This window comes from Lampetra fluviatilis, chromosome 2, assembly GCF_964198595.1.
Source record: "Lampetra fluviatilis chromosome 2, kcLamFluv1.1, whole genome shotgun sequence".
Classification (NCBI taxonomy): domain Eukaryota; kingdom Metazoa; phylum Chordata; class Hyperoartia; order Petromyzontiformes; family Petromyzontidae; genus Lampetra; species Lampetra fluviatilis.
The window spans coordinates 30,636,207-30,696,771 of NC_136276.1; the positions used below are offsets into that span (position 1 = coordinate 30,636,207).

General features: G+C 48.8%; 1 protein-coding gene across 1 annotated transcript; it reads left to right on the forward strand.

Moving 5' to 3' along the window:
- Positions 1–1,539: 1,539 nt before the first annotated feature.
- LOC144938418 (putative DBH-like monooxygenase protein 2) lies at positions 1,540–50,650 on the forward strand. The gene is made up of 13 exons (XM_078866203.1): positions 1,540–1,824; positions 2,602–2,748; positions 7,103–7,288; positions 24,260–24,343; positions 26,676–26,861; positions 27,938–28,040; positions 28,719–28,909; positions 31,495–31,580; positions 34,926–35,022; positions 44,061–44,120; positions 46,109–46,239; positions 47,788–47,938; positions 50,432–50,650. The coding sequence occupies exons 1-13, from the start codon at positions 1,540–1,542 to the stop codon at positions 50,648–50,650; spliced, it is 1,926 nt and encodes a 641-aa protein (XP_078722329.1).
- Positions 50,651–60,565: the final 9,915 nt, after the last annotated feature.

Below are 60,565 nucleotides of genomic sequence, written 5' to 3' on the forward strand. Positions count from 1 at the left end.
GGCAGTGACATTCCTGTGTGGGTGCGTTATTTGAGATCGTGACAACAATGACACTGCCCTCTATTCCTAATTGTCCGTCAGTGCAGGAGACAGCCTCATCTCGCGTGCAATCTTCTTATGCAGTTCGAAACATACAATTTGTTGTTGTTGTTGAAGGAGGGAATTTGAGACTGGGAGGTTTTTCCTGTAGGATCGGCGATCAAGTTATTTTTCGGGAATGTTAGACAGTGTCTCAGGCTCTTCTCCGCCGAGGCGCAGGGATTGCACGCGGACACTTGCGCAGTCGACATTTCTTGCTGTGCGGAATTCTCCAGGGGCACGAGCTCCTCCGTGAACACCAATGGGAACCACGCGAGAATGAAATTTGAGAGATGGACACGAAGTGACTCAACCTCGTCCACGCGACTTTTTGTACATCACACCGGCGAGCCCGAGACACGCACTGCCGGGCATATATCCAGAATTGCGAATTTACGATGCGTTTGAGTGATTTTTGGAAAAGTTTAAAATCAAGAAAAGAAACATATCAATGTGCCTGAGGGAGCACGTGCTTTGTGTATCCAATCTTCTATTAGCTGCTTCATAAACTATTTACTATTTTAGTTTACCAGGTAAGGCCCACTGGACTACATAACTCTCTTTCAGAAGCGACCTGGCCACAAATTATAGCTCAACAAAGTGGCGTATCTTATGGAAATGTACAGCAGCCAAATACTCTAAACGCATGTTAATTATAAATGTAGAGGGTAAACGGATGTCACGGAGAAGAGGAGAGAGAACATGCAAACTCCGAATATACAGGGCGTCAGGATCGGAAATCGAACCCCCGACCTCCTGTATACCAGGCGTGTGTGTAGGTAGCGGTAGTATAGCAGGTTCGTTGCCACCGTGGCACCCACGGCCATGACATTTTTTTTTCTGTTTGCGCGGATTGTTCTGTTTGCGCGTGGTCACTTTAAGATGTTTCTTGTTCATGTTTTTGTTTGTTGCGGTTGCACCCGATTCAAGAGCCGAATGGCTCACAGGGCTATACCAAATAAATGAACCTGAAAAAAAATTACATAGAAAGGTGACCATGACATATTCGTGCGGTCCACCAACCTTCCACTCCACCGTGCTGGATTACAAGGCACGCGTGCCATCGCGGCGTTTAAATGGACACAGGGTGAACCGTTTCACCTTCTACAATAACGTGTGCTTTCTCTCACGTGAAAAAAAAACCCACGTAAAATTTAGTGTTGCAATCGGTTGAATGAAACGAACGTGTAAACTGTACTTTTGAAGTCACGCACCCAGGTCACATATGCTATACATATGTTATCTATGCATTTAAATGCATTTGGATTTCAGCAATTGTTCCGCAATACTATACCCAACTAAATGTGCATGACCTTCTGGCGTGCGTTTGAACACCAAATATGTAACCGCCCCTAGTCCTCCGTGACCCCAACTTCCTCGTCTGTCTCCGCTACCACCGCCCCCGATCTTATAAATGCCTCACGTCCTTCTTCACTGGCAGTGCATCACCACGTGTTGACGATGTCAGTGAAGATGATGGCACCGGTGGTGGTGGTGATGATGTTGGTGGTGGGGGTGATGAAGGTGTCCTGTGCTTTGAACGCCACGACCAATCTCACGTTGAGCGCGGTTCTGGCTCCTGGCGACTTCGACATCTCGTGGGAGTTCGACAGCGACCAGATCGTACTGGAAGCTCGGGTTCGCACCCGGGGCTGGGTCGGGCTGGGTCTGAGCTCCACGGGGATGATGGCCGGCTCTGACGTGGTGATCGGATGGGTGGACAGCGCAGCCGCTACCCACCTCGTGGTGAGTGACAGGCAACGATGTGGCTTCGATTTTTGGTCACGGTGTCAGGACGCAATCACTAAAATCATTGAGCACCATGCATGATTTATGCTCAGTGATTGTCGCGATGTTGATTTTTAAAATATATATAACAAAAATCATCATGATCGTTATCAAGATCACACATCCATCATCATTATAATCAGCATTATCATCGTCACAATCACCTTCGTAATTATTATAGTCACCAACATATGTATCACATCATGATTGCGATACTGCTGGTATAGATGTGTATGTACACGTGTGTGTGTGTAGGGAGCGGTAGTATAGGAGTTTGCGCACTGCGCTATGAACCCGGGGACCCGAGTTCGATTCCTGCGCATGGACAACACCAATGACGATCACGTGAACCGTTCATGGGCCTCCTCTAGGTCGAATAAGCCTCAAATGAGTACCTGGTGTGGAGTGTAAACATCACCACTGGGGAGACAAAGGCGGCCGGGCGTGGTGTTGGCCACCCACCCTCTCGTGTGCCGTGCCGGCCTTCTTAGGTGCTCGCTAACAGCACTTGCCCCAACAGTCTGTTAAGGGTATAAGGGGGGTATTTGTGTGTGTGTGTGTAGACATGTGTACACGTGTGTGAGTCTGTATTTCTCAACCCTACTCCCACGAACCTGGCAAACATGCTTTAAAGTATTATTAGGGGTGTTAAGCATTAAATATCATCTCGTCCTAATTTCGAATCCTTGTCCCTGCCATCTTCACCTCCTTCTCCCCCCCTTCTCGGGCGATCAGGACGCACACATCGAGGGGGAGCGGAAGCTGGTGCGGGACGCAAGTCAGGACTACAAACTCGTGGGGCTCAGCGAGAACGGCACCCACACGGTCATGCGCGTGGTGCGCGCGCTGCTCACGTGCGACGCCAACGACAGGGACATCACCGTGCGTGTTGCACACACACACGTGTACACACAAACACGAGTATACACACACGTGCATACACACACGTGTACACACACACAAGTGTACACACAAATACACACCTGTACACACAAACACACGTGTACAACAACCGCCATTCGCCACTAATTGGCGGTGACGTCACCACGACGCTTGTGCCAGGCTAAGTGCACCTTGAGGCCATGTGAGGTGTCGAACGCCCGCTGGCACGAGGTCACGGGGCAGACGCAGATGCCACGGGTCAACTGACTGAGACGACTGGCTAATGCACCACCTGTGCCCCCTACTGTACCAACTTGCTGTGCTTAAGCCACCCGGCGCTCCGCTCGTTGTTGTGAGCGTCGCTCCTCCGCCCTCCGTTGTTGTTGGAGGGCGACTGCCTCCAAATGTCCAGTAGCGTCCTTCACGAGCCTCCTCCACAGAGGCCGATCTTGACACCGCTGGTGCCAGTCATCGGCAAGTCCACTCAGCTCCACGTCCTCCTGTATCACATTACTCCATCTCTTCTCTAGCCAGTGCCGCGTCCGTTTAGCCCCCTCGATCCGGCCGAACAAAAGCTGTTTAGGCATGCGGTGGCTGGGCATGCGGGCTACATGACCCAGCCAACACAGCCTTGCCTGCCGGAGGAGCTCACCGATGGGACTTTGCCCAGATCTTTTAAGGATTTGTGAGCTCCTCACACAATCCAGCCTGGTTAAATCCAGGAGGAATCGTAGGTAGGCCAGCCTAAATGTTTACAACCGGCAAAGATGCTCCATTAGGGGTATCCACGTTTCGCAAGCGTAGACAAGGGAGGGAATGACTGTGGCCGAGAAGACCTGAAGCTTCGTGCGGAGCAACAGACCAGGTAGCTTCCACACAGCGTTACGCAACTGATGAAAAGATATTGCCGCTCGACTGATTCGGAGTGAGACCTCTGCTGTTAAACAGGAGCCGGGCATAAGCACACTGCCCAGGAATGGGAAACTCTCCACTCTCTCCGCTACTGCCCCATCACCGATTGGGAGTTGTGGGGGTGGAGTGTCCGATGGTACAAAATACCCAGGCAGGTGCTTAGTTTTGGTGGGGCTGATGGTAGGGCCCCACCTCTTAGTGGCACGCTCCAGTCTCAGCAGCAGCGTCTCCAACTCCTCTTCTGAATGAGCAGCTATTACCAAATCATCGGCATACATAACGTGGTTGACCAATAGGGAGCCATCCCTTGATCGAAACCCGGGCGTCGATCAGCCTCCCAATATATCTGTACCAAATGGAAATTCCCCCAGTACAGCTATTTAAGGCTTCACGAACTACGCGGTCAAAATAGATGTTAAATAATGTGGGAGCCAGAGGACATCCCTGTCGCACCCCAAGGTGTGCAGGGAAAGGCTCTGACTCCCGGCCACGTAGTTTTACCCGGGCCCGCTCACCATCATGAAGGTGCTTAATGATCGTGAGCAGAGGGTCAGGGACTCCGAAAGCACGAAGAACAACCCAGAGCCCAGGCCTACTGATGGTATTGTAGGCCTCACCAGGTCAATTAAGCAGAGCTGTAGGTCTTCCCTATTCCCTATACCTCTGCTGTAGCAGACGGACAGAAAATATGGCATCTGTGCAGGCCCGCCCTTTCCTGAAACCACATTCGGGCTCCGCAAGCCTCTCTTTAGTGTGCCAAGCAAGGCGATGTTGAATAATCCTTGCCAAGACCTTTACCGGCACACTGATGAGTGAGATGCCCCTGAGGTTGTTACAGTCTGTGCGGTCCCCCTTCTTAAAGAGGGGGACCACCAGGGCATCTTTCCAATCCTGCAGAACACGTCCAGTGGTCCAGACTGTTGTTATGATGTCATGTAGGACAGTCTGTGCACAAATGCCACCCTCCCTCAGCATTTCGCTTGGCAGATCATCTCTGCCGGTGCCTTTCCTGGTCTCAGACTCTGGATCGTCCTCAGTACTTCCTCCACAGATGGCACCTCAGCCAGCCACTCACAGCGGGTGACTTCTTCCAATATTTGAGGCACCGCAGCAACGGCAGGGTAATCCCCACTTTGTCCCACGTTGTTTTCCTGGGTGAGGGATTTCCCCTCCCCCAGGACCTCACAGAAATGCTCAGCTAATCTGCAAACATGTTCCTGGGGGTCGGAGATTGGATCACCGTTCTTTCCCCGACAGATGGTAATAGGTGTGGTGCTACAGGTTACTTTTTTGATGGAGTTAAAGAACGATTTGTGATTGCGGGCCACTGAGGCAGACTCCATCTCCTCAGCAACCCGCAACCACCACCCATCCTTGCAGCGCCTCACGGCTCTCCAAACCTCCGAGTGAAGGCTGCGGTAAGCCTTCTCATTCTCTGACGTGGGATGCTGTAGCCTATGAGAGTGGGCCTATCGCTTTTTCTCAGCCAGCTTGAACGCCTCCTCTGTCAGCCAGGGTCTCTGGGGAGGTCTGGACCATGTACCCAAAGCAGCAATTGCAGCTGCATGAGCCACAGTCCTAAACCTCACCCATGTCCCCTCGACATCAGGAGGAGTCGGGGACGATGCCAACCCCAGCCACAAGCGATGATGAAATTCTCGCTTGCAACTTTCATCAGCTAGCTGAGACCATACCACTAAGGGTTTGAATGGGGTCCTGGGTGTACACCCACCACCGGAGTGGAAGAATGGCAGGCGCATCTTACAAATGACAAGTCGATGGTCAGTGGGAAGATCAGCTCCACGGTCGGTCCTGGTGTCAAGGACATGGGTCCGCATCCGCTGTTCTGTCACTACGTAGTCCAGCAGATGTTCTTGCTTGGACCCGGCATGCATCCATGATGTGGTGTGGATGCGCCGATGCCCATGGCTTGCACAAAAATCTAGCAGCCTCCTATCGTTGTTATTGAGCTGATCCGGCCCATGCCTTCCAATTACTCCAAACCAGGTGCCAGCATCATGACCAACTCATGCATTGAAGTCACCCAACAAGATGACTCTATCCCGAGGGGCCACTTTAGCCAGCACCTGCTACAGGACGTCGTAGAAGGCATCTAACTCATCGGCCTTGCCTGCATCCCTCCACGGATGTTCGTGTTCAGTGGGGGCAAAAGTAACCACCACTCCTCGCCTCTGGTTGATGGGAAGGCGAGCCCAAATTAGCCTGGGGTTAACAGCTTCCCACACCTCACCACCACTCACCCACGCCCCCTTCATTATTTTATTCAAAAGAAGAGCCACACCCTGTTGTTTGTCAGTCTTCTGCACCGAGTAGAGGACTGTCCACCCCTCATGGTGGCAGGAGCCAGAGTCGGTCCACCGGACCTCCTGAATACCACAGAAATCAAGGCGGTACCAGTCCAGCTCCCGACAGAGGAGTGGCAGACTCTCCTCCGCAGTGAGCGTTCGAACATTCCACGTGGCCATACACAGTGGTTTTTTGATGCTTCTGGAGGAGCCCCGAGGGTAAGGATTCAGTCTCCTGGCTCTGCCAAATGGGGTTTGGCCAGGAGACGTCATAGATGCCTGTCCCCCCGGGACTGATGGCTTTAATCTAAGTTGTCTTGTGCTTGTTGTTGTTTGACTTGCATCCCACTGGGATTTTTGCACACAGCTTTGGTGTACGGTGCTTTTTCTGGAATATTTTGCTGTTTTTTCCTGGATTTTTCTGTTTGCGCATAGTCATTTAAGATGTTTTATTGTTCATGTTTATGTTTTTTGTTTGTTGCGATTGCACCCGATTCAAGAGCCGAATGGCTCACAGGGCTACACCTAATAAATGAAACTGAAACAAACTTAATAAATATTTACCTCGTAGTTTAGTGGTAGTTAATTCAAGGTGGAGGGGTTACCAGCCCCTCGCACCTATCCAGAGCCCCATTTGGCCGCTGTGGCGGCTACAAACGCCATGAGGGGAAAGGACAATCTGAATTGGCCCTACCCCCAAGGCATTGCCCACGACAGCGTTGCCCGTCCGGCACCACGAGGTGGTAGGGGGTTGTTTTGCTGGGCACGTGTACACACACACACATATGTGTGCATGCACACAAAGACAAAGATCCTCCAGCATAATCTTAATAGACTGTTGGGGCAAGTGCTGTGAGCGAGCACCTCTGAAGGCTGGAACGGCACACGAGGGGGTGGGTGGCCAACATAACGCCCGGACGGCTTTTTCTCCCCCAGTGGCAAAGTTTACGCACCGCACCAGGTGCTCATTTAAGGCTGAGTCAACCCAGAGGAGGGCCCCATGACCGGTTTAGATAATCGTAACTGGTGGGTGACAAGTTTAACTCGTGCCGCCGGCGTTTCGTAGCGCTTAACCGCGACACCACGGCTCCCCATGCTACTCCGACACAATGCGCGTGCGCATGGCCGACCCACAGGAGGACACGGTGCGCCTGATCTGGGCCTACAGCACAGACGACCCGAAGAGCGAGAACATGCCCGACGTCCCATACCACAGCGCGGTCACGCGGGGCTCCAAGAGCATCCAGCTCCTGAGGCAGGGATTTCCTACCGAGCAGCCCCTGCCACAGAACTACTCCACGTTCGACGCGGTGCAGAGCCAGGTGAGGCGACGGGCAGCCTTCGCTTGTGTGGATTGATGATGAATTACAGATGATGATGATAATTGTGATAAAATATATATCGGCGTCGGATACATCTTGTGTAACTCCGAAGGGCCTCCGTAAATCCGGTTGCATTGGATTGTTGTAATCAACTGGTCGGGAATCAGATCCTTCAGGGGTGCGGGATTGACACTCCAATGTTTGTTCAGTAGATTGCATTGACAACCTCCTTGCTGTACTGCCATTACACCGACTGTGTTTGGGGCTGTCACGTACGATGTTCCCTGCTTGACCTACTAAACCCTGGCACATTTAAAAGTACACACAACCGCATCGCAGGTGTGCGCGCCATTCTGTGATATATTTTGGGTTTGCATCTTCTGCCCGTGGTCGTGTGGACTTTTCTCCGGGTCCTATAGTTTTTCCCTCGACAGAGTCATGCGTTTATAGTATTTGGCTGCTTTACATGTCCACGTGAAAATCCACTTCGTTGAGCTATCGTCTGTGGCCAGGTCGCTTCTGAAAAATAACTATATAGCTCAGTGGGCCTTACCTGGTAAAATAATTGTTTAGTTTTAGTTTAGTTTTATCAGAATGAGAAGGGTATTTCCCGAGTAAAGCCGATTGAGAAAAGAAGCTCCCCTTTTTCAGAGGGCGACCACACCAAGGCATTCCACCAATACAGATACCAAAAAAAGTTATTATGTAATCAATTATATTCACACTTCAAATTTAGTAGTATCTACTGACTCGATATATGCCAACACATCCTACATACAATTATACAAGTCAGTGTAGGGTGCCTATACACCCTACATACAATAGTCAGTGGAACCTGCACACATTGGGGGGGGGGGGGTGATAGAGGACATCAGTGATGTGAATCGTCAGTTTAAATGAGCACAGAGAAGACAGCAGGTTGGAAATACCAAGAGACAAAACTAGAGGTGGTTCCAAAACTTTGGGGCAGCTACATTCAAGCACTTTTCATTCAAATTCGGTGCGAAATTTTTTGAACTTTTCACAATCAGATAATAAGCGTAAATGCTTATTTGTTTCTTTCGGTTAAGTCACGTCTAAAGATAAAATAATAAATTAAATTAAATAATAGAATACGACGTTTCGATCGCAACACAAGCAATCATCATCAGGTATAATGAAATAGCGACATAAAATCTAACCAGAAAACTATAGACAGACATATTAGCAGACAGATATCACCAAGATAGATAGCGAGAGCAACACAGGTGAAGTATTGGAAAATGACGGCAGGAAACTCCTTGACGGGAACACACTTCTTTTATTAAATCTTGACTTGTAACAATACAACGCGTGGCCTCTCTTCTTCACAATGCGCTTCTCTTGACTCTGGATTCTGTGCTGCCGGCTCTCTGTGCCTCGTGTAGACTCCGCGCCTCGGCTACACTCCTCTCTGGCTACACCGTATGCATACTCGGCTCGTGTAGACCGTTCTCTCTCGCTGGCTACACCGTATGCATACTCGGCTCGTGTAGACCGTTCTCTCTCGCTGGCTACACACTATACATTACTCAGCTCGTGTAGACCGTTCTCTCTCGCTGGCTACACACTTATACCTTACTCAGCTCGTGTAGACCGTTCTCTCTCGCTGGCTACACACTTATACCTTACTCTCCTCTACTCTCCATTACTCTCCTCTCCGGGCTCTATCTCTGCACCTTCGTCTTCATTCTTAGATGGTTCCACTTCCGCCCCTGCTCCTCTGTGCATCACCTTATATACCCCTTCTTCCCGGGAGACGGAGCGGATGCGGACCTCAACGTCGGCACCGCTCCTCAGTTACCCAATCCCCACGCGCTATCCCTACGATCCGGTTCCGCTCAGCGCGTGTTTCCACTCCCCGACCAATCACACCGCGCTGCTACCCGATCACTCCCTCTGGGCGCGTCACCGGCACACAGCCAATCAGCAGCACTACCCCCACCCGCGCACTGACGCCTGCTCCTCCCCGTCAGCGCGCGTCACCACACACACACCCGTACATACGCGCTGGCACACGACATATACACCCAGCGCGTATCACCACTACATCACCCCCTCCCACATAGCTCGCAGCCGGCCCGGCTGCTAACAACAACCAACCGCGACGATAAAACGACAACTAACAAAAAAAAACCCCGTAACCCCCCGAGTGTGCCCCGTAACATAACACAACACCAACAACAACAAGAATAACTATGTACAGATTGACAATGAACCCGAAAAGTCAACAATAACACGATACGAGCAAATTCGAAACGAACGCGCCCCACGTCCCTGCGACTACACGCAGTGACGAGGCGCTCCAACTGCCCCGACTCCTCACGAGGCAGGTCATGCAAAGTAGCACGACCTGGCGCGAGTCCGTCTGGCTGGTCCATCGTATGGGGCGGGACACTGACGACCGTCCGGCGGTTCCGGCTGCTCCAGACGGCGCGGAACGGGCCTGAAAGGGCCGGCCCCGCCGCGGAGATCCGGCCGCCGGTGATCGGCAGCTGTCAGTTCCGAGACACCTGGGAGCAGATCAGGCGAAAATACGTGTGGATCAGGCAGAGACATTTCCCCCTCTGGGTCGCCGGTCACGTCACACGCCCGGCCATCACGACACAAGGGGAGGCCATATGGAGGCGAGAACGGTTTCAGTCGGGAGGGGTGAACGTACCACCGGCGCTTTCCCCACTTTATCTGAACGCACTGGGGCCGTGCAACGCGCACGACCTCCACGGGTCCCCTCCACGGTCTCAACAATTTAGGCGACGTAGCCAAGGGTGCCTGAGGGCAATGCAGCCAGGCCCTGTCACCTGGTTTCCATTCGTGCATGGACACCTTCCGTGCCCGCAACCATTCATTAGCAATTTGGCGAGCCCGCGAATTAAGCCGCGCGGCCTCCCTCGCCTCTGTCAGCTTGTGAATATTAAACTTAATATGTTCTGCCAAATTAGAATTAGTTCGTGGAGCGGACAGGCCAAGTTGCGTTTCTATTGGCGGGTCAGCTTCCCGACCGTACATCAAATAGAATGGGGAAAACCCCGTAGCTGCATGGGGGGCCATTCTATACGCGGCAAGGACTCCCGGGACCTGCAGGTCCCAATCTACATGTGCCTCGCACACCTGCTGGCACAGCATGGAAGTCAAGGTTTTGTGGAGTCTCTCCACCATCCCGTCAGTCTGCGGGTGGTACGGGGAGGTACGCACCTTCTTGGTACCCAACAGATCGCACACCTCTTGCAACAATTTACTCGAAAATTTTTTACCTTGGTCGGTCAGCAGGCGTTCGGGAGCCCCCTTGTCCAGGACATAGCCCTGGACGAAGGCATCCGTCACAGCCGCTGCCGACTGGTTAGCGAGAGGCCACGCCATAGGCCATCGGGTAAAGTATTCGACCCCCACTAACAAATATTTATTCCCTCTCGGCGTGACTGGGAAGGGCCCCAAAATATCGAGTGCAACGAGCTCGTTGGTACGCGAGACCTGAATAGATTGCAGCGGTGGATTAGCTGCCACGGCCGGTGGTTTACGCCTGGCGCACTCAACGCACCCCTTCAGAATATGCACCACATCACTTCCCATTCCCGGCCAGTAATAGTCACGCTGAAGCAGGGCAAGCGTCTTGTTAACTCCCAAGTGCAAGAGGCGTTCGTGTGCCGCCAAGACAACCCTCCCCCTCACAGCGGAAGGCACCACGAGTGCGTTCCGCCGGGACAAACTGTCCCATTTCAATAACACGCCCCGCTCAAGTACATAGGAGCCGGTACGCTCCTGGTCCCCCTCGGGACCCCCAACCTTGCGGCGCAATGCTAGCAGCGAGCTGTCCGCCATCTGGAGGCGGGCCCATTCGCTGAGCGACAGCGAGAGCAGCGAGTCCCGACCCTGAGAGGCAGTGGAATCATCCCCGATCGGTGCGCCCGCTGTCGCAGCCAGTGCCCCCATCTCCCCCGCAAGCGTCGGTTTACAGCGCGCCGATCCCGACAAACACGCGCATTCATCACAAGGCAACAACCGCGACAAGCAATCGGCATTCGTGTGTCGCAACCCCTTACGGTACGTAGTCGTAAACTGATAGTCCTGGAGGACTTCCAACCAACGCGACAACTGGCCCGAGGGCTGGGCGACCCTCAATGAATACTGTAGCGCCGCGTGGTCCGTTCGGACTGTAAAGTGACGACCATAAAGATATGGCCCAAACTGCTGCACAAAAAAAACAATGGCAAGCAGCTCGCGACGGGTGACACAGTAGCGCTGCTCCGCCGGAGACAACACCCTACTACCGTAGGCGACAACTCTTTCGACACCCCCAACGACTTGGGATAGCACCCCCCCAATGCCCGTGTTGCTAGCATCCGTGTCCAGCAAAAAGGGACTGGCAAAATCGGGATAACACAAGGGTGGGGCACCCACCAAGGCGTCCCGGAGGGAGCGAAACGCGGCCTCCTCCTCCGGTCCCCATTTGAACTTCACTCCCTTCGCCGTTAGAGCGTGCAAGGGTTTTGCAATAGTGGCGAAGTGCTCAACGAACCGCCGATAATAAGAAGCAAACCCGATGAAACTACGCACGTCGGAAACGGACGTAGGTGTCGGCCACGAACCGACACAATCCGTCTTCGCGGGATCGGTGGAGATCCCCGAAGAATCGACAATGTGACCCAAGTATCTAACGGACCTACGAAGGAGGTGACATTTGGCCGGTTTAAATTTCAACTTAGCCGATCGCATTCGCAAGAACACCCCTCTCAATCGCCGGAGGTGTTCCTCAAACGTTTTACTGAAAACAATGACATCGTCCATATAAATCAAGCATGTATCCCACTGCAAGCCCGACAAAACCAGCTCCATAAGTCGCTGAAACGTCGCTGGAGAGGAGTGAAGTCCCATGGGTAACCGGTTAAACTGGAACAGCCCCCCTGGAGTCCGAAATGCTGTCTTAGGTTTCGACTCTTCGTCGAGCGGCAACTGCCAAAACCCCGATAACAAATCAAGAGTCGAAAAATATCGCGCACCAGACAATGCATCGAGGGACTCATCCATCCTGGGGAGCGGATACGCGTCAGCCACAGAGATCTTATTCAGGCGACGGAAATCAACGCAGAATCACAGGGACCCGTCCTGCTTCTTAACCAGCACAATAGGCGCTCCCCACGGGCTAGAGGAGGGCGAAATAATATCGGCTTCTAGCATATCGTTAACAGCCGACTGAACATGTTCCTTCTCCACGGGACTCAGTCGGAAGGGATTTAGCCTGACCGGCGCCGCATCGCCCGTTTCAATGTGATGGTGCAACAAATCCGTGCACCCAATGTCATACTTATGTTTACTGAATACATCAGAGAATTCAATGAGCAACTCGCGCAGCGCACCCAACTGCGCCGCCGACAAATCGTCCGAGGCGGCACATAACGAATGGACCCACTCAAGGTCTTCCCTTGGCTCAACGTTCCGCGCGGGGCTCGAGCCCACCTGCGCAACCAACCCATCATCCCCAGGGACCTGCGCCGCGTGAGCCAGCACGGTGCCCTGCGGAATGACAGCTGGTCGCGACCCCGCGTTCAAAACCATCACAAACGGATCCCTGTCAGCCCGCACCAAAGTGTGAGCCACCGATAAATCAAGACCCCCGACAGCCTTGTTAGAAGGACCCAAAAGCATACTCTGTCCCGAAGCCTCCCTCACCCATGGTTTCCGCAACCGGAGGGGAATCAACATCTGTGAACCCGGGGGCACTTGCACTGTCTGCGTCGCCACCGCTTGTATCGTAGCGCACGCCGTCCGAATGTCAGTAGGGCCCGTCAAAAATGAAATCCGGCGACCCGATGGCAGTTCAATGCATCGTTGATCGATAAGAATTTTAATGGGCATTTTAGCCAAAAAGTCAGTGCCCAAAAGACACGGAACTGCCAAAGAAGACGAAACGAAAACGGGTCCCGACAATTTGATATCTCCAATGCAAATGGACGCCCTAACCTGACCGATAATGCCCAACGATCCCCCATTAGCGGCGTAAAATGGCACATCCACTGGAAGCAGCGGACGACATTGGACCGGAAGAATATTATAAATGAGGTCCGATATAATAGTTGCCGATGCCCCCGTGTCCACTAACACCCTAATCTCAACCCCATCAATAGATCCCGTAACAACGGACGAACCCGCCGAAGCAGCCACAATTCTATGCCCTAATTCCGCCCATTCAATGTCTCCCTGGTCCCGGCCGAACCCCCCTCGCCGAACCGAATCCCCGAACCTTAACCGGCCCTCCTCCGCCGCAACGCGGCGTCCCATGTGTGCCGAATAAACAGGCCGAGCGTGTGAGGTGCCGCGACTTGCCGGGGATTGTAGAGATGACTTGGGCTCTCGGTCGTCGTCCAGCCGAGCTCCCATGGCGCGCTGCCGCGGAGCGCGGCACCCGGACGCCACGTGGCCCCGGAGGCCGCAGTTATAGCACGTGACGAGGGTCGGAGTAGATCTTGGTTGCTCCGACTTTCGGCCCGATCGCAGAGGCGACCGGGCCCCCGGCCTCCAGTCCCCTGGTCGTCCCGTGGCGAACGCCTCCTCTCGTGGGCTGACGACTTGGGGTTCGGCGACCACCAAACCCGGGGCTGCGACGACAGCAGCGTTGCAACCAACGCCTTGCTTCCGTTGTAGGGCCTCGTGCGCTTGAATACTCGTGGCGACTCTCAAAGAAGAAATATCAATCTCGTCAGCTGTGTTGATAGGGACCCCCAGGTCCTGCGCCAACTTGAGCAGCTGCTCCAAAACCATCGCGTCTTGGCCCTCCTCGTCCATCCGAGGGAACGCAGCATCAGCAAGAGCCAGCAACGCCGTGCGATAGGCCAGCGCGGTCTCCGTGGCCGCTTTCCGTCTTGCGTAGAACTGATGGCGGCACGTAGAGGGAGGCCCGTAGACCCTGGCCAACAACCCCAGCGCATCCTTCAGCGTGGAGCGGTCTGACTTCCGTGCAGCCCTGAAGGCCGCGAGCGCATCGTCGTCCAGCATGGCGGGCAATGCCCGCAGCGCCGTAGCATCGGACCACGCTGACATCTCTTGATGGGCCAAAAACCTTCGCTGAAATTGGCCCCAGTCTCCGCCTTCCGCCTTGAAGGCTGACAACGTGGGCAGGCGCTGCTGAAAAATGAAGTCATCCGCCTCGTGGTTCCTCTCCGCCTGTCCGTCGGTGTCTAAGATGGCGGCTCCAGCAGCAGACGTAAGATGGCGGACCCCCTCGCGCGCTGATGACGTCGATGCGCGCGCTTGGGAACCCACCACCACGTGGCGCTCGCCGTTCCCGCCAAAAGTAGGCCCAGGCGCAATGGCGGGAATCCCCCATTCGTTTTGGCGGGAATCTGCGGGGCGACCTTGTAAAATGTCCCCCACCGTCCCCGCTCCTCCCGACGAGCTGATCTCCGCCAAGATGGACGCGGCGGCGAGCAGCAGCTCCGCCAGTCGGGAGTGCGCCTCACGAAGCCCGGCGTCTGTCCCCGGTCGCTCGGCCGGCGCCGTCGACGGACCCTGCAGCGTGGGCAAGTCCTCTTCCTCACCCCCCGCCACCAGCGGCCCCGAGTCGTCCAGGTCTTCCTCGCGGTCAATCCCGTGGGTCCTACGGGTCTTCCTCGTCTCCATACTTGGAAGCCCGTTTCACTTCTGACGCCAGATGAAGTATTGGAAAATGACGGCAGGAAACTCCTTGACGGGAACACACTTCTTTTATTAAATCTTGACTTGTAACAATACAACGCGTGGCCTCTCTTCTTCACAATGCGCTTCTCTTGACTCTGGATTCTGTGCTGCCGGCTCTCTGTGCCTCGTGTAGACTCCGCGCCTCGGCTACACTCCTCTCTGGCTACACCGTATGCATACTCGGCTCGTGTAGACCTTTCTCTCTCGCTGGCTACACCGTATGCATACTCGGCTCGTGTAGACCGTTCTCTCTCGCTGGCTACACACTATACATTACTCAGCTCGTGTAGACCGTTCTCTCTCGCTGGCTACACACTATACATTACTCAGCTCGTGTAGACCGTTCTCTCTCGCTGGCTACACACTTATACCTTACTCAGCTCGTGTAGACCGTTCTCTCTCGCTGGCTACACACTTATACCTTACTCTCCTCTACTCTCCATTACTCTCCTCTCCGGGCTCTATCTCTGCACCTTCGTCTTCATTCTTAGATGGTTCCACTTCCGCCCCTGCTCCTCTGTGCATCACCTTATATACCCCTTCTTCCCGGGAGACGGAGCGGATGCGGACCTCAACGTCGGCACCGCTCCTCAGTTACCCAATCCCCACGCGCTATCCCTACGATCCGGTTCCGCTCAGCGCGTGTTTCCACTCCCCGACCAATCACACCGCGCTGCTACCCGATCACTCCCTCTGGGCGCGTCACCGGCACACAGCCAATCAGCAGCACTACCCCCACCCGCGCACTGACGCCTGCTCCTCCCCGTCAGCGCGCGTCACCACACACACACCCGTACATACGCGCTGGCACACGACATATACACCCAGCGCGTATCACCACTACACAGGTAACAGAGAGGGGTGATCGTCTCTGTGTGGTGGCCTTAAATAGACAGAGGGGGGGGGGGGGGCGGAGGCAGAGAGAGGGAGGAGGGTTAGAGAAAAAATTAGCATATCAATGAGTGGTCAACAGACGTGGTGCTGCGAATGCGATGGCACGGCAAGCAAGCCTGAAAATCAGGAGAAGGACACACTAAAATTAAATAACCTAGTAAAATATCGAAATGTAATGTAATACAACACAGAGGGTCGGTCAACACACAATTAACGCATAGCCTGGTTGATTACGTATTTCAAAGATTGCTAAGTTAGAATTTAAGTGTGAACAATCTAAAGAGAGGACACAGGCAGAGAAAACAAGTCGCCAGAGAGAGAGAAAAAAGATAAGCTTAAAACTTCCCCGTAGAAGTGGTTCAATCTTAATTTTAGAACTTTCGTGACTGCAGGAATTATTATTTGTTTCTTTCGGTTAAGTCACGTCTAAAGATAAAATAATAAATTAAATTAAATAATAGAATACGACGTTTCGATTGCAACACAAGCAATCATCATCAGGTATAATGAAATAGCGACATAAAATCTAACCAGAAAACTATAGACAGACATATTAGCAGACAGATATCACCAAGATAGATAGCGAGAGCAACACAGGTAACAGAGAGGGGTGATCGTCTCTGTGTGGTGGCCTTAAATAGACAGAGGGGGGGGGGGGCGGAGGCAGAGAGAGGGAGGAGGGTTAGAGAAAAAATTAGCATATCAATGAGTGGTCAACAGACGTGGTGCTGCGAATGCGATGGCACGGCAAGCAAGCCTGAAAATCAGGAGAAGGACACACTAAAATTAAATAACCTAGTAAAATATCGAAATGTAATGTAATACAACACAGAGGGTCGGTCAACACACAATTAACGCATAGCCTGGTTGATTACGTATTTCAAAGATTGCTAAGTTAGAATTTAAGTGTGAACAATCTAAAGAGAGGACACAGGCAGAGAAAACAAGTCGCCAGAGAGAGAGAAAAAAGATAAGCTTAAAACTTCCCCGTAGAAGTGGTTCAATCTTAATTTTAGAACTTTCGTGACTGCAGGAATTATTATTTGTTTCTTTCGGTTAAGTCACGTCTAAAGATAAAATAATAAATTAAATTAAATAATAGAATACGACGTTTCGATTGCAACACAAGCAATCATCATCAGGTATAATGAAATAGCGACATAAAATCTAACCAGAAAACTATAGACAGACATATTAGCAGACAGATATCACCAAGATAGATAGCGAGAGCAACACAGGTAACAGAGAGGGGTGATCGTCTCTGTGTGGTGGCCTTAAATAGACAGAGGGGGGGCGGAGGCAGAGAGAGGGAGGAGGGTTAGAGAAAAAATTAGCATATCAATGAGTGGTCAACAGACGTGGTGCTGCGAATGCGATGGCACGGCAAGCAAGCCTGAAAATCAGGAGAAGGACACACTAAAATTAAATAACCTAGTAAAATATCGAAATGTAATGTAATACAACACAGAGGGTCGGTCAACACACAATTAACGCATAGCCTGGTTGATTACGTATTTCAAAGATTGCTAAGTTAGAATTTAATTTATTATTTTATCTTTAGACGTGACTTAACCGAAAGAAACAAATAATAATTCCTGCAGTCACGAAAGTTCTAAAATTAAGATTGAACCACTTCTACGGGGAAGTTTTAAGCTTATCTTTTTTCTCTCTCTCTGGCGACTTGTTTTCTCTGCCTGTGTCCTCTCTTTAGATTGTTCACACTTAAATTCTAACTTAGCAATCTTTGAAATACGTAATCAACCAGGCTATGCGTTAATTGTGTGTTGACCGACCCTCTGTGTTGTATTACATTACATTTCGATATTTTACTAGGTTATTTAATTTTAGTGTGTCCTTCTCCTGATTTTCAGGCTTGCTTGCCGTGCCATCGCATTCGCAGCACCACGTCTGTTGACCACTCATTGATATGCTAATTTTTTCTCTAACCCTCCTCCCTCTCTCTGCCTCCGCCCCCCCCCCCTCTGTCTATTTAAGGCCACCACACAGAGACGATCACCCCTCTCTGTTACCTGTGTTGCTCTCGCTATCTATCTTGGTGATATCTGTCTGCTAATATGTCTGTCTATAGTTTTCTGGTTAGATTTTATGTCGCTATTTCATTATACCTGATGATGATTGCTTGTGTTGCAATCGAAACGTCGTATTCTATTATTTAATTTAATTTATTATTTTATCTTTAGACGTGACTTAACCGAAAGAAACAAATAATAATTCCTGCAGTCACGAAAGTTCTAAAATTAAGATTGAACCACTTCTACGGGGAAGTTTTAAGCTTATCTTTTTTCTCTCTCTCTGGCGACTTGTTTTCTCTGCCTGTGTCCTCTCTTTAGATTGTTCACACTTAAATTCTAACTTAGCAATCTTTGAAATACGTAATCAACCAGGCTATGCGTTAATTGTGTGTTGACCGACCCTCTGTGTTGTATTACATTACATTTCGATATTTTACTAGGTTATTTAATTTTAGTGTGTCCTTCTCCTGATTTTCAGGCTTGCTTGCCGTGCCATCGCATTCGCAGCACCACGTCTGTTGACCACTCATTGATATGCTAATTTTTTCTCTAACCCTCCTCCCTCTCTCTGCCTCCGCCCCCCCCCCCCTCTGTCTATTTAAGGCCACCACACAGAGACGATCACCCCTCTCTGTTACCTGTGTTGCTCTCGCTATCTATCTTGGTGATATCTGTCTGCTAATATGTCTGTCTATAGTTTTCTGGTTAGATTTTATGTCGCTATTTCATTATACCTGATGATGATTGCTTGTGTTGCAATCGAAACGTCGTATTCTATTATTTAATTTAATTTATTATTTTATCTTTAGACGTGACTTAACCGAAAGAAACAAATAATAATTCCTGCAGTCACGAAAGTTCTAAAATTAAGATTTAAGCGTAAATGCCTTTAACAGTGTCTCATAACACGTGCGCACAATAACTGCAAGGTTGAGACGCTGTCACGCGGCGTCGCATGTGAACAAAAAATGCGTTGTGCAATGGTTTTCACATTCCAAATGAAGATTTTCGCAATGACTTGACACATTCGTGCGTCTGTGCGAGTTAAACTGAGCCAGTTGTGCAACAAGTTCACCGTCATACGCATTGATCATTGGTTGGCTGCTAGCAAAGTTGTACTTATTTATTCACTAGTTCATGAAGCGTGTCTTCGTCAGGAAAATGTTTTCAATGAATATAATAATGAACCTATGATTTTTAGCAATTGTTATCGACAATCAGACACTAACAACTACTCAAAAAATGTGTATTTCTCCCCCAAAAAACACGCAAAATTGTTGACTAATTGATTCAAATTATTCTAAAGTATTATAAAAGCCCGGCGTTCCGTTTGTCCGTCAACTAAATTATGAGAGCCTTTCAGAAGGCCTGAATCAAAAAGTTGAAGAAAGTGGGCCCCACCCCCCAGATGTGAGGGTAAAAAGTTTATCCAACAGGTTTCCAAAAAATGTCGCCCCCCAAACAAAAATTTCACCCCCCCAAAAAGAAATGTAGTCTGTAGGCATATACCTACACACCCTATATACATTAGTCAGTAGTATTGACTGACTATATATACCTACACAACCTACATACACGTCACTAGTATATTGACTATATATGCCTATACACCCTACATACAATAGAGTCAGTGGAACCTGCACACATGGGGGGGGGGGGGGTAGAGGACATCAGTGGTGTGAATCGTCAGTTTAAATGAGCACAGAGAAGAGACAGCAGGCTGGAAATACCAAGAGACAAAACTAGAGGTGGTTCCAAAACTTTGGGGAAGCTACATCCAAATACTTTTCATGCAAATTAGGTGCGACATTTTTTGAACTTTTCACAATCAGATAATAAGCGTAAATGCCTTTAACAGTGTCTCATAACACGTGCGCACAATAACTGCAAGGTTGAGACGCTGTCACGCGGCGTCGCATGTGAACAAAAAATGCGTTGTGCAATGGTGTTTACATTCCAAATGAAAATTTCCGCAATGACTTGACACATTAGTCATTAGTGCGTCTGTGCGAGTTAAACTGAGCCAGTTGTGCAACAAGCTCACCGTCATACTCATTGATCATTGGTTGGCTGCTAGCAAAGTTCTACTTATTTTATTTATTCACTAGTTCATGAAGCGTGTCTTCGTCAGGAAAATGTTTTCAATGAACATAATAATTAACCCATGATTTTTAGCAATTGTTATCGACAATCAGACACTAACAACTACTCAAAAAATGTGTATTTCTCCCCCAAAAAACACGCAAAATTGTTGAATTGATTCAAATTATTCTACAGTATTATGAAAGCCCGGCGTTCCGTTTGTCCGTCAACTAAATTATAAGAGCCTTTCAGAAGGCCTGAATCAAAAAAAAGTTGAAGAAAGTGTGCCCCACCCCCCAGATGTGAGGGTAACAAGTTTATCCAACAGGTTTCCAAAAATTGTCGACCCCCAAACAAAAATTTCACCCCCCCAAAAAGAAATGTAGTCTGTAGGCATATACCTATATACAAGTCACTAGTATCTACTGACTATATATGCCTACAAAACCTACATACAATAGTCACTAGTATCTACTGACTATATATGCCTACACAACCTACATACAAGTCAGTAATATCTACTGACTATATATGCCTACACAACCTACATACAATAGTCAGTAGTATCTACTGACTATATATGCCTACACAACCTACATACAAGTCAGTAATATCTACTGACTACAGTAGTATCTACTGACTATATATACCTACACAACCTACATACAATAGTCAGTAGTATCTACTGACTATATATACCTACACAACCTACATACAATAGTCAGTAGTATCTACTGACTATAGTAGTATCTACTGACTATATATGCCTACACAACCTACATACAAGTCAGTAGTATCTACTGACTACAGTAGTATCTACTGACTAGAAATGACTACTGTATACATGGGGACATCAGTGGGCTGGTGTGCATGGCGCAGTGCACTGAGACGCCCTCTCTGCAGCTTGGAATAAGGCGGCCGTACGCTGCCGAAATTCTAATACCTCCTAAATCACCCAGGAATGTCCTTAACGCTCGTGACGTCATTCCACATCGACCAGCCCCCCTCATTAATATTCATGAACAGGTTAGTCCTCCACATGGACCCCCCCCCCCCTCATTAACAGGTGACGTCACTCCACATGGAGCACCATCCCCCATTAATAATCATGAGCAGGTGACGTCCCTCCACATCAAACAGCCCCCCTCATTAATCATCATTATAAGGTGACGTCCTCCTAATGGACACCCCCGCCATTAATAATAATTAGCGGATGACGTCACTCCACATGGGGGGCGAGGCGCCTCCTCCCCCCTCCTCGGCGTCAACTTACAACCCTCATTACAAAGGCAGAAACCTCATGTTACACTATCTCCTTAACGCTATTGAGACATAGAAGTAATAAGTAACATATAAAAATACTTTTTTTTAAACACGCTTTAATGAAATGTACCGTACGAGTAATGGCAGAACTCCACGACTCCAGGAAGTGGCCCCGAAGCTTGCCATAACGTAAGGGGCCGTGGTGATTTACAGCCAACGTCAGTTGACCGTGGACAAGTTCAAGTTCATTTATTAGGTATAGCCCTGTGAGCCATTCGGCTCTTGAATCGGGTGCAACCGCAACAAACAAAAAACTAAAACATGAACAAAAAACATCTTAAAGTGAATATGTGACTAAGTGCAAACAGAAAATCCAAGAAAAGACAGCAAAATATTGCAGAAAAAAACACCGTACACCAACGCTGTGTGCAAAAATCCCAGTGGAATGCAAGTCAAACAACAACAACCACAAGACAACTTGGATTAAGGCCATCAGTCTAACTCTGTACTACAACAAACAAACATGGCTAAACCAATACAATTAGACCCAAGCCGAAACATAACATAACAAAATATGGTTTTAATTTTTTAATGATAGAATATAGTATTGTCATCAGTATGACATAAGTATACCAAGTTTGCAGTCGATACCACATTGGGAAGTGGGTTAAAATTGAGTTACAAGATTTGAGGATATGGCGACGACAACAGAGTGAGTTAATAGAAAGCGTGTAATAAAAAAAGGACGTCAAGGGATTATAGCCTTAAAATGAAATGTTGTGTCACTGTGCCCTTACAAATTGCACACGCATTAATGTAATGGATATCACGTCGCGGTCTGCTTTTCGCTTGCAAAAAATATGAATTTCTGCAGTCACGAAAGCTTTAAGCGAAGATTCAGACGTTTGCAGTCGTGGGTGGGCGAGAACATTCGTGATTTCAAAAGGTGTCGGGGGGGTGTAGGATTATTCATTAGTAAAATGTAGGATTATTAATTGGTAAAATGTAGCATTAATTAGTCAAATGTAGCATTATTAATTAGTCAAATTTAGGATTATTAATTTGTAAAATATAGGATTATTAAATAGTCAAATACAGAACTAATAATGAGTAAAATATTGTTAATACGAATAGGATCATAATAGGCAGGACCTGGATTGTTTTTTTAAATGAAATATTGAATTGTCACGTGAGGAGGCAAAGTCTGTGTAGAAAATGTCAGCTCATTAGGCTTCGTCGATCCGAAGATATATGAAGCGTCAAAGATTCTAAAGAATATAAACAGACAACACTGGCAAGTTCAATTAAAGTGCGTAGAAATAAACCCGTGCGAGTGAATTTATCTCACCACAGTGGTGTCCCAGCAGGAAGATGACAACATTCGTGTGACAGTGCTGTGATATATCCATTTATTTTCCTATTAACAAGATGATTCGGGTACACAACACAGCGAATATTAAATGGGGTTTACACCACCACCACAACACACATTGCAGATTAAAGTGCAATGGAAACCTGTCTAAACCGCATGTTTTGAATAAAAATGTTTAAATAAACTCGACAACCCACCTAGTGCAGGGGCGGTTTCTTCATTAGGGCGATTGGGCGACGCACCACCAATGTCATTCAACCACAGAGTCACGCTAGCCGTCACTGTGCCTCTGGATATAGTCCAATCAGCGTCATGTCACGTTCTGTGGAGTAACCGCCTCTTTTTGGGCGATTTCACTCCGGCTGAGAATCGCCCAGAGTGTTCCCATAGACTTACATTCAAAGATGTTTTTTTTTCTAACAGGGGGCGCTGCAATGCATTCTCTATGGCTTCCGGGAGGGCTCGCACTAACGTGCTTATGTCATCATACGTAAGCACGTTTCAGTCAACAATTTTATTTGTCGCCACCTAGTGGAATCTTTAATAAAAGAAACTTGAGTGGATTGTATTAATAGTGAGTATAGAAACAAACAAGATGTATTGTAAGAGTCACTTTATTTTTCATTAATATTAAAGAAGTGAAGTTGCCTTTACATGCTTAAGCTGTTAATTTATCCTTTGCATGGGTGGACCTTATCCTTATAAATCATCCAGACATTTGCCCCCCGGAGAGATTTTGCAGGAGCCGCCACTGACCTAGTGTCTTCATAATCTCTAATAATACCCCTGTCGGCGAAGAAACAAAAGGGGAGAGGGGGGGGGAGTGCCTTCATGCTCCAATGAATGCTCTTAATAATCAATGCCCACTGGAGGAGAGGTAGTGAAGGGCTTTCCATGTTTGGTGGTTTATTGGCCCATTCCTGCAGTGTTGGGGGAGAATGCTCTTTCCAGTTCGCTATAATGGTGTGTTTTGCCATAACATTTAACCTTTCGATTAACATATTTGCCTCCATGGAAAGGCCTTTCGCGATTCGTATTTAATGACCGTTTTTTGTTGTTGACATGGTATCGAATTGGAGAAAATCCATGCACGAGGGAATGATAGAACAGAACCACGCAAGCAGATTCACAAGCTCCACTGGCGGTACTGCCATCTGTTGACCACATCGCAGCCGATCGTTGGTCTGGGTAATCTCAACCCACGATCATAAAACTACTTAAATATATTTTTTATTTTAGCAGGTAGTGCCCCCTGAGCTAGATAGCTATTTTTCAGAATCAAAAATGATAGCTCAACTAAGTGGATTATCACATGGAAAATTGGTAGGAGCCAAATACTCTAAAGACGTTTTATAAATGTGAAGGGGAAAACCAGAGGACCCGGAGAAAAATGCAAACTCCAAATATAAATATACAGGTTTTAACGTCATGATCGAACCGACGACCTCTTTTATGCCAGGCGAGGTAGTTAACATCTCACCACCGTGTCGCCCCTCATCATCCCTGCTTGATCAATGGCAATTTAATTTCTTAATACAATGCGCTATCTCTTTAGTAATTTAATTGTGTATAAACGAATGTGTAATTGACAATGTGTTGAGTTTTTTGTTGTCTTAAAGTACGTGTTTGTGCTTTCAGTTCCTGATACTTCCAGATGAAACATACTACGTGTGCAATGTTATGCAATTACCCAACCTGACCAAGAAACATCATATCGTAAAGGTAGGGTTCCCTACACACACAAAGACAAAGATCCCCTGTATAGCCTTTAAGAGACCGTTGGGGCAAGTGCTGTTAGCGAGCACCTATGAATGGGGTGGGTGGCCAGCACCACCTCCGGCCCTCTTTGACTCCCGAGTGGCTATGTTTACACACCGCACCAAGGTACTAATTTCAGGCCGAGTTCACCGCTCCAGTCTACGTAAAGATTATGATCAAAGATATCCAGCTGGCCCCGTGTAAACCGATTGTCTCGGTCTCGCTGTGTGCTGCGTTGTACAACTATCCGAGTAGTCAACCTCGCATTCAATAAACTTTCAGAGCCAGGGTGAACATCCAACTCCGACGTATTTAATGAGGTAAAACCGATGGAAAAACACAGCACAAAATACAGCATCTGCTAATACTTGGAATATCAATACAATGAACACTTCAGCATCATAACATTGTTTTAAATAACATGAAACTCCACAATAGGTCCTGGATGGACCAGGCACCTACATTAGCACTGAATAGCTATACAAGAGAATAAGCTGCTGTGTTGAATAAAGTCACTTCATGTAATCACCATACTGCAGTCAAAATGTACGGCGCTGCACGTAATGGGCCGTCCATAAATGACGTCACGCACCTGGGGGGGGGTCAGACATTTGTGACGATGTGTGACGAGGGGGGGGGGTTGAGAAATGTGACGTCACATCAAAATGCGCAACTTTAAATACATATAGACAACACGTTATACTTAATTAAATCGACTTTTTAATAAATGTTTTCTCCTACAACATCAGAGTGCAGCAGCAGATGAGTAAGAGACTCCGCGTTGTGTTCTGTACTCCGGAGATGGTGGGCGACTCCACAACAGCTGAACACCAGGGGTTTGTGAAACGGCAAAACTTAATTTCAAGTCCTCTTAAGAAGGGTAAATTTAGTAGCTGTGTAGTGACAGACTGGAGAGACACTATATTAGGAGGCACTGTGTTTATTTATAGCATTCGCCGGCGCTGAGAATACTATAGTAAGGTCAGGACAACAACGGGCTGCCTGACCCACAACGCTGAGACTAGGGTAAGACGATGTGTCGATAAAGAAGACTTGACGAGACTTTACTTGGCGGGACTTTACTTGACGAGACTTGACGGGACTTGACTTCGACGGGTTCCAGGGGTCCACTCCAACAATGACCCCGAGTCTTCCCCGGAGTCCCCCTTATATCCCCCCAACACAGCCTCGCACTCCCTTGGCTACGCCCCCCTTCTAGAACCCCCTAGAAGGTTCCGGGGCTTCTCCCGTACCCCGTCCATCCCCTTCTCCCCACATCCCATCCTCCTGCCTACCCCCATACCTCTGGCGGACAGGGTTGCCATCAGAAGTCGCAACCGGGTACCCTACCCGATACCCGGCTACCCGTACCCAGCCGGGTACGGGTACGGGTACCCGTTTGCGACCCTGGTGCGGCCGGGTACGGGTACGGGTAGGCCGTGCGTCACTGGTGAGTAACTGTTTGTCACTCATTTCCCAACGTCTTGTCTCTTCTCACAATTCAAGTTCCTAGAATTAACCCACCCGCACCTGCAACATGGCTTCATCCCAGAGATCACAATCAGGTACCCGATACCTGTACCCTACCCGTACCCGGCCAGATACAGGTAGGGTACGGGTACGGCCGGGTACAGGTACCCGTTTGCGACCCTGGTGCGGCCGGGTACGGGTAAGGAATCAAAACCCGTTTGCGACCTCTGGTTGCCATGGCAGCCGAGCTCCTGTTTGCCAGCAGCCAGCGCTACATGCCGTAGTGACCGATTCCATATCACTACATCTGCAATAGTAATCAGACACATAACCCACGTCACAACACCATAGCTGAATTTCTCGGTCCACCATTTCCTTCTGTTAAAGAATGATAAAACGCACCTAGTTACCCGTAGCTTTGCAAAATGTGTTTTTAGGTTCCTATATGCTACAGAGTGGACACTTATACATGCGATTCATTACAAGTGAGTCTACATAGGCAACGCAATCCATGAGGTTGCTCTTACCGCTGCAGACAGAGCGGTTGTCCCGATAAAACACTGCCGTGTACTGCTGTGCACGTGTGACAAGAGTCCATTAGTAAACGAGTGGTGTGTGCTGATACGAGACATCATACAAACTCCACACAGAGAGGTGCCCGAGTCGAGAATCGAACCCAAGCCCTTCTTGCTGCGTGGCACTAGTTGTAACCATTGCGCCACCCCTGCTAACAACTCTCCAGCAAACAAGTCCAGACGTAAACTGCCAACAAAAACAACAACCCATGCAGGGATGGCTTCTCGAGTCTGTGTGTTCTCATTCACAGGTGCAGCCGCTGGTGCAGGCCGGGAACACGCATTTCGTGCACCACATGATCGTGTACGTGTGCGAGACCAACGTGAATATGTCCTACATGAATACAACCTTTCAATGCTACTCGTCGATGGGTGAAACCAATCACCCCAGCGCCAGGTGCTTAAGTGTGCTGGCTGCATGGGCTGTGGGCGGAGAGGTGAGCACAGGTGTACACCAATGCGTGATGATGATCATCCTCATTATCACGATGACTATCACCCTTTAACTCTTTTAACTGATAAGACAGAAATAATTATTACCTTTATCCATATTTACTTGCAATCTTGAACTTGCTATGGCTAGGATTAAGACGTGCGTCTCGAGCAATTAAATGCCACAACATCTCAAAGTGCTGAAATAACACAAGAGAAACACAGATAGTGTCGAAAAAGGAAAGTGAAATGTAAGAAAATACAGGGGGAAGAGCAATGACAACCCCACGCATATCAACCAGCCGTACTCAAGCCACTGAAAGCCAAATACCAATGAGACCTGGGAGGGGGGACGGCGGGCGGGGGACACCTGATGGTGAACCTAGATTTGGTCTTGTTTTTGAGATTATTCAATGAATTGCCATTTGCACAGAGAACAGGGCGGGCGAGCGAAAAGTGGAAATCAGACGTTGACATATAGGAAGGACTACACGCCGATTGACTCCAAAAAATTTCACTTTTGCGTGGAGATTCAGTATACACATTTATTTACATGGTCTTTTTATTCATAAAAAGGCGCATATACTGACAGAAACAATTCAGGGCTACAATTTGATCAAATAATATATATATATTTTTTATGTTTTACCATTTTTTTTGTGGTATTTCTATATTGTCTCATTTGTACAGCTTACTTAGAAGTAATTGAACAGCATATCATTTTCATAAATAGAACAACAAAAATGCGGATTCTTACACGCTCAATTCAACACACGTATCCTTAACATCAATGCTAATCGATACACTAATGAATTTTTACATCCCTAATAAATCAGTCCATAAATCGCCAATATCATCAGAATCATAATCGTTGCAAGAAAAAAATGTATAACTTTATCTCTTTGTAGCCTTGAAGTCTTACTTTTTTAATGTAACCAATTACAAGTGGTAGCAGGACAAGGGGGTGGGTTCAATTGTTTACACCGATGTTCATCATTATAACGCTGATATTGCTGCTGCTGACGTTGGTGCTGCGACCGCCGCTGCTGATCTTGTGGATGACTGTAACGATATTCTCCAGACGTTCGACTACCCCGTTGATGCCGGATACTCGCTGGGCTTGGACGCAGACCCGAAGGTCGTGATGCTGGAGATACACTACAACAACCCACAAATGGTGTCTGGTGAGTGACTCACATCTATTGTCCTCCCCAACCAAATCGGAACATTCCGACATTTGAGCATGGCACCTTATGGGGAAAAAAGTACAGCGGTGACCCCAGGAAGACATGAGGCAGCCGTAACACTCGTCTCTTCACGAGATGTACTTATCTTTTCGTGCACGCCTGTGTGGATGATAACGTCATCAAAATGCTGCTTCGGTGAACACACACGTAATGATAAACTTTACAATATTTCCAAAATGTATACCCCAAAACCTCCAAAACGTTCCTCTGTTTAGTTACTTATTCGCATTATAAATTAAATCCCTCATCCCCACATTGTCCCTTTGCATATCTTTTATGTATAGAATCTTGAGATGCACAAATATATATACAAATGCATACTTGTCCAAATACTTGCACACATGGATACATGCATCACATCAACCACACACAAAGACAAATACCCCCCAAAGAGCCTTAACAGACTTTTGGGGCAAGGGCTGTTAGTGAGCACCAATAAAGGCCGGCAAGGTACACGAGGGGGTGCGTGGCCATCACCACACCCGACCGCCTTTGTCTCTTAAGCGGCAATGTTTACACACTGCACCAGGTACTCATTTGAGGTTGAGTCGACCTGGGGGAGGCCCAGGACTGGTTCAGATAATCGTCACTGGTGTTGCACACACACACACACAGGTGTGAGGGACAGCTCAGGACTTCGCTTGTACTACACACCTAACCTGCGCAAGTACGACACCGGGATACTGGAGACTGGCATTTTACCAAACATATACCACTTCATCCCCCCGAATACGACGAGCTACACGAGCTATGGCATCTGCAACACCGGCAGCTTCGTCACCGCCAACTCCAACGACACCTTGCAGGTACTGGGCTAGGTGCCAGCCCAGGCGTGGACAACTAACTGGTAGTTCCTCCTCACAGACCCCTACCATTACCACCACCACCACCATCACGACTAACCTCATGAACTTCATCGCGGAAAACAGTCATCGTTGTTCTATAGATCAGTCCTTCGCAACAACCATTGTGCCACAGCAAAGTCCCAGGTGTGCTGGAAACGTTCCAGGTATTCCACCAAAGTCCCAGATGTACCAAGGTAATTTAGGAATTAAAGGAAATAACCTCACTTTGCAAGATAGGGAAGACAAATGCCACGTGCCGTTCAGTGGCCGATCCAGTCGTTGTTCAATATCAGGAACGACATATGTAACGAACCAAATAATTATCAACTTAGATACCAGCCAACAACGCTTGCACATTTGATGGATGTGTTTCTAAGCAAACACCATTATGTCTAAATTTTGTAAATTATTAAAAAAGCATTTTAATTTGGTGAACACTGACAATAATCATCCAATACTTTAACGAGTGGCTCTGAGACGGGCATATGATAAAGTTGACTAAATCCTGGGCATACTTCAGCATCCCGACCACTACAACCAACAACATGGAAATAGGAACCACAGAGTTATCTGCAGCCACCTTTATTTGCTTTGTCACCAATGCAAAAACCATGCACCCCCCCCAACCTGCCTTTGTCACGGTGACTTAAAGACACCCAGTCAGAGTGACGACAATGGCTGTTCCCAGTAAATTCCCCCCCAGGCATCCACCCAGTAAACATCATGGAACGTTAGCCCACCAATGCATGTTAACTGGACACCCCAGGCTGCTGTGGCGTGCAGCTCTGATAGGACTGAGAAGCCAGTGTTACCATGCATACACATACCTGTCAACCCCTTATCTTACTTATAACAGACCAATTCAGACTTTATTGGTTACCCCGTGCCTTTATAAATCTCAACGTTCATCCTACAAAGTCCCATCACAAGGGAGAAACACAAACAAATGGGCAAAAAATGTGTTTGCCCGTATTGAAACGGCTGTACGCCATATGGACCTGAAAACTGAAATTCCCCGTACAAAAATGCAGGTAAACCGTATAGATTTTGACCTAAAACTTTCGTTACTGCAGGAATTCATATCCTTTGCTTATTTCATTAAAGTCACGTAGATAGAAAATAATCAAATAAAAAAATAAAACATTTTAACCAAAAACTCACGACGTTTCGATCGCAACACAAGCGCTCGTCATCAGGCGGAGAGAAAAGGGGGGGGGGGGGGCAAGCCTCCAACTTAAAATGCCCCACCCACTCACAGCCAAAGCTGTGAGTGGGTGGGGCACAAAAGCCGTGGAGCCAGCGCTGAGCGACGCAGTCCAAGTGTGTCAGCAGCATGGGCGGGGCAGCCAATGCTTACCACAACCATAAGATCTTTTAACAAACTCCAAGACAAGAACGCTCATCTGATCGAGTCACTCACATTTCTGAACAGATGCCGCAATTCTAAGCATTGGCTGTCCCGCCCATGCTGCTGACACACTTGGACTGCTATTATTTGCTATCTACGTGACTTTACCGAAAGATCCGAAGAATATAAACCGTATAGGTTGACAGGTATGCATAGAAATCCAGAGACTCACAAATATTTTCAAACAGTGACAATAGCGACCCACAGACTCACCTCTGTGACACTTCCATACGTATAAACAATCGGAAGTGCCCTTGTATAGCAAATGCACAACAAAAGTCCTTCCTGCCTGACATTTGCATTTAACCCACCTCTCCAACACGTCTCTCCACTGCCCAATACCATTTTTACTCATAGCTTAAATGTAGGACGGATAAGAAAATATATAATTTGGGGAATTCAGGTGTTGTCATCACCCTGTACCAGCTGCTCCAACTTCAGGTCCCCTCTATTTTTATTATTTTTTTCTGTCTAATATCCAATTAGTGTATTTTCAGTCTCATAATCTTACAATCCCCCCTTTTAATATGTATTTTTGTTTCTTATATTAATCTCTTACACCTTATCAACTCATGCAACTCCCAGAGCCACACGATGTCTAACCCGATCTGCCATCTTGCCATCGCCCTGCGGAATGCAGTCTGTGAAGGCCTTAATATTTAGGCAAGCCATTGAAAAAATAGAATTTTTATTCTTATTTTTCGTCGTATATATTTGTCTATTAACCGTGATTCGTAAATATGTTGTTGTTAGTTCTAATGTTAGGTTACTAACACTTAGTCTGTGCTGCTCTCCAGTTTCCTGGGTGAAATGTGGGCTAGGTTTTGCCAAATCCTGACCAGCTGACTCAAAAACGTAACAAATTAAATTAAATGTTGACCGTGCGATGCAACTGTGGGTGGAGTTATTGACCCGACCTTTCTGTATAATCATCTTCTCTCAACAGCTCAATAATATTTACAATTTGTCCGAGATGGAGGCATCTTAATACCATAGATGTCCTATGACGTGCGTACGCATGAACAAAATGTTTGCCTTTTTTTGTTTAATGATGTTACCAATAACCACCAAAAAACAATTTTCTTAAAATAAAATTAAGAAACTTGGTCACTAGCGATCGTCGTGTGTGGTGTTTCAGGGGCAAGTGTCAGGAACCATGAACGTATTCGCCACTATGCTCCATTCCCACCTGGCCGGCATCGCGATTCAAGTGCGGCACTTCAGGTATGTCAGAGTAGATGACAAGGCCAGGGGCCCTTGTGAATGGTATGGTTTACCTTTTTCTGTGAAAAGTTGGACGTTCTATTGGCTATACAGTCGCCTCGCCTTTTACGCGTGTCTGCATAACGTGATTTTGATGTGGCACATTAGATTAATTTACACTTTTATTTTTATTATGTTCGCACTATTATTGAAATAAGGCGTGCCAGTGCGTTGGCCACGATGTACAGAAACGCGCTGCGAGCCAATCGTTAGGCTACAAAGTTCAGTAGCAATGCTGCCTGAGGTGCAGTGCGACAACCACAAGTGCGGGCAGCATCAGCATCTCCTTCTCATGTCCACGTGAACTCTGCCTTGTGCACACATTCGACCACCAATATGTCCGGTAAACGTCGAGCTACATCCAAGGATGGCTCCATATTCAAGGAGCAGCGGAAAGCTATTACGATTGACGTCATGTCCACCATCGTCATCTGATGAAGATGACCCTCTCTCTCCTGTGACCCCACCACTCTCCACTCCTCCCCTCCACCAGCCCCAGCTCGCCACACTAAATCATCTTTTCGTTTAACTTACATTTTTTGCTTTAAATAGACTGGTACTATCTTTAACACATAGTAGTATTGTCAATATAATATGTACTGTAACCAGTGAAATATGTAGATGGAAGAATGAGGTTCGACAGCGTGATCTTCCTAACTCCATCCATTTCCTTTATTTCTAAAGGGAAAATTAAGTATAATTTGCACGATTTTGAGTTATGCGCCATTTTTCAAGAACACAACCCCCCGTATAGAGCGAGACGTAGCCATAATAAAAAAAAATTCAGGTTTGATGAAATTCAGGAATTGGAGATTAACCCTCTCTTGCCCCTTCTGTCATATGACCTCTGAACAGCAACTACTGTAGACTCTCGATTATTCATGCTAATGACAGGGAGGGCCGCGGATAATAAAAAAATATAAATTTTCCGCAGATATTTATGCCAAAAAACACTAATATAGGTGTAAATTATGTTTAAGTTAAGAAAATTTAGTTTGTCAATGAACAAAAACATTTGTAGAAAAGATTCCACCGATTGATGCGCGTACTGCAGAGACGATCACGGGGATTTCAGATTAACTGGAGCGCATATTTGTTCAGTTTAAGAACGTAATTTGTAATACACATTTCTAAGAATAACAATGTTCAACTGTTTTTAGATGATTAATTTGGGCTGAAGGGAAAATCCATGAGTCATTAATCCGTGATTTAGCCATTTTCTTGCTTTGCCTGAGAGTTGGTGAATTTCAAATACATTTGGGTCAGTGCGAAGATCTATATGGTCCGTGGTTTGGTAATCGTAACTGAAGTCGCACACAGGAGAGTCTTTGAATTTCCACTTGTACATTTGGCATGATTAAGGCTTGCCCATTATTTCCATGGAAGATCAAAACCTGGGAGTCTGTTGGTGGGGTTGCTGATCAGGTCTTTGCTTGGGCACGTTGCTTAAAGCCCACTGCATCCTCACCGTTTTGATGCTGAAATTCGTGTCACACTGAGTCTTGCGCCGCGTGTTTCTAAAGCGGATTTTCTGGATCTCAGCCGTATAAGATGCGGGATGTTGTTCACATCCGCCATCGAATGGGCAGGTTTGGGTTGGCTTCTGATCAGTGCGGTTCACAAATCGTTGCAGCATTGCCGTGCTTTCCTGTATTTGACAACACATGAAAGCACGGCACTGGCATAGCGAGCTTGTGTAAAATAAAAATAAACATGTTCATTGGAGATTTATTTCCTGGCCTTGGTAAATCTGTAGTAATATCTAAACCTGCCCTGGGCCTAGCCTAGCCGAGTTAACGTAGATTTAAATTAGCACCTGGTGTGTCATAACATCAACACTGGGAGATAAAACACGGCCAGACATGGTGAAGGCCAAATTAGCCCCTCGTTCACCATTTCGTAACCAGTGTCAGTAACAGCACTGGCTCCAGCAGTCCATGTGAAAGGGAGTCCACACGATTCGTTCTACTCGAGGAACTTGAAAGCTGATTATACATATCTTACGTGTAGTTGTGTGCGTGTGAAAAGTATGGCATGAGAGGGTTTAACTAAGGTGGATTGTGTGAGGTCACAGATGCTTGAAAGATCGTGAGCTCCTTCGTTTACTGGGTCATCTAACCCGCATGCCCAGGTAGCTATTTGGCCATGTAGAATAATCTATACTGGTGTAGTGCCTTAAATACGTGCCACACGCAGGAGTGGGTGTACGTGCGCGCAGAGTACAGTGGGAGCAAACGAGGTCGAGGTTGTTATTGTCGTTAGGTGTGAGGAGGAGGCCAGAGACGGGTAGGGGGCGATTAAGGACACAGGGTGCTGATTGGCTGAAAGGTTGTTATTGTCAAACGGGGTACCACACTGTCTGGAGAAGGTAACAGGTGGTAGGGGGCGATTAAAGACACAGGGCACTGATTGGCAGGGAGGTTGTTATTGTCGCCAAGTGGCGCCGCGTTGTCTGGAACACGTGGGGGTGTCAGCGGGGGCGAGGGGCGTCGCGGGGGATGCCACCTGATTAATTAGAGATTAATTGGCTTGGGGATAAAGAGAGGGGGTTTTGAATCAGACGGGAGTTCGCGCCTGGGAGAAGAATGTTGGAGCTGAAGCAGTAGAGCCAGAAGCATTAGAGAAGTATAGGGTAGCAGTGCAGAAGTATAGGGTAGCAGTGGAGAAGTATAAGGCAGCAGTGGAGAAGCCATCAGAAAGCGGTTGAGTGTGACGGAGAAGCCGATAGAGACACGGCTGAGTGTGACGGAGAAGCCAATAAAGAGCGGCTGAACTGTGACAGAGAGTGGAGAGGAGAGTCGGCAGAGTGAGAGACGCGGAGCGAGCGAGCGAGGCCGGCGGAACGCGGCGAGCGAGCGGAGAGCGCGCTGGAGGAATGTTGATTGGTGTTAGCGGAAGGAATGTTGATCGGTATTAGCGAAATAAAGTGAGAGAGAAAAGCAAGAACCTGTCGTGTCAAGTTCAGCACTACACTGGTATCAGTCGTGGCAAGATCAGCTTCTGTAAATGAGGTTCATGAAGGACGCTCCTGGGCAGTTGGAAGCAGTTGCCCTCCAGCATCGGGGGGTGGAGGAGTGATGCTTGCAACGAGCAGCTAAAACGCAGCAAGTTGGCAGACAGTGCGGGGCACAGGTGGTGCATCTGCCAGTAATCTGTCGGTCAACACCTGGGTCTATCGCGTGACTTCCTGCCAGCCGCAAGCCTTTCACACGCCTGGCGCAATCTCTGATGACGTCACCACCACTCAAGTGGTAATGACGGCAGCTGATGTTTGTGCATGTCTATTTGTGTTTGTGCGTGAAAAAGGAACGGCAGCCAGATTGGAAACCTTGGTCGTGACATGAGCTACGACTTTGGATTGCAGGAGACGCGCTACCTCAACAATCTGACGGCCGTTCTGCCGGTGAGCGCTGACAAATGCCCGCACGTTATACGTTCACGGTCTCGGCTCGATGGGCTGCGTTTGCATCCAGAAGAGGGGTTTTCCCTGCTGCCATGCAGCATGTTCATGCACACACCTTGGGGAATATTTTGTCATCCAACTACCAGCTTTGGGTGTGGCTTTGGCGCTGTCTCACTCCTGGGGCTGTGTCCGCACTGGTTGCTCATCTTCCGCAATGGTTTGATGATCAATGCCATGCAATCCCCACTCTCTCTCGTGCCTTGTCAGATCAGGCACACCCTCTGGAATTTGGTCGATGTCTGTATTTGTGACAGTGAGACATTGTTTGCCGAGCTGATAGTTCTTTCCACAACACAGGGTGCTTAAAAACATGTTATCATTTATATGGGACTATCGTTTTTAATGGAAAAAGAACGGATAATACACTGTAACATGCTAACAATTGTACCTTAATAGCTTCAATAAGGCAAAGAGTATCCACTTATTTGCCATCATTGTCAATACACGCCTGGAATCTTCTCCAGGTGGTCTCCAGAGCCCGGAGGCACATTTCTTGTTATATTGTAATGCGGGCGAAAGCGACCTTCCGGATGTGACGTCACGAGGAGGCGGAGCCAGGTGACGTGGGTGAAAGGTAGGGGGTCCTTAAGCGCGTAAACCGGAAGGAGAAGTCAGTCGGGGTGTGAGCGGAAAAGAGTGAGGCCACGCGGGCGAGTGTGGAGAGGGGGGGCGCCGACGGCCATCGGGAGCCAACCCCGAAGATAAGGGGAGCTGCGGAGTGGTGTGCAGCTGCAGAGGAGACAGCCAGGAGGGCTGCGTGTTAGAGGCAGCGGTGTGGCTGCCAGGAGGAGCTGCGGAGAGAGAGAGAGAGGGGGCTGCTTGTTAGAGGCAGCGGTGTGGCTGCCAGGAGGAGCTGCGGAGAGAGAGGGAGAGAGCAAGAAGCTGTGAGAGCTGCGGAGGGAGAAGAGCAGCAGCGAGTACAGCCAAGGGGGGCTGTGGGAGAGAAACAGCAGCGGAGCTGCTGTTGTGGATCGGGCCGACATTGGAGTCAGCACCGTGGAGAAGCTACAGAGTAAAGACAGCCGTGTGGGTGTACAGCACGAACCGAATAATAAAGGACACTGAGCCAGACATCGTGGTCCAGTCGTTTATTACACTGGTGTCGGAAGTGCAACGGCATGTCGAAACAAGTGAGGAAGAAAGTTAATCCGGCGCCTGCATCGGCTTCTTCGTCCGACGACGACGAACTCCCCCCAACCACGGATCCTGTTGGGGTGGTGGAGGAGAGCCCGGCTGAGGCGACCACGGGAACGGGAGTGGGGGATGTTGGCGCGGTGGCGGGTCCGTCGACATCATCAGACGCGGATCAACGATGGCAAGCGATGGCGGTACAACTGGAGGCACTTAAGGACGTCCTGGCGCATCTATGCCATCTCGTCGCGCCAGGGACGATGGATGATGCAAGTGGTGCTCCGCGGGCCGCCACGTTGCCTGTCCTGCCGCCACCATTGCCCACGCGGCAAGAGGCCGCCATTTTGCGCGCTCCGTGGCGCCAAACCGCCATCTTGGCCACGCCGCGGGCCGACGCCATTTTGAATTTGCCATCACAACCACCACCATTGGAAGACGGCGGGAAGAGGAGTCGGAGTCGCCACCTTACAACGGTTAAAGAATTTTCCGTCGGTGGGGACTGGAGCGCGTTCGCCTGCCGCTTCTTGGCGGCGGTACGCACAGCAAGATGGACCGATGCGGAGGCTTTGGAGGTGTTGCCGACTCTCCTGGACGACGAATCTGTCCGATTCTTCCGTTCCATAGCGACCGATAAGAAGGCAACTTTATGTGGTGTTTTTCAAGAAATGGCCGATGCTTATGAGCCACCAGATGATGCGCATCGGCGATTCGCTCAACGACAACGAGCACCAGAGGAGTCGCCCGTGGCGTTCAGGGGTGCGGTGCTGGAGCTGGCCATGGCAGCTTATCCTGAGACGCCACAGGACCTGCTCGAGCCTCTCATATTAGGGAAAATGTTGGAGCTGTCTCGGGATCTAGGGATCCCCATGCCTGTGTGTGGGCATGAGAAGCTAACTTCCCGGACGGCTGCTAAGTGTCTCGATGCGCAATTCAACCTCCGTCGCTGGAAACAAGCGACGGCGTGGACGGGGGGGCCCGTCAAAGAAGGGGATGCGCTGGGGTGGAACCCTGCGCAGGCTGTCTATGTTCCGGATGACCGGGGCCCTCAACAACTGACGGCCGCCTCCGCTCCATGGACGGGACGCTGCGGGCCGAGACCGCGCGCGGTGCTACCAGAACGGGGCCGTCAGGAGGCGAGGCCTGCGCTTCGGCGCAACGAGGCCGAATGTTTCCGCTGCGGGCGTAGGGGCCACTACGCCAGAGACTGCTGGGCCCGCTTCCCGGCTCCGCCGCAGCAGGAGGCCTCGGCACCGGTCAAGTCGGCTAAAGATCCTCCGAAACAGGCATGTCGGCACGCACCAGACACTCGGCAAGGCTTTCCACCTCACCCACCACCTGTGTTGCGCGATCCTATTGTTGTTGTTAAAGAAAGGCCATCGACGGGGCCTTGTCATTCAGTTACGCAGTGGCGCAAATTGGCACGGAGAGTTGTCGCGGCCGCAACGGGTTCGTCCACTGTACCGGGGTCCATACAAGGTGTGGACGTGCGCATTTTGGTCGACTCGGGCGCGTCTGCGACTATTATTTCGGATGTCATTTTTCATCTGTTGGGCATCCCGCCGGGGGCTGTGCGTCCGGTTTATGGGTCGTGCGTCGCTGCCAACGGGGGTAGCATGGGTATCGTGGGTCAGGTGGATGCTAAGATATCTATTGGGGATGTGTCGGCCTCGGGTGTTGTGTTGATATCGAGATCTTTGGCGGTTCCTTGTTTGTTAGGCACCGATTTTTTGGCTAAGATGCCCATTTTGATCAAAATCAATGAGAATTGTATTGAACTGCCGGGGGGCCGTCAAATCTCGTTTCTGCCGTCGCCCTGGGGGCGACCTGCTTCGGCCGTACAAGTGCAGGCGCTGTCCGTCGCATCTGTGGACATCCCACCTAGTACACAGATGCTTATACCCTTGCGGTATCGGAAGCCCCTGCCTGATCGGCTAGGAGCAGTAGGGGTCTTGTTGTCACCGTCCGCCACGATAACAACCGGGTTGGCGTTAGTGGGGGCACAGACCATCGTCCGGCCGGATCAATTACCGTTTTTACAGGTGCTTAATGCGGGGGGAGAAAACGTCCGTGTCCCGGCCGGTACGGTTGTGGCACATGCCACTACGGCGTTTGCGACCCATGATTGTCCACATAGCCGGGGAGTTGTTGCTGGGGTTTCCGAGCCAAGGAGTTCGGATGATCGTTGGGTTGCTCAATTATGTGACGAAAATTCTTCCCTGTCCATGGAGCAACGTGCTGAGCTGCGTAAATTGTTGTTGACATATTCCGATGTGTTCAGCTCCGATGATTTGGATTTGGGCCGCACTTCGTTGCTTTACCATCACATTGAGACGGGCGATGCTGCCCCTATTCGATTAAATTCGCATCGGATGAGTCCTGCGGAGCGAGAACACGTACGGGGGGCAGTGGAAGACATGTTGGCTGCAGACATTATATCGCCATCTAACAGCCCATGGGGCGCTCCAGTCGTCTTGGTTAAGAAGAAGGATGGCAAATTGCGATTTTGTGTTGATTTCCGCAAATTGAATAAGATATCGGTGGCAGATGCGTACCCCCTGCCGCGTATGGATGACTCCCTCGACGCATTGTCGGGGGCTAAGTTCTTTTCCACACTGGACCTCTCTTTGGGATTTTGGCAGCTTCCCCTTGACGAGTCCTCACGGGAGAAAACCGCATTCCGTACGCCGCAGGGGTTATTTCAATTCAACTGTCTCCCGATGGGATTGAATGCGGCCCCTGCTACATTTCAAAGATTGATGGAGCTCGTTTTGACGGGGTTGCAGTGGGAGACATGTCTTATATATTTGGACGATATCATTGTCTTCAGCCGCACATTCGATGAACATTTGACGCGGCTGGAGACAGTGTTCACGAGGATGCGTTCTGCCAAATTGAAATTCAAACCAAAGAAATGTCACCTACTGCAACGGTCCGTCCGCTATTTGGGGCACATTGTGAGCGCTGAGGGAGTGTCCACGGATCCGGAAAAGACGGCGTGCGTCCGGGATTGGCCGACTCCGGCCACCGTGGGGGATGTTCGGTGGTTTTTGGGATTTGCCTCGTATTACCGAAGATTTGTGCCGGGTTTTGCGACGATTGCGAGGCCTTTGCATCTCCTTACGGGTAAAGGACGGAAGTTTGTTTGGGGACAGCCGGAGGAGGCGGCCTTTCGGAGTCTGCGTGATCTATTGGCCACGGCCCCAACATTGGATTATCCCGATTTCGATCACCCATTCATTCTTGATACGGACGCGAGTGACACAGGTATTGGGGCGGTGTTATCACAGTCTAAAGGGGGTGTAGAGCGTGTCGTGGCGTATGGTAGCCGAGTCTTGTCTCCTGCGGAAACCCGCTACTGTGTCACTCGCAGAGAACTATTGGCGGTTGTTTTTTTCCTACGGCAATTTCGACCATACCTCTACGGTCGTTCTTTTAGTGTGCGTACGGATCATGCGGCCTTGCAATATGCCCTTAAAATTGACCAGCCATCCGGACAGTTGGCACGTTGGTTGGACACGCTACAGGAATTTTCCTTCCAAATTCAACATCGGAAGGGAGTGCGCCATGCGAACGCTGACGCACTTTCCAGATTACCGGGGCGCGCCCCTTGTAAATGTGAGTCGGGGACGCATAGGTGTTCGCCGATTCCAAACCCCCCTCAGCCGCTTACGTTGGCCGTCGAGAAGTCGGACACTCCGATGGAACCGGGACCGGCTGACGGGGTTTTGAATCTGCCGCGGTCTGTCTGGATCCGGGAACAGATGATGGATGAGTCATTGGTGTCCTTGCGGAAGCGGTCTGCTAAGGACAATGGGAGTCCGAGTACGGCTGTGGGGCCGCAAACCGCTCTCCGAGATGGTCTGCTTATGTGGCGGGAGGGGTTCCAGGAACGTTGGCGCCTGGTGGTACCAACGTCCTTGCGATTCGAGTTGATTAGAACCCTCCATTGTGACACTCTCTTACATTTAGGGGTGCAGAAGACCTTGTTGACGTTACAACGTCATTATTTTTGGCACGGCATGGCGACAGATGTCGTAGGGCACGTGCGCGCGTGCCCTGAATGCGCCCGGCGTAAGCCGCCTAAACATCCTTACGTGCCGCCTCTCCAGTCGATTCAGGTGTCTCGAGTCAATGAATTGGTGGCACTGGACATATTGGGACCCTTCCCACCATCGGCGAGGGGAAATAAATATTTGCTGGTAGGGGTTGAGTATCTCTCCCGTTGGCCGATGGCCTGGCCGTTGCCCGATCAGTCGGCCGCGGCCATCACCGACGCCTTTTTGTTTGGGTACATTATGGATAAGGGGGCGCCGGAGAGACTCCTCACGGACCAGGGCCGAAATTTCTCTTCTAAATTATTGGCTGAAGTGTGCGCAGGCCTTGGGACTAAGAAGATACGGACATCTCCATACCATCCGCAGACGGATGGTATGGTTGAGCGGCTGAACAGGACATTGTCTGCCATGCTTTGCCATACCGTGAGTGAACAGCAATCGGATTGGGATCTGCACATCCCCGGAGTGCTTTCGGCGTACAGGATGACGCCCCATGCGGCTACAGGGTATTCGCCGTTTTACCTTATGTATGGTCGGGAAAACGTGCCTCCGGTGGATGTGCAATTGGGTACTGGGGTGAAGGGACCTCGTAAACCACTCCCTGAATACATTCAGGACACGGTTCGCCGGGTTACGGAGGCGCGGGAAAACGCCCGCGTGGCTACGGCCAAAGCCCAGGCCCGGAACGAGCGGTATGCTCGGCGGTCTGAGGGGGAGTGCCCCTGGAAGGTGGGAGACCTGGCCTGGCTCCATTGCCCGCAGGTGCAGCCGGGGACCTCTCCTAAATTGCACAAACCTTGGCATGGTCCTGTGCGCCTCATTGAGGTTCCCAATCCACAGTCGGCGCGCGTTCTGTTTGGTTCTCGCCGTTGGGTTGTTCATACGTCGCGATTGAAACCATATGTTGCTCCCCTACGTGATGCGTCATCTCCCAATGTTGCCTTGCCGGGGTCTGTTGCTGCTGACTCTGACTCTTCCCCGCCTGCGTCCATTGATCTTGCTGGAGCGCCTGTCGTACCTGTTCCAGACAGGCCGACCGTGACTCCGCGGGGGAGGAGTGGGCCTGTTCGGAGGGCGCCTGCCAAGGCTGCGGGACCTTCTAGCCCGGCGACCCTTCCGACCCCGCTGCAGGCGCATTCGCGGAATATGACCAAGACTGATTCGTCAGGGACACGAGATGTCGGTGGACTTCCAATCGCAGCAGGGGAATTACCCCGTCATTTCTCGTGTTCCATCGCGTCCCCGTTCTACAAGCGGGCCGCCGACCGTCCGGGACGGGCCGGCGACCCGCACTCGTTCCAAATCGCTTACGTTTCGTTGATTGTATGTTGTTATTGTTCTTGTTCTTGCCGTCGTATTTATCGCATGCTTCCGTACGTTCGTCGATGTTACTTGTGTGATGTTCTTGTTGTTATATTGCATGCTTAGTGTCCTTTGAGGGGGAAGGTCGGTTCACCGCATTACGCTTTGGTGTTGTTCAGCCGAGGTCGGCTGGGTTTTTTCTATGGGGGAGGGTGGTGTAATGCGGGCGAAAGCGACCTTCCGGATGTGACGTCACGAGGAGGCGGAGCCAGGTGACGTGGGTGAAAGGTAGGGGGTCCTTAAGCGCGTAAACCGGAAGGAGAAGTCAGTCGGGGTGTGAGCGGAAAAGAGTGAGGCCACGCGGGCGAGTGTGGAGAGGGGGGGCGCCGACGGCCATCGGGAACCAACCCCGAAGATAAGGGGAGCTGCGGAGTGGTGTGCAGCTGCAGAGGAGACAGCCAGGAGGGCTGCGTGTTAGAGGCAGCGGTGTGGCTGCCAGGAGGAGCTGCGGAGAGAGAGAGAGAGGGGGCTGCTTGTTAGAGGCAGCGGTGTGGCTGCCAGGAGGAGCTGCGGAGAGAGAGGGAGAGAGCAAGAAGCTGTGAGAGCTGCGGAGGGAGAAGAGCAGCAGCGAGTACAGCCAAGGGGGGCTGTGGGAGAGAAACAGCAGCGGAGCTGCTGTTGTGGATCGGGCCGACATTGGAGTCAGCACCGTGGAGAAGCTACAGAGTAAAGACAGCCGTGTGGGTGTACAGCACGAACCGAATAATAAAGGACACTGAGCCAGACATCGTGGTCCAGTCGTTTATTACAATATTATTGCAAATTTTCGAAAGTGTTAACATTTTTTTGAAGCACCCTGTATCTTGGCCCACTTTCCAGGTTAGGTCACACCATCTTAAAAACACAAAACCTGCGTTTTGGAAAAGGAGATTGTTTTCTGAGATTTTTTAGCGTATTGCTTGTTCGAAGCAGGGCGCCATGGTGGTGAGGTTTTAACTACAGTATCTCACTTGGTATACAGGAGGTTGTGGTTTCGATCCCGATCGTCACACCTGTAAATTTCTCCCTGTGGTCGCGTGAATTTTCTCCAGGTCCTCCCGTTTTTCCATCCAAATTTAGCAACATGCACTTAAGAGTATTTGGTTGTTATACATTTCCACGTGATAAGCCACTTCGTTGAGCTATCATTTGTGACCAAGTCGCTTCTATAAAACAGCTTTATAGCTCAGTGGGCCTTACCTGCTAATATAAAAAAAAGTTTAGTTTTAGTTTAACTTATAGTTTAGACAGAACAGCGTCCGCACCTGTCCGTGTGGATGCTGGAATGTAACCATCTCCAGACTCATGGGTTTTCTTCCACACGTGTAATTCTCCTTAAAAAATAATTGGCCAAATGTTTCAATGCAGATGGACTCTTCAGAAGCAGTTTTGAGACTCAGTGAGATCTTCTTGGGTAAATCAATCGTAATCCAGTGGAGCACCACAGTGACCGGAGAGTTGGACATGCAACCGGGATATTATTATTGCGAGTTCAAATTCCGAACAGGGGTCATTTAAAATAAGTAATATTAAAAAAAATGTAAACACGCTTTTATTAAATGTACTAGTAATGGCAGAACTCAACGACTCCAGGAAGTGGCCCCGAAGCTTGCCATAATGTAAGGGACCGTGGTGATTTACAGCCAACGTCAGTTGAGCGTGGACAATTAGACCCAAGCCGAAACATAACATATAAAATAATGTTTAAAAATACATATTTTTTATGATAGAATATAGTATTGTCATCAGTATGACATAAGTATTGTATACCAAGTTTGCAGTCGATACATTGGGAAGTGGGTTAAAATTGAGTTACAAGATTTGAGGATACAACGACAACAGAGTGAGTTAAAAGAAAGCGTGTTAAAATAAGTACACATTTGTGGGAACTCAAACAGCTGTCCTGTAGACAGACACAATCCCACCAGAGGAATGTGAAATATTCACAAAGAGCTCAGGGTTGTAAACAGGAGATGAGAACTAATCCACAGTCCATCGAACAGGAAAAAATACTTAACTGTTGATGAATAAAATATTTAATAAATTAAGTGCATGTATTGTTATCCATTACATGTAGTGGACAATAGAAAGACCCTCCGATTAATTCACATTCTCCACGACAGCCTCTCACGTGCGATGATGACAGGGTTATCGCTTGCTGTGCTGCTATTTTCTCACCTTGCCCCAAGATTGCAATTTAGTGCTGAAAAATCGACAGGAAATTTTGTGGTTATGTCATTTGTACTTTTAGTGACCTGCTTACCTTTTCTCTATTTTGCACTCCCATCGTTTCTTGTATTGTTTGTTGTTGTAACTTGCTGACCCTCGCCCCCGACTTGGACACCTGTGAAAAAGAGCTTCATCACTCTTCGGATTCCACCTCCTCCAGTCTAAACAAAGATTCTGATTGTGTTTTTACATCTCAACTGTGCTGTCTGTGCGATGATTCAGGGAGACCAGGTGGTCACGGAGTGCACCTACAGGACCACAACCCGCAATGTGACCACCACTGTACGTTACTGGCATGAGCACTCGGATGAAACTCGCTGTGACCAACATGAAATCTTCATAGAATAAAATGTTTATATACTTAGCATCTACCTCTCATGATGCTTCACAAAGATGTAGAATTATAGTCGGCCCTTTATTTCAGAATAAAAGTAAATAAAATACTGCAAAATAACATTGAAACAATGAACAGTAATATTTCAACTGAAGCGGTAGACACCACCACAGAGACCCATTGCAGCATTCGTACAGCTACACCAACATCCAAGAATACGACGCAAATGTAAAAAAAAATCGTCATCGTCTCTGTATCCAGGCATTTCCTGGGCTGGTTGTGAGACACCTCTCCATGCCTTCCCATTGTCTCTCTTTCTCCATGCTCTCCAGTACTGTTCGTTCTACTCTTTTATTTGCCCTGCCTTTTTGGTCTTCTCTCCACAACTCAAAGAAGCATCTCGGTTCAATTGCTTTCCTCCATCCGCCTCGTGTCACTGCACCCGTCGAATCTTGGTGAGCTCTTTTATCCTTTCAAGGTTATCCTCTTAACATGTATGTCCACCATAAGACTGTTACTCACCCTATCCTCGACAGTTAATTCTCAGCAAGTTTAAGAGGAAATCGCGTATCAGCTGCCCGTGTTCAACTGCTCATTCCTTCCTCCTAGAGTCCACGTTCCACAGTTGAGCGGTGTCTAAACCGGTCCTAGGGTCCCCTCTTGACAACACTGCAATGACCAGTGTGGTGAAGTATGGTCAAACAACCTCCATGCCTGACAGCATGGGATGACCGTAGTCCAGAATTTAAATGTAGCAAAGGCTGTAAAATGTAGTTGAGTATGGGCACATCTAACGTTTTGTAAACGACCTTCAGGGATGACATTACCAACAATTTATTTAAAACCGGTCACAAACTTTCACAAGTTATAGGTCGGTTCGTCTCTCTGTTTTTTTGTTCACTAAAAAAGTGCTTTGCTATACCAAATCGACATCCTTATCCTTCCAGTGAGCAGTGCACCACCTCGCCTCAGAGAATGGCCCGAGAAGATGATGCACATAACTACTTTAACAGATTCCTCCACTACGTCTTTCATACTAATAATGTGGCACACTTTTATATGCCCTGCTAAGAGTGTTTGCCACATTGCAATAAACCCACAATGTTTAATTCTTAGAGGCCTAAAATATACTCCTGATTAAAGTTAAAAACAAACGTTATTGTCATTGCATTGTTCAGTAATCAAATTGAGATCAACTTGCTAAACTTGAACACTCAATGTTTTATTATTTATTTATGGTTCCCTCGGGTTAAAACCAGAATATCAGCAGTGCTGGTGTCAGAATGTTTCCCCCCCCCCCCCCAAATATGTTTTCCCCAAGCGTGTGTTTTCCTTCCCCCTGGAACGCAATCTTAATCATTGGTTCCTTGTTAGGGCAATGCCTTTTATCCACACTCATATGGGGAGGTGCTATTGGCAGATCCCATTATATGCAATAATCCGTGCATTTTTACGTTTATCCACTTGAAAAAGCAGACGGATGAATTTGCTGACAAAACCAGGTTATACTCCTTTCTATTGAAAAACATCAACATTATCGTCACAATCACCTCCTTACCCCAGTCCCTAACCTCGCAATCCGCCTTCAAAAACAAATCTCATGGACTCATACAAAACTAAACAATGTTTTATTTTACCAGGTGTATCATGTGTAAATTTATAGCAGCCAAATAGTCTGAATACATGTTTCTAAATGTGGAGGGATAATCCACACGAACACGGGCAGGCATGCAAACTCCAAATATACAGGCGTCAGGGTCGGGATCGTACCCACGATCTCCTGCATACCAGGCGAGGTAGTTAACATCTCGCCACCACGGCGCCTTAACGACCAATTACATGTGGAGATGTGCTCGCATTGAGACGCTTTATTAATGCAAATTGTAATGTATTGTTCCTCCACTCAACATCTCTCTCCTTGCCCCTCCCGTCACAGGGTGGACTGAGCACGATGAATGAAATGTGCCTCTCCTTTCTATTCTACTACCCCAAAGTGAACATAGGACTTTGTCGCAGCATGTACGACATAACTGCTGTAGCTCCAGTGATGGGATTCACTTTGAATCCGTGAGTGCAAACACACACACAGAAACACACCCGCACTTGAAAAAACAAAGTACAGTCTGTCCTATAATGCGTTCCTGAAGAACACCGCTTTATGGAAAAATCGCGTTATAATAAATAATATGTGGTAGAGCACAGTCCGCGAAAACACGTGAGATGCGTACCCAGGCTGAACAAAGACTGAGGCGTGTGGGTAGCAGTCGAGAAACATCCAGCAGCATCCCACCTTGCGTGATGCTACGCCAAGGTAGCCATACAACCGCTTATTCCTACTCGCGCGACGTAGTTCTGTTCACTCGATCGCGTTACATCCAACGCATCCGTGCTATAAAAAGATGTGTTCCTTAATGCATTAATCGCGTTATATCCAATTCGTGTGATGTAAAACTACGAATTATAGAACAGACCGTATTCCCGTAATAGCCCAGAAAGTGTTGTTTATGAGCGTCTGTTAACGCCGGACACAGTACTGCAGTCCACCGCAAAGACATCACATCACAGTGACACTTCATGACGCGCTGCAATGGCTGACAGTCCGGCCAGCCAGATTGAGACAACAAGCTGTGCGTGCCCCATCTATGGAGTACTGCTCCAGTGTTTGCACCAATACGCACTGCCCAATATAGCCGAGACACAACGTGGTACCCAGTCTATGCCTGTGCCAATTGCCGTCAACTGTGGTCGGCAGCACACCGTAAGCCGATCGTCCCACGCACCGAAAGAAACATCTGGTGCACGGACCCCGTAAGATTGTGTTTGCCCATAAGGCTCGACCACCCACCCACCCGCTCACCGACCTGGTTGCCGCACTTTGGCGGTGTCCGACCCTTCGACATGGAACTCATTACCTGGTCACTGTCCACGACATTTTTTTTCACCGCCAGCCAGTTCTCGTGGTAGCAGACTCAACGACGGGAAATGTCTCGCGCATCTTTTGGGGCATAACTGTGGTGCCTTCATGATAGCCGTTGTTGCTATAATTGTGCGATTACGATATGCACATACACCGCACGGGGCAAGAGTGGGGTGTGGCCAGGATCACGCGGCCTCATTTGTCTCCCCAGTACTAATTACGCACCTCACCAAGTATTCGTTTGAGGCTGAGATGACACAGGAGAGGCCCAAGACCAGGTTACATATATGCCACTGATGTTAACCATGGAGAGGAAATGGGACTCGGGTCGCCAAGTTGTCAAGTTTGGGAAAGATGTATTTATCCCTCCCATCCCTAGAGGAAAATTTAAGAGATGACAACTTAAAGTACGATCCCGGTGATTAAAAAAAAACACAGACAGCGAAAATCCCATCCCTCCCAACCATAAAATTGAACCATGGTTGTTAATGTGGTTCTGGGGGAGTCTTAAGCGTTAATATGACAATTTAGGCTCATGGCTGAGGAGGCAATATGGACAGTTGATATATTTTCTTACCTCTTCCAAAAAAAAGGCACGCGAAGACTACACTTGCATAAGGATTTAAGACGATTACAAACGAATCACAGCCTAACATGCCTTATTGGGCACCTCTCTCCTTGACCAAAACTTTGCACAGGAAATATCCGTTTTTCATCACCAGCCCACTAGCGTTCATCGGAAATTTTTTATTTTACCTCTATGACGTAATTCCCTGGACCGAGCAGCTGGTTCGCCAAGTGGAGAGTGCCGCTCGTAACTCAGCGCAGTACGTCTCCTCTGGAAACGACGTGAGTATGGGTCGGGGGTGAGAACACTGGGGGTGTGGGAGGGGGCGTGAGCGTCTCGACCAGTGGTTCTTAAACCTTTACTGCAGCCTTGCACCCCCTTTGGTTCTTAATCGTAAAAAAAAACTATTTTAGAATGCTAATACATACATTGGGTTTGATAAACTTAAGTGCTTAATTTGTGTTTTTGATGATTTACGTTCGAACAAAAAAATGTGGCCATTTCTCGCACCCACAGAAAAGGGCATCTGGCACCTCCCAGGTGGTGCGTGCACCCCGGGTTAAGAAACCACCGGTTTAAACTGTCGTTACATTGCTGCATTTTGTGTGTGGGAATGGAAATGTGTAGCTGGCCCCCTCCTGTCCCCCTCCTGTCCCCCTCCCCCACTGGAGCCGGCTAAAAAAAAAACATTTTTGAGGACGACAAATGTTATTCTGCTCTGTGTTATCGTCTCCTTCCGCATCACGTGGCTGGTTGAGATGAGTGGACAATACTCTTAGGTTTTACAGGGAGGAACAATGTTCCACACTGCCCACCAGGGATTATTTAGCTGTCTGTCTGTCGTGCATAAATAAATATATAATACACACAGCTCTTTGATTGGTGGAGACCTTACAAACAGCTCTTTGATTGGTGGAGACCTACTGCCAGGTACGGAGAGGGGAGGTGCCTAAGGGAGGAGGGTCAGGGGAGGGGCCTAAGGAAGGGGGGAGTCAGGAGAGGGGCCTGAGGGGGGGATCAGAGGAGGGGCCTAAGGGAGGGGGGATCAGGGGAGGGGCCTAAGGATATGGGGGGTGGTCAGGGGAGGGGCCTAAGGGAAGGGGGGTCAGGGGAGGGGCCTGAGGATATGGGGGGGTGGCCAGGGGAGGGGCCTAAGGGAGGGGGGGGGGTAAGGGGAGGTGCTTAAGCAAGGGGGAGGGGCCGATAGTTAAGGGGGCTGGCTACCTGGCTGTCTGCCTGGCTACCTCAAGTCAAGTTATCTTGTACACAGGTAGGAACAACAGGTTCCACACTCCCCACCAGGGATTATTTGTCTGTCTGTCGTGCACGAATGCGATGTCCAACCAAGTTCCTACCTGCCCACTCCGAAGGAACGTGTTTTCGGTAAAGTCACGTAGGTAAAAAATTTAAATTAATAAAAGTAAAATAAAACAAATTAAAAAAATCACGATGTTTCGGAAACAACACAGGCCTCCGTCTTCAGGTGGAACCGTCACAGCCACGACAGCTGTATCAAGTACTTGATACAGATGTCGTGGCTGTGACGGTATCAAGTACTTGAATCAGCTGTCGTGGCTGTGACGGTATCAAGTACTTGATACAGCTGTCGTGGCTGTGACGGTTCAACCTGAAGACGGAGGCTTGTGTTGCTTCTGAAACGTCGTGAATTTTTTAATTTGTTTTATTTTACTTTTATTAACATTTTTTTACCTACGTGACTTTACCGAAAAAACCTAAGAGTATGAATCCTTGCAGTCACGAAAGCTTCAAATCTAGAATGAGTGGACAAGTTCACCACCATCTACTGGACAAATGAACCTTATGGCGGGACCCCGGGGTCCTGAATAAACGGAAGTCAAAATCGTAATTAATAGATTTTTGGCGACTCCGTCCCACCGTGCACATAAACGCCGCGACCCACCTGGCGCGGATCATTCTGTTGTCATGCCGTCCAAGCGCAGCGAGGACGAATGCCTAGAAGAAACACAACTTTGATTAATGCATGGAGAGGAATAGATCGCCGTATCGTTCGCCTTCAACAGACAAAATTAAATCGGCAATGCAGTTTATGCGAGAGCCAGTGGCTTATGGAACCCCGGGGTCCCGCCATAAGGTTCATATGTGAAAAAGAGCTTTATAGCTCATCGAATTCCAGTATAAATAAATATAATTCCGTATCAAACAAAGTGGAACACGAGTTGCCCCCCTTTCCTACTCCTCCCCAAGCCCGCTCTTCCCCAACACCTCCTCCTAATGGCTACATTTTGTATCCGCTCCCACTCCCCGATGGCGTCACTACACGTGAAATCATCGCGACGTCACGCTCCTAACACTTTGTGACGTCGTCCCATTGTGCGGCTTGAAACGAAACGTCATCACCAATGAAATGGTTTTCAGGATAAATGCATGTGGAAGAGTGTTGCACGGTCCGTGCATTCTTCCTAGTTTTCACGGCTCAACCCCTGAAAACGTGACACAGCTGATTACCAATTCCACCCCGCCGCTCAACTATGCACTCCAGCTTCTCGTCACCAATCCATCACTCTTCCATTCAGCACCAAACTTTTCACCATTACATCCATTTTACGAACTACATCACTCAAATTGCATACCTCATCCGCATTGCTTCACGTTGCTTCACGAGTCCGACAATCCGTTCCGCACCACTCATACCAACACCACTCCCATCAATAAATGTTTACGGCATGGCACGTCGCTCATCCTTTGCTCGATTTTCCATCCCTGCTGCTTTGTGTGTGTGTGTGCACATGCAGCTTTCCCCCATTTTATCCGTCGAAATGATCCCCAAGCTCCCCGCGGACCCCACAGCTCAACCTTGCAGCACACCCACCACCTCCACCAACACAACCACCTCCACCAACCCAACCACCTCCACGACGAAGGGAAGTGCTCCCGGGATGAATGGCGCTCTCACCACACTCCTGCCGGTGCTCCTCCTGCATTTGATGGGGACCGCTCTGCTCGTCGCCTGAAGCTCTGTTCATCGATGTGGATGCCCGCTACGTACACCACCTTCTCCACCACCTGTTCGCTTAATCACGTACACCACGTGCTCCTCCATAAACAACAACCACTTCCACCACCTACTCCACCAATTACACCACGTTATTTACATCGCCTACACCACCTTCACCTCCACCCCCTTCTCCAATACCACTGCATACTTCACTTCACCACCTACAGCGCCTTCCAGTCCCCCAACTACAAATAGTTGGAAAATATTGGGATTAATTATTCCGACATGAATTCAAGATAATTTAGTGAATTCAGTGAACGATACATTTATAGATTCTTGCACTAATCACGAGTTATTATTGTCTTTCACGTTGTCAAGGGATTTGTATAAACAATCGTGATAATATCAATGATTCTCGCTTTCAACATTTTCTAATTCTCGCTTTATCAATTACTATCAGGAAATACCCGGCGTTGCCCAGGTACTTGCGGCTATCTTTTGTGAATGTAGAGTGGTTCAATCGCGGTGTTCAATAGGAGAGGGTCAATTGCGTTACAGCAACTGTTAAGATTTTGCTGTGCCATGGGGCCTCTAATAAATATAATATAACGTGCCCACAATAGGGTACGAAACTGATATGGAAAAGCTTTTTTTGAAGCGTGAGTGATGCCGTGTTGTTTGTCTCGCCACGCAAAGACGACGGGCGTGCTCGCGGAGTTTGACCGTGAATTGGAATCGCGAACGGGTTTTTGGGTTGCGCACATGTAAGGGATGTCAGGGCTAGGAATGGAGATGGACAGTGGGTTAATGGGCATGGAGAGGATTCCGGCCAAAAGGAGAGGGGCAGTGGAGCGGGAACAGTGGTAGGGGGGAGGAGCTGGCGAGGAGATAGAGGAGTGGGGCATCGGGGGGGCTCGGGGCATTCTGGAGGGGAACGGATTGGGAGATGGCTGTGGGCAAGCGTGGACTCGGGGAATAAAAAGAACGGACCCCCCCACCTCGTGTTGGCTCTACTTTACACAAACAGCAATTATTAGATTAACTTCATGAAGGGGAGGGGGTCATTATGTAACCGTTAGATGTGCGGGGCCAGGATAATGTCTGCTGGGTTAGGGATGGTGACGTCACTGGGAGCGTGTGGGGTCCTGTTTGGGGGGCTGTGCCCCCCCCCCTATATAGAATGTCGGCTCGCCATGTAGCTAAGATATGTCTAGCTTATTTAATTAATTCCCTTGGTCATGTCAGAGCCAAAAGCTCCTTTCACTGTCAATCCACTCATCATCCTGAGTTCAACCCTGGCCCTAGCTCTGCAGACAACCCGGTGCCTGATGTCATAAACTCTGCTGTACTTCCTCGTTTGGGAGGTCACCCCAAGATTTGTTTGAACACAGACCCACTGAATTACCCTCGTGATTGTCTATTGACTCAGAAATGTTGGCCCCTAGATGTGGTGTGTGTTTGTGTGTCTGTAGCGCATTTGTTTTAAGTGTGAAAATGGCCTCCCTCTGGGTGTTCATGTCTTTGTCCCCACTCCTATTGAGCCTGGTTTCCTGAGTTCGATTCCCACTCACAATCAACACAATGGCGGTGATCTCAACTGGTCCTGCCCCCTGTTGTATCCTAGCCTTCTTCCATCATTGATATATAATGAATGAAAACACACCAAAGCGCAGCAAACTGCAAAACACCAGGTGTTGTTAAGTAATGAACGGGAGGAGGGCTAGGATGGCAGAATTGCAACCTTGCTTCAAGGAAAGATAAGGCCTGATAAACGGGCACACGTCACCCGTGCAGGCGGCAGAGACAGTGGGAGAGTCAGCCAGACATAGTTAAGGCAAAAAGCCCAACCATCTATGACCTCAGCACATGGGCGAATAATGGGGCAATGTCGACTCGAAGGCAATGGAAGGAAGCAGAGGCGCCTTTGTCTGGATCACGGCCACAGAAGGCCGGGGGTCATCACTGATTGTGTGTTTAGGGATTCCGAGCTAATTGGAACACGTGCACACAGGGAGGAGAAATACGCCTTGTTCTCCTGCAGCTGAGGGAGCAAACCCAAAAAAAAGGCCAAGGAATTAAATTATTAAATAAGTGGGTCAGCTCAAGGCTGTGTACACAGGGGAGGGAGCTGATTTAAACAACCCTGCACGTCTGAACGTGAGGGGGCCTTGTCCTGAAATTAATCACACTCCCAGAGCAGAAGGTTGGATGACCACAGTGAGACGAGAATAAGGGTGTTGTGCCTCTCTCCTATGCAGGCTCAGCTGAACAGCGAGGCTGCGGGGGTCACCAGAAGTTCGTGTTCGCCTAGTTAAGTCAAAAAGCTAAATTATTCTGTATTGCTATTAAAGTCACGTTAAAGTCGGAATTTAACAACAGGGTAGGCTAAAGTTATTGATATGAAATGTTATTTCCATACTTTAATACTTTATATACAACTCGACCCGAAGCATAACGGGATGAATCACCACCAGGTCGAATATAAAATACATAATAAAGAGCGATGTTAAACCCAGGGTCGGAGAGAAAGGGAGATCCCGGCCGTCTTTGTATCCCCGCAGCGCGGGATAGGAGTGTGTATACGCTCGGGGAAACACCTCCACTTGAGTCAAGCACCACGATGGGAAATGACAGACCTTAGGTTACATACAGAATCATAACTGTGAAATGGTAAGGGACAAATGTTAAAACTTTTAACCATTTCTTTGTGCGTCAGTGAGGGTCGGAGGGAGTGTGCCCCTCCCTCCAGGTGGTGCAACACGGACGATTTGTAACGTCTGTGTTTTGGTTCATGAAGAAGGCCAAACAAGAAATAATATCGCACCCAGACAGAGAGACGACCTCGAGGCAATTTGTAACACCTGATTGTTTGCTCGTGGATTTTATGGAGGGAATATGACAACGGAATATACCGTGGGTGATGCACACAAGGACACACGGACGTACGGACACACACATGAACACACCTACACACGGACAGATCCTGACACAGTAAATCAAAAGAAAACCCCGCCTTGTGGGCAGGGTCTAAAGGGATTTTTCGGCATAAAAGAAAGGACCCTGAGCATTGGAAATCAGTTCGACCAGAGGGTCGGCTCAGGAGTTCGACCAGAGGGTCGGCTCAGGAGTTCGACCAGAGGGTCGGCTCAGGAGTTCGACCAGCGGGTCGGCTCAGGAGTTCGACCAGGAGGGTCGGCTCAGGAGTTCGACCAGAGGGTCGGCTCAGGAGCTCGACCGGGAGGGTCGACTCAGGAGCGAGCTGCGACCAACGGGTCAGCTCGACTCATCTTCAGTTCGACCAGCGGGTCGGCTCAGGAGTTCGACCGAGCGGGTCGGCTCAGGAGTTCGACCAGCGGGTCGGCTCAGGAGTTCGACCAGCGGGTCGGCTCAGGAGTTCGACCGGGAGGGTCGACTCAGGAGCGAGCTGCGACCAGCGGGTCGGCTCGACTCTTCAGCTCGTCTGGGACTCAGCCGAGTTCAGCCGGCTCTCGGGGCTCGACTCAAGCGGCTCCCCATCTCCTCTGCAGGCGGGCAAGACCCGCTTGACAGCTCAACTCGGCCTGCGTGGGTCAACCTCTGCCGAGTCGGAGGTCTCTGCTGCCGCCAGCGTCGCGGTTTGGCGACGAGGCGACGACCCAACACTGCACGCTGCGAGCGAGCTGTGGGCGCCACCTACCGACCGAGCATCCAAACCCATTCACCACGGTGACAGGGGAGCGACTGATACGTATGACGCGCACCGCCCCCTCACCACACGACCACTAGGCGTCTGTTTGACATAAAGAACCGACTCCGAACACTGACTATTCAAGACAACTCTTACCACTCAAAAACACTCGAGACCGAGTGATGGCCATCCGTCGTTTATAAGAGTATTCGTAATTTTTATCTTTAATATTTAGTTGGCTGTACTCTTAATCGCATAAATTCCCAACAGATCCATCAATACGAATTGATTCTTGGCACCTCCTTCCGCCGAGCCACGCTCACGTGGGGAGTGGTGGCCCACCAGATCCTTATCAGGTGATCTGGTCCCCAATTAGTCAACTTGATAAGATAACGATCTTCGGAAAAGGAGCACCGTCGCAGGCCCTTACTCCGAGCCATTCTGTTGTCAGATAACCTGCCGATGTATCTGTTGAGATTGGTGCCTTTAAGAATAATAACTGTTTTGATTGTGTTTTTTTTATCGCCGGATAATCTTTCAAGTATCTTTCAGTCATAATCGCCGCACGTACTCGCATCCTCTACAGAATATTCAACTGTCCCGTGACCCAAGGTGCTAACAACGTGATAAGGGTTGCGTATGATCAATAATGAGGGCGGTACTGCGTGAACAATATTGAGTATAATAATTCATTAACGTTAAGGTTTTTCTTAGCATAGTATTTGCATGTTTTAACGACTCTCTCTCACTAACAACCATCGCGTTATGCGGGATACATGTGCCGTTGTCAAAGTGAAATCAGACAATCATTGATGATACTGTATTGATGCCGTGTTGACGTTCCGGGATTGAGAGTTCGCATACTATATCATAGTTGAGGTTGAATTAGTAATAAATTGATTAATACAGAAGTGGTTGTGTGATTCTTTCCTGAAATCTATGCATAAGATCTGCTTCAGCGTTGAGATCTAAAGTTGGTGACCTTAATAAACACACTAATACATACTCAGTAAATGTTAAAGCGATAACGGGGTGAACCGGGGACCTAAAATATAAGCGAGAATGAGACGAACCTAGACAACGATGCCGAGTTAATCTAAGTTAATCTTGCATACTTACACCACACCTGCATAACTGCATACGATTAATTGCCTTATTCCGATCGATAACCCACCCTCGTCACCGAGGCGGGGTCTGGTTATCATAACGACTTGCATTATCATAATTACACCCACTCGCATAATTACCACGATTACCTCTCGAATTGGCATAATTAAATGTGCATAATTACATAAATTAACATATTTCCGGATAATTACACATTTGGCCAAATTTCATTTGATTATTATTATTTTCACTGAATATTCATAACCCACATATACAACATAATAATTTCACCCACGCACGCATACAACACATCAAAATTTTGATAACCAACATATACAACACCCCCCCCATCCCGCTAGGCCGACTCAGCCTTAAAATGAATGCCTTTAACCACCGCTACACCAAGTTCCTAGCATGTGGAAGTTCGTCTGAATTGTGTTTATATAGCTTGTGGGTGTGACTGGGAGTAGATAAACATAATTGCAGTCACTGGTGTGGCCAATAAATGAAATCACTGATAAGGGACGTCATTCAAAGATCGTGGATCTCACATTACAAGGTAATAAACTAATCGAGTGTGGCGTTACCACCAGCCAAGGTTTCTTGCTGATATTTTGGTTAAAAAAACATCACGACCTTTCAACCCACTCGGTCACCCTTGCATGCCCCTCTATGTGCCATGCTGTGACTCAAACTACATTGATGAAATATACAAGTTCAGGATTACTATGGCCTTTGCCAATGATACCACCTCACGTCACCACATCGCTCCTTCTGCCAGATCCCACAGCTCTTCCGAGACCAAGGTGCTCTGCAAACCCTCTGGCTACCATCAAAGGTTTGTACACGAAGCCATTCAAATATACAAACACAGACATAATTTCAACCGTGATGATGGGTACAAACTTAGTAATCATTGGAAAGATGTTATTAACCATGCAAAAAAGATTTAACTACACATTTTTGGACCATCTTATTTGACAGACAACTATTACAGGTCATTGATAGACAGCCAGTTTGTTGTTTTACCAGTTTTAGTTTTTTACTTGCTTTTCTTTTTTTCACACTTTTGTCATGTTTGCCATGTGTTAGTTACAAACCGCACCTCTCCATAACAAAGGCTCAGTCCTTTGTTATGTAGTCTACTCTTGGTCTTAAGCCTCACCTTACCATATTAATAAAAAAGTGTGCCGTTCCTGGCCCTTCCCCCCTCAACCATTATATATACGGGGTAGTATTTCTTGTGATCTCTCATTTACTTGATACAGCTGTCGTGGCTGTGACGGTTCCACCTGAAGACGGAGGCTTGTGTTGCTTCCGAAACGTCGTGAATTTTTTAATTTTTAATTTGTTTTATTTTACTTTTATTAATTTAATTTTTTTACCTACGTGACTTTACCGGAAAAAACCTAAGAGTATTCGTAGAAAAATCGCAGTTACAGAACCGAGCGCAGAATTTGTGAGCTAATGAAACTGTTCTTGTCAATTGTGAACTGCATTAAAACCCCATCCATGTGTGAAGACATGGGGGTCTGGTTATGATGTGTTGTTGTTCTCACACCGAGGCACGTTGGTTGTTAAAATGAAGGGTGGTTTTTGACTTGCGGAATGAGCTGCTCGGATTTGCGATGGGCGTCAAATATATGGAACTATCTGTACCCGGCATAACATTGGTTCATCTAGAAGATCTGAAATAAAGAATCACCCTTTTTTGAACTTATATTTTCTAATCAAAGATGTATCTAAATATAGAAAGAAGATAGATTGAAGATAGATAAAAGAGTATATATTAAAGAAAAGATATATAAAAGATAAGAATACAATTTCACTATTAAATTAAATATATACAAATATACTCGTCTTTGGAGCCAAAGCAGAGGATCCAGAAACACCGTCCCAGAGTTGAAGCAGACGAGCCAGGAACCGGAAGTCAGCCGAGTTGTTGCAGACATCGTTATATAGATGTAAGGGTGTTATAAGCAACCTTTCGCAAAATAGCATTAAGATAGCAGAGCTGTCAACATTCATGGACGGGGGGTGGGAACATGTCAGAGGGAGGTGAGGAGACACAGCAGGGATTAGTTGAGAGGAGGGGCCAGGGAGAGAGGTGGGGGGGCAAGATGACGGACGAGACTGGGAGCTGCACGTGGCATATAAAGAGAGCCCTTCCCCGCGTGTTGAGCATCCATGTTCCTTCTGACAGATGTGTAGTGTCCTCCTTCCTCCCGGCCTGCGTGTGGTGTGCGGCGCACACACTAAGTCGGAGATGAGGTAGTTGCAGGAGGCACCGTCTCTCTATTTATCCGTCCACACCAACTCCGGCCTGCTCTATCTCGACCACGCTGCCGTACAGCCCAGCCTAGACACAACCCTATCTGTGTTGCACTGACGGCATCGACCGAGACAGCCAACTGTCCGGCCGCGCAATGATCGGGCGAAGGCAGCAGCGACGAAGGCGGCGACGATGACAGCGACGACGCGACAAGTCCACTCCCAGAAGCAGCAGCCCGGAGCTCTCGCTCTCCGCTGCTTATATTCCCCTCAGCGGAGCCTGGCTCCGCCCTAGCCACGCCTCCCTTCTCGAACCCACCAGGGGCCTCCCAATGAAGTCTACCATGACCCTTGCCCCAGTTCCTCCACCCTGCCGGCACACCCGTGTATATGTTCAACGGTGTGTGCTCTCTCCACCGCAGTTGCTGCTGCTGGCCAGCAGTCGGCGCTGTGTCACTACAGATGCATGGAACGTTGTTGGCTTCCTCTGTGATCAGCAGAACAAGTGTCTCTCTGCCTACACGACTGACGTATTTAGGAAACAAAATGAAACGATTACGCAAGGAGACGACGCGAGCATTGTTCACACGAGTTGATTAAATCAATGACATTTCGTGAGCTTTTTCCGGAAGACGAAATCTGTCAGGAGTTTAAGCTCATGGCCTCTTAACTCAACTTTCAAACATTTCTTGTCTCACAGTGAAAATTACCAGCGCCCCACTCGGGCGACGACTGGACCACCCTCCTGCCACCTGGAGGTACACTAAGCAATCTTTCCGCCCCTCCGATGTGGACGCGACAGAGTTTGACTGCGTAAACTAGTGTTCATTGCAAGGCACGCGGACCACTGGCGGGCCCTGGTGGCCTTTAGTGCAACCCCTGATAATACGCAAATGTCAAAACACCCCGTCGTGCGGTCAAACTCCCAACCGTTTCAAATGTGTGGCTGCCCTCATACTGATGTCTTATCGGCAAAAAGTGCCCCCCCCTCTGAAAATTAGTCAAGAACACCAGCGTAAACATCGTTTTGCACAGGGATAACTGCCACTGGGGGGGGTCCCTGAGACTAGACTGCAGCAGGGCTTTGTAATTAGCATCCCGATGGCCCCAGACCGAATACGATCTGGGGCCATCGGGATGCTGCTGTTCTCTTGTCTCCCCCATTGTCTGCATACCTCCGCAGTTCGGGTTCGAGTCCTTTCCCGAGCAGCGAATTCCCGAGATCCCTGCCGATCCTACGACTGCTCCCCCTGCGCCGCCAAACCCACGACGCCTGCGGACAGGGGCGCTGCTGCGTGCGCCCACGGAGGCCAGGGAACCCGGCCACACGTGATGATGCTGCCGCTGCTGCTGTTGCTGCTTTGAGGTGCGGGTGGCGCCGCGAGCAACAATAATGAAGAGGCCACTAGCCAATCGTAGACTAGCGCTACCTCGAAACCAGTGGTGCTCATAACCTTTAGTGCAGCCTTACACCCCTTTGGTTCTCAATTGTAAAAAATGGGTTATGTTACTAAATACGTAGGTTTGTGTTTCGATTTTTTACCTTCTAAGAACATCTGGCCATGTCTCGCACCCACAGAAAGGGCATCTCGCACCCCCAAGGGGTCGAGTGCACCCCAGGTTAGGAACCACTGCTCTAAACTATTCAAAACTTTTTTGATTTTACCAGGTAAGGCCCACTGAGCTTTATAGCTCTTTGCTGGATGATGGCCTCCCTACGCCACGTTGGTTATGAGGTTTCGTTTGACCATACTTCGCCACGCTGGTCCGTGCGGATCAGTGAAGTGGACTGGGCCAGAATTGGCTCCGACATCGCTTCCCCCATGTCCTCCCTGCCCTCTCATCATCCTCGACGTCCACATTCAATCCTCGACCTCTACTCCCCTTCCCGTGGTGTCCCGTGGGTAAACATTTATTTTTACGAACATTTTACCAGGATCTGTAATACATACACACAATCGTTCCTAAAAAACGATCCCAAATGATTGCCCAACGAAGTGGCTTATCATGCGGAAATTTATAGCAGCCAAATACTGTACTCTAAACTACTAACCACACTCGCCAACTATCCTCTTGCCCGGTGTTTCGCGAGTTTTTTTGGCCCGAGGAAACACTCAGCCGATGCAAACATTTCCGCGGACCACCCAGCCCCCCTATGCCTGGTGACAAAAAGCATTCACGTCTCTAAATACCAGGAATGCAAATGTATTAATATAACCCGGAACATCCTTTATATTTTTTAAACGCAGCTGTAAGTTTTTTTTTCGAGAGGCGGAAGCATTTAGATATCAGCGTTTAGGGAGGTTCAATCAGGGCAGTTTACCTAACTTAATTTTTGTATTATTAAATATCATAAGTAAAATATGAATTAATGTCTGAAACAAAAGGCGTTTATTGTCCGGCTCAAACTGCGTTTGCTTCGCGGACCACCTGGAGGAGCATCGTGGACCACCACCGGTTGTAGTACAAGGACCGCACTTTGAGAACCACTGCTCCAGCGCTACCAGCCCAAACGTTTCAAACTGGTGCAAAACGTTCTTCTGAAGGGGCTACACACTTCGCAAGCGTAGGGAAAGGGGGCGGGGGAGGTTGACTGTGGCCGAGCTTCACACACGCGATAGTTCACACACTCATGCTTGCTTTACACATTCATGCACGCTACACACACATACTCCACACACTCATGCATGCTACACACACAACGCACTCAACACCCTCATGCTTAGCTTCACACACTCATGCATGCTACACACACTCATGCTTGCTTCACACACTCATGCATGCTACACACACACACACTCCACACTCATGCATGCGTCACACACTCATGCTTGCTTCACACACTCATGCATGCTACACACACACATACTCCACACTCATGCATGC

What these genes read in the sequence shown, in the direction of transcription:
- LOC144938418 (XM_078866203.1), top strand. Translation starts at nt 1,540, where the DNA reads ATGTCAGTGAAGATGATGGCACCGGTGGTGGTGGTGATGATGTTGGTG. An exon ending in AGAAACATCATATCGTAAAG is followed by an intron (nt 24,344 to 26,675) that starts GTAGGGTTCCCT and finishes TCTCATTCACAG; the next exon opens with GTGCAGCCGCTGGTGCAGGC. An exon ending in ATGGGATTCACTTTGAATCC is followed by an intron (nt 46,240 to 47,787) that starts GTGAGTGCAAAC and finishes AACTTTGCACAG; the next exon opens with GAAATATCCGTTTTTCATCA.